Source organism: Equus asinus, chromosome 8 (genome assembly GCF_041296235.1).
Source record: "Equus asinus isolate D_3611 breed Donkey chromosome 8, EquAss-T2T_v2, whole genome shotgun sequence".
NCBI classification, from domain to species: domain Eukaryota; kingdom Metazoa; phylum Chordata; class Mammalia; order Perissodactyla; family Equidae; genus Equus; species Equus asinus.
The window spans coordinates 99,948,053-100,020,141 of NC_091797.1; the positions used below are offsets into that span (position 1 = coordinate 99,948,053).

Below are 72,089 nucleotides of genomic sequence, written 5' to 3' on the forward strand. Positions count from 1 at the left end.
CACAAAGGCACCACAGATCTGACCCTGTGCACTCACAGTTTGGGACCCAAGAAATTTGGTCTCTGTCTCTCTTTCACTCTGTTTTCCCTCCAGCCTCTCCTTCCTGTCAAGCTGAGCCTCAGTCCTCGCTCCCTTTGGGCAGAGGCTCCAGAACGACATAAACAAGGAAGTGCTGAAGGGAGGATGTCATTGTCCCCACAGTGGGTGCTGCTCCAGTGTGGCCCCTCAGATATAAGAGGGAGGGATCGGTTAGCAGCAAATGCCAGTTAGTGGGCAGCACACGGGGTCACTGTGCCTGGTCCACGTCAGGCTCTGCAGTGGTGGCGTGTCACGTGCACCGTGACCTCTGCTTACGCTAACCCACACTTTCTCAAGGGGAAACACGTACAAATAAGTCATAACGTAAATAATAAATGTGCCCATATAACCTGTCTACTCACTGCTGACATTTTTACTCTGTTTTCACATAAGGAAACGTTCCACCATTTGTTCAATTTTTTATTTTATTACGTGCTGAAATTTGTAGTTGTTTTTCTACAGATATGGTCAAATTTTTAATTTTTTATACTGGACACAGAATAATATACATTTTGAACTACAGTTTACATTACACACTTTTAACATGAGATACCATTTTTATTCATTGTGACTCAGATAATTTTTTCATTCATCCTAATTAATTTTCAGTACAATCTCTAGACTTCTGGGTACATACTTATAGCTTTCATAATTAAAATCTAACTCTTCATATTTAAATAATTTCTCTTTTTTTCTATTCTTGACTTGACACAAATCTCAGGATAAACCTTTCAGAAGAGCTGTGTCGGCAGTCATCACGTGCGGTCCAAGACCGAAATGGAACAATTCTAGTCTTCTCTGTTCTGGGATAATGGTTTTCTCTGGTTTAAACATACACCATCCTTAAGCCATTGAGGAAGTAGCCCTTATTGCTTTATTTCTATATTTATTTTTACAAAGGCAGGCATGGAGATGAATTTAATTGTCATCTTCTTAAGCGTTTATTGAAAGCATCATCTGTATTTTTCTACTTAAACCTTTGTAATGAGAAAGGAGCCAAAAAAAGATGGTTTTGAAACAAATCCACTCATTTCACTCTCACGATTGAGCCCCACTTCTGTCTCTCTTGGCTTATGGTAAACCTTTACATCCACTAATTCTGTGTTCGATTTCCAACACCAGCTGTGGAGTCTTCTTTTCCATTTCCAGAATCTTCCAGGGAACTGACAGACCTAAGGCCTGTGCCTTCATTGAGTGATAAATGATGAACAGTGGTCTCTTCTTTGCCTTGATAAACTCTCACGGATTTCTCCTGATCTGGCTAGAGAAACACACGTTTGCAGTCCTGACACAGTCCTGAGGTCAGGGACACAAACCGTCCCGAGGATGTGGACGCACAGGCGCCAAGGTACCCTCTTTCCCTCCGCCCGAGTGGGTCCTGTGACTCTCGGAGCATCCTCGGCCCTGGGCTCCTGTTCCTGCAGGAAGGTCAGTCCTCACAAGGGAGCCTGGGGTCTGAGGGCAGGGAGCCTCCAGGGAGCAAGATGCCCAGAGCTGAGTGTCAGGCCCAGGGGATCAGGATGGAAGTGACTGCTCCTGGCCTCAAGAGGACAGGAAGAGGGCCACCATCCTGGGATTGGGTAAAACAGGAAAATAGAGGCAGATTTTGGGTTTCTGACAAAGATCTGGGATTGGATTACATGGGTTCCTTGTGGTCAGATACTGGCAGGTTCTTAACTCAGCTGGACACATTGGCATCACCCTTCTGTTGACTCTTCCGTCAATTATCTAGAAAGAATTTGTGCCCTGAAAAGAAAGCTTCTGTCTGTGCAGCAGTGCTGAGGGTGAGAACAGACTGTCAGGAATGGCACAGCCATCCTCAGAGCCGCAGCTCCCACAAAGTCTCCAGACATTCAGGGATGGCAGCAGATGAACGGCAGAGTCACCCGGATGTAGACTCAGATGCAGGAAGTGACCAGAGAGTGACGGGCTCACAGGGGGAGGGGGATGGGAGGGGGCTGCATCGTGATTCCTCACAGATCTGGACACTGTGTCAAGATCATCTCATGTCTGGTCCCAGTGGCCAAACCCGTCCTAGGACAGGATCTAAGAGACCCTCAGGAAGCTTTCCTGCCAGACGTGAAGCCAGAGGGTCTGTCTCAGACGCTGTGAGAAAAGATCACCTGGGTCCACGTTTGTAGGGCTTCTGCCTGGATGCTGTTGTCGCCAGGCCACACTGATCATCTCCAGGTGCTGCTTTCTCTGCTGTGGATGATCCTGTTCCTGACACCTGACCCGACACCACAGATGGATGTGTGAGCACAGCTTGGAAGCAGGAGCCTGAAACACATAAAAGATGGAGGAGGGGAGGTTCCGTGTCCCTGCTCATGTTGTCCACAGCCTGACTCACTTGAGGATTCAGAGCACATGTCTGGGATTGCCAGAGAGGTTGATAAGTGAGGGGGAAATGGCAAAGATAACGGAGTCGCCCGATATGGGAGCCACAAAACCTGAGCGTTTACTGAGAAGAAAGCCCTGGCTGTGGAGACTGTGAGGGGAGGAGCTCCCAACTCGTGTTTCATGTCCTCATTGATCAGGTGAGGAGACACTCTGCAAATTTAATAATAATGCTACAAAGTCAGCCCCTCGTTAGCACTGAAGGGGGGTTGACTCTTGCTGCCCAAGGAGTGTGACTCTTGGTCCCCAGCCCTCCCACACTGGAAGAGCACTGTGGCATCTGGGTTGTGCTGGTTAGTGATGCTAAGCTTCACCCTCGACTTGGAAACCAGAGCTGTTGACCGAGGGCCATGTGGAGACCGAGAAGAGAACTGAGGTTCTGAGAGTGTGGCTGTTCCGATGGGTCTGGAGCTTTAACTGGATATCCCAGGGGCTGATGTGTCAAAATCACTACATTCTATCCAGCGCTTTTTTCCGGGGCAGCAGATCTTGGCTTTCCTTCCGAGAATCCCAGTCCCCGCAGGAGGCCGGCTCAGCAGGGAGAGAAGCAGAGTCCTGTGCGCACAGGGCAGGTCCACGCTGCAGGGAGCAGGGCAGCCCTGGGCAGTGTGCCTGCACGTGTGTCAGGGAGCCATTACAGGTGTGGTGTTCAATGTCATTGAGGAACATGGGGAGCCAAGGCATGGTGAGGACAACCTGAACCCTGCCCCTTAAGGCCCCAAAGCTAAGGCACAGCTACCTCACATCTCTCATCCTCCTCCACACCCAGAGGGAAGGGAGGGGCCTGTGCAGGTTCATGTTACGTTTCAGCTTACATATGCCATGACATTCGGTCAGGACCCAGATATTTGGTCGTACATGACTCTAAGAGTTTCTGTGAATGCATGTTTTAAATGAGATTAATAATTAAATCAGTAAACATTGATTGAAATTGATAACTATCCATAATGTGGGTGGGCCTCATCCAATCAGTTGAAGGACTTGATAGAGAAAAGACTGACCTCCCCTAGGAAGAGGGAATTCTGCCAGCCGACTGCCTTCAGAACCCAACTGTAACTTCTACTCTTCCTTCCCTGGGGCTCTAGCCTGCCAGCCTTCTGCACATTTTGGACTTGCCAGTCTCTATAATCATGTGAAACAATTCCTTAAAATAAATTTCCATAGATACATACATACATACACACATAGGTAGATGGATAGACGATAGTCAGATACATACAAAGATACATGGATAAAGAGAGAGAGAGACACATCCTACTGATTCTGTGCTCAGGAGAACCATAACTCGTACACAGCCCTTTATCCAAATCTCTGCCTGCTCTTCACTCGTTCTGGCCCTTTGCAGGGTCCTGTCCTGTGGAACAATCTGTGATACGCGGTGGCACAGGGCAGCCTGTGTTCTGGGCCCTACACAGACCTGAGGAGGTCGTGGTCACAGGGAAGCAGAGGTCCAGGAATATACCTGGATGGTTGTCCACTCTACACAACCCCACGAGACCAGGCTGTCGGCGCCCCATTTGTTGAAGGACGGATTCACACTCTTTCTGCCACAGGCCAGGCAGCTATCGCCAGTAATCCGTGATTTTGTGAGAAGGGCCTTTGGGTTTCCTGTCCAGGACTCATGGATGCAGGTTCCACTTCTGAGCCTTGGAAATGACGTCAGGGACCCTGGGAGCACCTTCTTCTTTAGAGCCGCTGGGTCACAATCCTCATGCACAGGTGACAGATCGGAAGGTGCTCCTTGTGGTGAGGTGACAACAAGAAACCCATTACCCCCGGCGCACATGGTCGCTGACGGCACGGGCTCAGGGCCCAGTGGCACCCAGCCCTGGCCTGCTGCACCCACCCTCTGCCCGTCAGCCCTCAGAGCAGATTCCCCACCTGGCCTCTGCCTCTTCTGGGACTAACGCTGCTCTCCATGCCTCACCTTGATCATCGAAAACAACCTCTCTGTTCCTGGAGTTCAAAGACGATGCTCCACCCCTCCCTTCCCAGATGGATCGGCTCCCCGGGAGGGAGAGAAGGAGCATCCCAGGGCTGTGTGCCATTTATGTCTGCTCTTAGCATTTTCTTTCTTTGCTGAGATCTTCTCCCTCATGGTTCATCGTGATTACATTTTACCTGAAGACCTTGCAGCAAGTCTTTGGATCATTTTGGGAAGAACTCTTATCTTAGTGACAGTCAGTTTTTTCACCCATAAACTAGGAATATCTATTCATTCATTTATTTTTTAAATTTCTCTTGAAATGTTTTGTAATTTTCAGTATACAAGATTTGCAATTTTTCTCAGATATATCCATGTGTTTCATTAAATATTAGTAATATTGTATGTTATTGTTTTTCTTTTAAAAATTGAAGGTTCATTACTGTTATATAGAATACAATTAATTTCTGCATCTTGGCATTTTATCACAAAATCCAAACTGAAACAGTCAGACCAGAAGCATATTGCAGTCGCTCCTTGACCCTGCGCTGGGCATGGGCTCAATCGATCTCTTTTGGACTCCTCAAATGTCTCCACTGAGAGAATTCTCTCTCAACAAGCAATTTTTGTCTATGCAAACATGAGTTGGATAAGAATATATTAGTAATGATATTCTTCATGATATGAAGAAAAGGGTATGACTTTGTCAACTGTTCTGGTTCTAGGAAAATCAGGTCTTGTCTAAGATGTGACAGCAGAAGCCATCTCCTGAGCCACCACAGGGGCAAGCGCACCAGGCCAGGAGAGTGGGGGGGGGGGGTTGTGTCTCACGTCCTCGGGGGTCTGGAGCACATGTGAGCATTAGTGACGCCGGGTCATGTGTTACAGTAATAGTGAGCCTTGTCCTCAGGTCGCAGCCCGGAGGCGAGCAGAACACCAGAGTTAGTTGTGTCATCTTTGGATCCAGAGAAGTGGCTGTGGATCCTGGGCCCTGATGCTCATTTGAGTCTGTGTGGTAGATCAAGAGATACCTGGGGGCTCCCTGGCTTCGGCTGGTCCAGAATATCCTGTATCCACCAACACTGATGTCACTGCTGGCAGTGCAGGTGAGTCTGGCATTTGCTCCAGGTGATGCAGAGGGAAGGTGGCTGAGTCAGCACTGGCCGGGAGAGGGAACCTGCAGACACAGACACCCGTGGGTGATGAGGCAGAGACTAAGGTTAAGCAGCTGGAGGGTCTCAGCCACAGGGGGCTGACACAGGCTCAGGAGCTGACTCTGGACACTGCAGACTGTCCCTACCTGTGCAGGGAGAGAGAGGCATGAGGAGGAGAGGAGTCCCGGCAGTGGTGCACACAGCCTGCTGGGGCCCCAGATCAGGGCTGGGTGGCCCCCAAATCTTTGATCTTCTCCATTGACCTGAAAGAGAAGGGGCTGCTCACACAAATTTGTTCCCCCTAATGATGATCTCACTTTTATCCTGAGAACCAGCTGAGTCTGAGCTTGATTCCTTAGATGGAGGAGCTGATAGCTGAGTTCAGAGTTTGCCTCATCAGATGGACCAGGGAGGAAGCAGCTGTGGGACCTTAACCAGACCTGTGAGCAGAGAGGACACAGCTACTGAGACCCCTCAGCAAACACAAGCACCAATGTCCCAGCCCTGAGGGTTTGAGGGATTACACAGCAGGGGGCACCCAAGGTGCAACCTTGGGGAAGACCCACAGCGCCCCCTGCTGCTCACTGTTCTAACTTCAGTCTCAGGTTGGAAATAATGTCAGGGACACTGACTTGACAGCCTGGTCACTGTGGGTCCACAAACATCCATACGCCACACCCTGTGCTCTGCCCCCAGGTAAGTGATATTGATAAACAACCTGTTTAACTGTGGGCTTCCTGGACTACTAGGAGGAAGAGATGTGGAAATCTGACCACAGGACAATGAGACTGAGTCTGCAGTGAGTGAGGAAGCAGAGGGCTCTGGGAGCAAAGACCTGAGCAGCTCCTTCCATAGGGGCCAAATGAAGGAGCCACTGGAGCCCTGGGTCTGAATGGTGACCGGGGTTCTGCTGGTGGACAAACAAAGCAATAACTGTTCCTAGAAAATGTGCTTGATTCTTGGAAGATCGGCAGTGTTTGCAAATACTCAGTGACATTAAGTAGACTAGGTTGGTGGTTGGGTGGCAAACCATACAGGGGACCTTTGCCGTGGTCCATGGCACTGAAGCTGTGGCTCTGAGGAAAGCTGGAGCCCGATTCGAAAGAACTTTTTCTTTCACAAAGAAGGGATTGAGATGTATTTATGACAGCTTTAGTGAGGTTTAATTTTCAAATAATCAGCTGCCATTTTAAAGTGTGTAATTTGGCAAGCTCTCATGAATATATGAACACACCGGGGAATCCATCACCACAGTCAAGGCAATGACTGTATCTGTCATTATGTTGACATCACCAGTTTGAAACCACTCCATCCCGCCATCCCCTCCCCAATCCCTAGGTGATTGCTGATCTGCTTTTGTCTTTATAAATTAATGTCCATTGTGTAGAATTTTATATAATTCAAATCTTTGTTCTGCTTTTCCAGCTTTACTTGTCTGGCTTCCTTCATTGAGCATATGTATTTTGACACCCATCCCTGTTTTCACAGTTATCCACAGGCCATTCCTGGGCGCACAGTATGGACGGGCCGCAGTCTGCTTCTCCATCCGCCTGTTCATGAGCGTTTGGGTCTTTTACACTTTGGGCTATTTATACATAAAGCCGTTATTTATGTTAGAAGTAAATTTATTTGTTTGCATTTATTTAATATGTGAATTTCATATATTAAGTAGTTAAAATAAAATTTAATATGTAACTTTATGTTATAAATGAATAAACCTGCTGAGTATTTGTGTACAAGTCTTTGAATGAGTATGCACTTTATTTTTTCTTGGGTAAACAGAACAGCTGGGTCTTAAGAAGCTATATATTTAACCCTTTTAGAAACTGCTCAACTGTTTTCCTAACTAGTTTGTCGATTCCACGCTCCCACCAGCCGTGTGAGAGAGGCTGTGCCGCCTCCTCTCAGTATTGTACTTTTGTCCCTTCTCATGTAGGTTTAGTGGCATATCATTTTCATTTTAATTTGCATTTCCATAATATATAATGATGTTGAAAAATTTTTCATGAGCTTATTTGCTATCATGTATCATCTTTGGTGCAGTGTCTGTTGAAATATCTTTCCTAATTTTAAATTGAACTCTCCTGTAATTATTGAATGGAAAGAATTCTGCAACATATTATCCATACAAGTCCTTTATTAGGTAAGTGATTTGCATGCACATTCTCCCAGTCGATGGCTGTCTTGTCCTTCTCTTAGCAGTGACTTTCAAATTGCAGAGTATTTCATTTTTGATGAATTCCAAATTATCAATTTGTTTTTCTGCTTTTTCTTTTTTTGGTTGGAGCTTTTGGTGTTGCAACTAAAAGGTCTTTTCCAGCGTGAGCATTCTTACATATTTCCCTTTATGACATTGTTTTCTTTCTTTCTTTTTTGTTTTGCTTAAATATATAAAACTGGAAAAGCTGAGTCAAACTAAATGTTTAGATTTCAACTGATCAGAAATTGGCAAAAGTTTTCAAAGCATCTCACATTCCAAATGAGTAATATAGGTGAGTTCCTCTGGCCCCACATCCCTGTCAACATTTGGTTTGTTAGACTTTCTTATTTCATCAGTTTCTGTAGGTGCATAGTTTCTTTTTTTTTTTTTTTTTTTTTTTTTTTTTGAGGAATATTAACCCTGAGCTAACATCTGCTGCCAATCCTCCTCTTGTTGCTGAGGAAGACTGGCCCTGAGCTAAGGCCCGTGCCCATCTTCTGCTACTTTCTATGTGGGACCCCTGCCACAGCATTGCTTGCTGAGAGGTGCCATGTCCACACCCGGGATCCAAATCAGCGAACCCCGGGCCGTCAAATTGGAAGGTGCAAATTCAACCACTGCACCACCAGGCCGGCCCCAAGTAGGTGCATAATTTCTGTAGGTGCATATTCCTTCCTCTCCATTAAGCCGAGGCAGCTCTGATTGTGCTAATTGGCTCACTATGGGCCACCTTTTGGTCCAGGTCTCATTATAGTTGGAATTTCCCTTTTGCTGATGACTTATAAGGCCAAGCACTTTTTAAAATTTTTTATTATTTATTTTCGTTTGTGAATTGTTTGTTCAGATCTTTTGCCCATTTTAATGGATTGTTTCTCTTTTTATGTGAAAACAGCGATTATTAATGTACTTCTGATGTAGCCGTTTTGGTCACACATGTGTCATATGACACCTGGGCAGTTAGTGTGGAAGGTGAGGAGGAGTGACCAGGCCATGGTGGACACACCCAGGCCTGTTGAGGACTCACAATGGAGACAGAGCTGTCCCAAGTCTGTGTCTCTTTTGTCACCCAAGCTCCAAGGGAACTAGGGCTCTCTCAGCCCCTTGGGCACCATCTGTCCCCAGGCCCCAGGGGCGGTAGGAAGTCACCCCCTGTGGGTCCCAGCGAGCACTGAGCAGGGCCGTGGATGAGCGAGGGGAGGAAAGGGCAGGCAGGATTCCGGCTGCACCGGCTGCCTCTGAGGCTGGAGTGCGTGCTTTTCAACAGGTCACAGAGTCCTGCCTTTTAGTCTCAGGGGTGTCAAGGTGGCCTTAATGCATCTTCCTCATTTCTCCCTCATTTTTCTGGATTAGCACCTCTTTTCTTCACTGTGATGGGGTCGGTCCCTCCTCCTCCTCTCTCACTCACCAAACCCAGGTCCTGGACACCTGAGATAAAATGTCTCAAGATATAAGAAAGAGTCAAGTGCTTTTACTCCCACCATTCTTACTGTTCCTATGTCTCTCTGCCTCTGTCTCTTTCTCTCCTCCTTAAATTAGCATGTGCTTTCGTGTTTATTGCGAGAGTTCTAAAATCCTTGGTCCAGAAGATCAGTGAGTTACCTCTAAGGTGGTCACTCCAATGAACTCCAGTGAGGCAGGAGTGAGGGGCGAAATCCTGGGGTTTCCGCCTGGAGAGGAGAGTATTCCTGCTCCCCTAGGGAATGACACCGCACGAGACAGCAGGGCGCACCAGGTTTGCTTTCCACATTTGCACTATTACTGCAGGACCAGGTCACTCTGTAGCAGCTTTCCAGCCGCCTGCTGCCTGGGGAGCTCACGGTAGGAAGCTATATGCCTTGCTCTTCCCTGGAGAAACAAGAAGAAAACATCCAACACTTTTGATGGTTCAGGACACCAAACACTCTTTCTGGGAGCCATGTGACAGTGTCGGTAGCAGGTCAGAAGAAACAGGATCATCCCACTTCCCCATTCCTCTGGATCACTGTTGCTTCAACAAATGACACAGCAATGCTGTGAGATGCTCCACAGACTGGCTGGTGGGGATGGTTGAGTAGCGGTCAGCCCCAGAGCTGGAGCCCCAGAAATGATCAGGAATTCTGTCCCCCTTGCTGTGGCTTCCTTGACTCTTCAGGCACGTCACATCCTGAGGGGCCTTCCTAGGGTGCTGTTGACACCATGCGATGTAGAAGGTGCTCTGCTCACTGCTCAGGGTGCAGCTGAGCATGGCCAAAGCTCCCAGGGAGGCAGACGCAGAGAGTAACTGAGTCACACAGGCTGACTGAGTCTGGAAACACAAACAGCCATTATGGTGGAGGGAGGGACGGAGGGAGGGACATTTCCTCCATGTGGTTGGGAGGTAGTTTAGTGGGCTGGAGAATCAGGACCGTCCTGACCTGAGCAGTGCAGGAGGAAGGGGAGGAGAGTGGAATCCAGGCCGTGGTGCAGACGCCCCAGAGCTCTGCTGAGATGGACACGCTGCAGGTCTCTCTCATCCTCCTCAATCCCCAGAGAATAGAGCCCTTCATACAAATTTGTTCCTCTTCTCCTGGCCAACCAAACCCCTCCTCGGTCCCTGTTTGCCTCTCCCACCACACACACAATGTCCTGAGATCATTATTTCTGGGAGGGGTAGACCCGGGCTGAGACTGGGCTGAGAATCCCCAGGAACCCCGAAACATCCAGCTCCTGGGCCCAGGGAGCAGTGAGCAGAGACCAGGGGACAGGTGGCTGGTTTCCCAGCTCTCAAAGATCCCTTGGCAGCAAGCCTACAGCGCCCCTGCTGCCCCAGGCCCAGGTCCATCATATCTGTGACCAGAGGACAGGTGACCCTGCCAGAGGCTCCTGCCTCCCCCACTGCTTTGATCACTGCCATTCCCTGCCCAAGGGCAGAGCGAGGCCCTCCTCAGGGGCAGCCTCCCACCTCATTTCAGTCTGTCGTTGTCTGCTTGGGCCTCCTCAGCAGGAATCAGAGACAGAATTCACCCCCTTTGTAAGGAGCCCTCAGGGGAAGGGGCCTCATATACAAACCCTCCATGAAGGGAAACAGCCTTTAGCTGAGAACAGGGACAGGTCAGCCATGACGTCATTCCCAGGCTGCTCAGGAATCCAGGTCCCTCTCCTCCTTCCTGACCCCTCACTAGATGTCCACAGAGGACACACGGGGGTGAGAGTTTCGAGGATGATGGTGCACACTTGGTAGCTCCCTGGGGAATGAGGAGAAGCCCAGGGAGGAGAAGGGGTGGGGACTCCTGGGGCTGGAAGAGTCAGGAAACTCGAGGGTCCTTAGGAACTAAGGGACCAGAGAGGTCGGGAAAGGAGAAGGGCTGTGAGGAGCACTCCTGAGGAAAGATCTGGGAAAAAGTCCATGTCTTTTCTTCAGGAAGTCATCACAAATGACATTCTTTGAAGCATTTTCCTCAAACCTCTGAATCATTGTGAACAGAGCCTGGGCCCAGGGGAACGTGACATGTGTAGCTATTAGGATCAATCTTTCCTATTAGAGAGTTTTGAAAAGAATGTGGTTCATACTCAAGAACCAATGCTCTGGGCGGGGGTGGGGAGGTTAAAAACGAGAAAGATTTATATGCTTTTATCTGGAAAAATGTCCACTCTACATGATTTTGCCAGAAAGATCACCTCCAGCCAAAAATAAAACAAAAAAAACAAAAACAGAAAAACATTGATTCTATTTACCAAAATAAAATAAAACAAAATAAGCAGATAATGAGATCAAAAAATAAGATTTATATAGCCAAAAAACTTTGAGAATTCTATGCACCAGACTCTTAGCTCACTTGAGTCTGGGGAGTTGCTAGGGGCAGAGAGCACATCCTGGCCGTCAGTTTGGTGCGCTCTCTGTGTGTTACAGTGGGGTTGCGTTATTTTGAGATATTAATACACCAAAATGTTTCAATGGATTAATGAAAATCTAAAGTCATTATTTAATCAAGAGTAGTTAATGACTTTTCCTGGGGGAAAAAAGCTCTATTTTAATTTTGCATTTACAATGATACCACCTCTTGAAATATTATTTTCTCTGTAAGTTTTGTTATTTCAAAACAATTTTGATTAAATCACACAACAGGCATTTTATGAAATTTTCTTTATTATTGAGCAGAAATTAATTTTTATAAAATATTTGCACCTTGAATATTTTTGGCACTGCTTCCTTTCTGATGATGCAGAAATGTTCATTGTGAATTTTATTTTGCTTTTCCTTCCACTTCAATAAACAAGGATTTGCAGGTCTGCCTAGTCTCTCACACACAGGATGAGGCTGCCTGTGTCCCCTCTCCCCACGGATGCTCTCTCCCTGGTGGGGCCCCCTCAGCTCTCAGGCTCAGGGCAGAGAGAGGAGCACGGGCACAGCTGACTCTCTCCCAGTTTAGGCCCCATCCTGATCCAGTACTACTCGGCCTGTGTAGTGAGGAGCATGTCTTCAATAGCAAATGTTTACTGAACACCTATCTGGTGTTGAGTCTGGGGGTTGGCAGTGGAATTCTAGGCTGTGCTAGACAGCCTCATCCCTGCTCATAGAGCTGAACCTGAAGAAGAAACACGACGGTGGGAGGCATACAGGGGGTCTCCCTTCCTCACTTTCACCACTGGAGGCAGGAGACCAGAGCAGACACTGCTGCACTCATGGGTCTGTGGGGGATTGAAGGTTTGTGGGATCACAGGGGAGCAGGGAGTCAGAGACAACACGAGAGCTGAGAGGACATGGGCAGGACTTGAAGATTCCCTGGGTTTAGGTGAAGATGTAGAGAAGTCCAAAAAGTGGCTACAAACAGAGAAAGACAGAGATAAATAACATGACCCTGGAAATATGGGCTACTAGGAAAAATCAGATTAGTTAGCAGGGCAAGTGCCTTAGGAATCCCAGATGCGGTTTGGTTTATCAGGTAAAGGGTCTTGCTCACTAGTTGAGCGTGATCTACTGGGAGTGCTGGAAAGGAAGACAGGGAGAGGCCATATGTCAGGAAGGTGAGAAGTGAAGAGTGGGTGAGAGAGTCAACAGAGAGAGGACAGATTCCCCTTTAGGAAAGATCGGATGGGAAGTGTAAGATGGAGGAATCTAAAGTCTAGCTGCCCTTCTCCATATGTTTCTTGTAAATGGAATCATGTTAATTTGCAGACTTTTACACAGAAGAGTAATCCAAAGCTCATAGATTTATTACCCTTGAAGACATTCACCAGTTTATTTCCAAGGTAGAAAATTTGCTTCCTTGGCCCAGTCTTGGTAGAATAAATGTACCATATTTAAAAAATACTCTTTAAAATCTATTACTGTCTCACTAGTCTCCTCAATGAAATATAAGTTGAATAAATTTTTGACACATGTTCTTACTCCATATGTTTAACTTTTGGAAAATTTTCCCTGACAATTTAGGAGGTTACTTACTGAGATCTCTGAGAGGATCCTTCTATCTAATCTATTGACCCTGTGGTGACTGAGGACTGGAATCTTTAAGGTCAGGAATCGCTTCTCTCGAGTCCTGAAGTGATTCCCAGGAACAACTAAAACTTTGATTTTCTGATGCTATATTTTTCTAAAACTCCACCCCCGACACACATGTTTGTGACAATGGGCTGAAGATGCTTGGTTGGGGTCATTAGCTGACTGGTGGAAAGGAAATGAGAACATAAGAGAGATGGTAGAATTTAGGAAAATCAATGATTCTAGGTCTGAGGACATTACATGATATGATTGGATAGACAAAGGACATTCCAGAAGGACCTTGACATGTAGAGTCCAGGTGGAGGAAAAACCAGGACAGTTCAACTGCGGCTCTTAATAGTTTTCTCGATGTCCTCGATGGGCAGAGTAACAGCAGAGGTAGCGTTAGGCTGAGTGCTCTCATTCCTTCGGAACTTTACTCTGTGACGTGGATACTCCCAGAAATGACACAGTGGTGGCCAAGGGAGCGGTTGCTGTGGTTTGGGAGCAAAAGGAACTTCCATGTGGAGCATGTGGACAGAGGTATTGGTTCATGTCATGGTCCCTGAGTCTGGTCCACATTGGAGAGAGTGAAGGTGGGGAGAGGTGTCCGGGTGAGCTTTGGAAGATGCCACCATGGAGGTTTCTTGAGCCTTCTTTACCTTCTTACTAAACGTGGGAAGAAGAGGTCATCAAGAGAAAGCTTTTTTTTTCTTCTTTCTTCCTCTCATGAGACTACCTAAATTTCAGATCAACACGTTGTGGATGGGAATGCATCTGTCTTGTCCCGGAATTGATCTCTTGTAGGAATATCGGAAAGGCCAGGGAGCTAAGCTGTGGCTTTATGATACGGGAACAGCCTGGCCTGTGTCCCCTTCCCAGATGCAAGTGTCCACAGTACATGCCCCAACCTGAACTGACGATGAGGGTGCCGGGAAGAGTGAGGAAATGTTAGAGACCTATTTGGTAAAACTTCTATCATTTTCTTCTCCTATTTGGACTCCAAGTTTCCCAGACATGCAGTTGGCCTATGATTGACCACACATGCTCCTGGACAGCCCTTGTGTTACCTAAACCAATCAGACAATCCCCTCCCTGCTCACCATGGTGGAGCTGGGTGATGGTGGAAGTGAGCTTGTCCAGCCCTCCTGAAAGCTGATTTCCTGATCAGTGGAACAGAGAGGGCAAGTCTCTCTCCTTATGGACTGATTGTTGTGTGGATATGATGCCTGGGACTGCAGAGGCAAGTTTGGTCCATGTGGGAAAACAGCCTGGAGACTCTCTATATACTCATGGAGGACGTAGAGACAATCACAGAGAATCCAGCAGCGTTCATCAGCCCTGCTTACAGTTGGTCCTTGTGAAATTTTGCCATTTGTCTTCCTGATACCATAATCCAAACTTTGTAGCCCACCCTGAATTTCTGGTTCTAAAACAGACCAAAGTATCCCTCTGTCCCTCCTTCCTCAGAGAGAATTTTCCAGACCAAAGACTGTTAAGCAGCCAGGTTGAAAGCCCCTGCAAGATGAGGCTCTCTCCTACATGACGGGGGTCCCTGCGCCTGGCTCAGGGCCACTTTAAACTCACTTTAGCTCATATGTGTTTAACAATTGAAGGGACTGATTGAACTTCTGGAGAATCATATCTTCTGAATGAACGTATTAACCTAGTGATAGCATGACATACATATCTTAGAAAAATCCTCTCACCATTTTCATTTGGTTCTAATGTAAAGCATTGCCTAAGTCCTTCCTCCCTCCTCATCCCTGCAGTGAGGGGCTGTCTTTCTCTAGGTGCATCCATCACATTTCGATTTCTAGTAGAGTTTTCTATATTTCTCCTACTAGACTGTGTTCATCCTGGGACCTAATGAGCCCATCCTAACACCTGCTTCCCAGCACATCCTTCCCCGTCCCCCAGGGGATGACTGGGATCAGGATGTGTGGACACATCTGCCTTGACCCTGCCCAGTGGGGGAGCAGACCCCCTGCTCTGAGGCCTGGGGTTGCATCTGCAAACGAGACTCAGCGTCATCAGCCTGTCCATTCCTCTTGGCTCATTTTTCTCATCAACAAAATGACAGATGTAGCCAATTAGGGGTTATCTATTCATGATACATAAAAGAACTTTCTGGAAGCATGTAAACACAAACCTATTACAGAATCCCACTTATTCAGTTTAAAATTAAGTAATCTGGTGGAAATTGTGGTTTTCATCTTTCCCAAAGTGGAAGATTTCTAATATGGGGGCAGCATCGCGAACGAGGGGACTGAGTTCATCCTTCACATTCTATTCCTCCAACAACATGAGAAAGTTTAACAGGCACAGGTGTAGTTTACATCAAATGTGAGATGAAAGTAAACTGGAGACGTGCATTCCTAGGACTTCTTGTGAACAGTCCCATTTGTCAGGAGCTGATCATGTCTCCTGAAAATATAAGGTTTAAATAATCCTGTCATAAATATATGGGGTCATCATGTTGTCTCAAGTAATCGACTCACTTACGTCCCGCACTGTTCCCAAGAGCCCAGCCTCGGTTCCTCTCTTTCCCATTTCCATTCTTCAGTCCCTCCTACCTTCAAGACATGGGGACCCTGACCTTTCTTCTCCATCCCACCTGCTCCTCCCCTCCTCCAGGGCTCCTAGTCTGACATCGTATCATCCACACCCCCACCTGGCCCCTGCCTTCACTCTCCCCTCCTCCTAGTTCACCTTCCATGCAGCACCTGGATTAAATACACTTAAATCACATTCTGCTGTTTCCCTGTTCACCCCCCTAATTCTCCCATCTCCACCAACCGCCATGCCTCTCCTCACTCTCCCAGGACATCTTTCTTTCAAAGCATGTTTTGTTTGTTTGTCCCCTGAGAGTGTCAGCTTCCTGAGCATGGGGACTTTCCCATATTTTCCACCTACTATCCTGAGCTCCTAACCAAAATCTGACACATAACAGGTGTTCAATAAATTGTGTGGATGCACATCATCTGGACAGTCATCCTGAGTCAAACATAGCTGGACTCTGTGTCCTTGGTTCTTTTCTGACCCCTTGATATGGACTGAACTGTGTCCTTCAAAATCCTATGTTGAGACTCTAACCCCCAGTGTGACTGTCTTTGGATATAAGGCATTAAAGGAGGTAATTAAGGTAAAAGAGTTCATGGGGGGGGGGGGTTCTCCTAAGCAAGTAGGGCTGGTGTCTTTCTAAAAAGAGGAAGAGAAACCAGGGGTAAGTACACAGAGAAAAAGCCATGTGAGGAGACAGTAAGAATGTACACATCTGTGCGCCAAGGAGGGTGGCTTCAGGAAAAAACAAACCTGCCGGCACCTTGATCTTGGACTCCCAGCCTGCAGAACTGTGAGAAAATACCTTTCTTTGGGTTAAGCCAACTCATCTGTGTTTTTTCGCTGTGGCTGCCCTGCCAGACTAACACACTGCATGGATGCTGTGGCCAGTGCAGCCTGCCCTCACATCCAGGAATGTCTGCTCGATTTGAGAAAATCGATAATGTGTTGAAACCATACATAGGCAGCGGGGGAAGAATTTGAGAGGACGAGGACACAGTCTCTAAACAAAGCACCCTGGACTGAGTCATAGAAAGTTTGGGGCCAAACAAACAAAGGAAGCAGCTGATGTGGCCGAGGAGTGGGGGCTGCTCAGGGAAGCCCGATGGCTGGGGGCGACGCAGGTTTCTGTCTCACTTCCCCACAAGCCTGGAGCACTGTGTGAGCACTCAGGCTGTCATCATAGCACTCACAGTAATAATCAGCATCGTCCTCAGACTTGAGTCCAGTGATGGTCAGGGTGGCCAAGTTGCCAGACTTGGAGCCAGAGAACCATTCTGGGACCCCAGATGGCCGTTAGCTGTTATCATAGATGACGAGTTTGGGGTCCATTCCCGGGAGCTGTTGGTACCGGTGCACATCATAATCACCAATGTCGGAGCTGCTCCCAGTGCAGGAGATGGTGACCCTCTGGCCCAGGTTCCCAGACACTGAGGCCGGCTGAGTCAGCACAGACTGGGCCCAGGATCCTAGAAGAGGGAAAGACACAGAGATGGTGATGCTGGGGTCTAGAAACAAGATGAGAAACAGGGTGACATGTATCTTCCCAGGGTCCCTTGTCCCCATAACTAGTCACCTGTGCAGAGAACAATGAGGGTGAGGAGAGGGGTCCAGGCCACGGTGGAGGTCCTCACCGATTCCCACCGTCTGTGGCCCCACAGCTGAAGCAGAGCTTCTCCCAGATCTCTCCCTTCCCCTCTTCATACTCTAACAGAGGGAGGGCCCACACATGCACATCAGACCCTCCCAGCTTTCTGATCTCTCACTGGGCCTTGGTTCAGGTCTCACTGCCTAACGATGGCCAGGGAGTGGGGAGTTCACAGCTGTGATCCCTGAACAGAGGGCACCAGGCAGTGCCAGGGGGCTGGTCCCAGCTGTGATCAGCCACAAAAACCTCAGGAATGAGCACTGAGCACCCCCTGGTGTCCAGGCCATGATTCATCAGGTGTGACACAGTGACTAAAGCCAATTACAAACAGCTCTGGTCCCCACTGCTCTGTCCACTCTCCCCTTGCCTTAGGGTCAGGCCAGGTGGCCCCTCATGTGGCCTCCCCACCACCCAAAGGCAGTCTTTATGCTCTGCTCAGCCTCCTCAGGGGTGAGCATGTTCATGTCGCCGTTGGCTGTTCAGCGGTCAGGACTGAGGTGGCGTCTCTTATCAAACTCCTCTTAGATCAGGATCAAAAACAGAACAGTGACCGGCCCCATGGAGGCAGGTCCCCTTCTGTGCAGGACCCAGATTCTTTCCTCATATGTGATCCCTCCCTTGTTAGAGATTAAGCAGTGCATCTCCAACACTCAAAAACTTTGCTCCAAAGCTTCTATTCCTGCTGAAATATAAGCACTTTGATTTTTGCTATGCTCTGTGACCAATCCTTACCATTTACTGGTCTCCTCACTAATGTATGAGTTGAATAAAATATTTTACACCGGCTCATTCTATATTTGTATGAGAGTCAGGTGTTTACCTTTTTGATTCAGGGTCACTCTGATCCCAATGCCCGAACATAGAAGTGGTAGGTGACTGGGATAGAGCAGCTGTGACCTGGACCCCATGAGGTGGAGAATCTCAGCAATGACCCCTCACTGACCTCGTGGAGCCTGTCCTTGGGGATGGGGGTAGAAGGGGCCAGGAATGGAGCATGCATCCAGAGATTCATGAGCTGACCCTCTGGGACTGGTCCTCACCTGAGGGACAGGGTGGATGGTGGAGAGGAGCGCATGTGATGATTGGCACCAGCCACTACTGTGGTTTCTTGAACCTTAATCATCCTCTCACTCCCTCTAGAGAGAGGGTGTCCTCATGAGGGATTTTTGCTTCTTTCTACTTCTCCTGAGAATATTGAATTTCAGATTGATGCCTCACTGATGGAAGTGGGTGTGATTTTACCTGAGCTCGATCCTTTGCAGACCATTAGAAAGGTCTGGGAGCCAGAAGCAGAGTTCTGTGAGACAGGAACCTGTGGCCTGTGTCCCCGGTTCAGCTCCCAGTGTCCACAGTGCTAGGATCAACATGAACTAATGATGAGGATGGAGGGCAGAGTGATGCGCTTGGTGGGGACCACTTAGGCAAACATTTTGCCTTTTCTTGCCCTCTCTAGACCCCTAATTTCCTAACCATGTGCTGAGCATGTGAAAAACCCCACTGCAGCTCCAGAAATAGGCCTTTAATTTCCCAAACCGATCAGAAAATCCCCTCCTGGGATGCCATGACGGAATCAGGGGAAATGGTCTAAGTGCTCTGGTCTGGACCTCATGACAACCAGGATTCCTGTTCAATGGATCAGGGAGGGAAGTCTCTCTCATTCAAGAGGATTTGTTGTGTGGATGCGACACCTAGGACTGCAGGGACATTTTTGATCCATGTGATCAATCAGCCTGTGGACACAAGAGATAATGGAGAGAGAACATCTCAAGTGAATCTCAGAGAAGAAGGAGTGAAGCTTATTGAGATTCCACACTTGACAACTAAAGAGAAAACTTTCCTGTGTCACCACTGAACAAGGCAGGAAGGCTGTTGTCAACATTTCCATCACAGGGATGAGCTCAGGACCTCAACCCCACATCACTGTCCATGAACCTTCAGCCAGGAGGTAAAGCTCACTCAGGTCCCATCCTCTTTCCAAGAACCAGACTCCAAACGTCTTCCCCACATCCCATTCTTTACCTCTTGCCTCCAAAAATCACACAGTAGCTGATGATCTTTCTTCACCTCTCCTGATCTACTCTTCATCCAGGATGCCAGTCTAATCTTTGTAGCAAATCCACAACCCCCGAAAGGTCTCTGCCTTCACTCTCACCACCTACCCACTCATCTTCTTTGCAGCATCAGGACTTCATAAACTTAATCGGATTTCATATGTTCCATGTCAAATCCTCTAATGCTTCCTATTCCCCATCTAGCCCAGCCAATTGTTGGTGTTTCCTAAATGGCGTGGATGGATGTACCCATGAACATTCGGCTACCCTGCATCAAACACAGCTAGACTATGTGTCTCTGGTTTTTCCCTGACCCACCGTGGACTCTGGCCTCATGGCAGCCTGACCTTGACATTGAGGAATATCTGATGAATGTGAGACGATCAGATAATGTGTTGCTGCCAAGGATGGGCTTTGGGAGCATAAACTGAGAAGATGGGGCTACAAGCTGTACACCATGTTCCTTAGACTGGGTATGAGAACCTAGTTTTAGGCCAAACAAACAAACTAAGGTATCAAAAAGCCACACTTCAATGAGAAAACTCAATGCCCAAGTCTGCAAGAGCCAGTAGAGCATTCTCTGTGCCTGCCTTGCCCAGAACACTGCCCTCTCAGGAACTGTCCAACAGCACCTCTGAGGCTCTCAGATCCAGGGGCCAGTGCCTCTGACTCCACTCAACTCTCCTGGAGGATGTCCTGACTTTGCTCACAGATCATTGTGATGTCACTACCCAGAAGAGCAAAACAAGTAGGTCGTTTCATGGGATTTGAGTCTGACACATTAATTGCCTGTAGATAACCAATGACCTCCAGATGGATAAATACGGGATGCATCGCACAGTCCTCACGGCGCCAGATATTTCAGGTTTACCCAACCTTTTACTTTGATTCTGCCATATGTCTGGAGCATCTGAAACCAAGTTCAAGGCCTAAGACTCTACAGTGTACTCTGTTGGTTCATACTGGTGAGAAATCTGTCTGGGATACCCTGACAGGCTGATTTATGTTGTTGTTGTCACCGTTATTGTTGCTGTTGTTGTTGTGAGGGACTCCTGTTAGACCCCCCAACCCCACTGCACAAGTGCTGGTCATGCCTTCTCTAGTGGCCACTGGAACACGGCGCTGTTGGAGAAAGGTGCCCTCCCTCCTGCTGATCACTCTGGTCTCATTTGCCCTTAATGGCTGTTCTGGAGATTTATTCTTTCTTCTTTTGAATCTGTGATAGATTTATGGTAGTTTTTCCCATTTTAGTCAAGTTTTGTCAATGTTTTTAGTCTGAAGATTGATAAGTAAACCATTACTATGTGCATCTCTCTTTTTTGAGGTCCGTCCTCCCTCCTTGACTTAGTGGCATCCAAGATCTGTTACACAACTCACACTGGGCCCTGACCAGGTTTACTTGGTAGCTGCTCCATATGCTGATGTGATTAATGAACAGGGCTATCTGTAAATTGTTTTGTAATATCAGGGCTGTCTGTGATAAGGAGGGTTGGGTCAGAGGCTCTAGATCCCAATGACCTGAGATGCTTTCAAACATCTCCCCCTCCAAAATAAAATAAACACACAAAAAACCTGTAGCTGTAAAACCGGTAAGATTTGTGGGATTAAACTGGGGAAAGTGAGGAGGTGATGGGTGTGAGAACTCAGGGCATGATCAGCAAAGCCTGGGCCAGGCTCATGGGACATGTAGGGGACTGAGCAGAGGAGGACCTGGGTCTCCTGGCTCTCGCTGCCTGACTTCTCTTCTCCATGCATGCATGAGGCAGGGAGGTGCTTGTATAGGTTCTGGTGATAAAATGATTTGCTTGCATTGGAAAACCAGTATAAAATGGCTTTTTTTTTTTGCATCCATACAGGTGGACTGACTAAAAAGCATCAGTCCCTCTGGTTTTAGTAGCACAAGTGACAGCAGAAGCCAAAACCTGGGCTGGTGTTGCCTCCAGGCAGGGACAGAGGAGAGTTAGGTCAGACTGGGGAGTGGATCTCACTCCCCACGGACTAGGATTGGCATCGAGGTTGCATGCAGCTGTTTGACAGTGACAATCAGCCTCATCCTCTGGCTGGAGCCTGCAGTAGTCAAGGAGGTTATCTTTACAGACCTGGATCTGGAGATTGGTCTGGAACCCCTGCTGTCCTAGGACACACACTTAGGAGCTCTTTCTGGGAATCCTTGATGCTGATTTCCATTGTAACCCATGTTTCTGTTGATTCCCTTAAAGGAGACGGTTTGGGTCCTTCTAAAGAGCTTCCTGGGTTGGATTCACTTCATGCACATATCGGGGAGTTTCTGCTCCCTCATATTCCACTGTCCTTCTCTTACACTTTGTCTAATTGGAAAGGTCCACTGAGATACAAGAGGAGAGAAGAACTCAAGTGTGTACCTGTAGGCTCCAGATCACACACCGGAGGGAGTCCCATGTGCCCTGAGGGGGATCGGCAGTAGGAAAGTCACAACTGTGGGACATACTTCACCCAGCTTCCATGCTGCAGGCTCACCATTTTAGTCTCCCCTTCTTGCTGACATCACAAGTGTAGGTCCAGGCACCCAGCAAGTGTGTCAGGCCAGCTCTGTGCCTGGAATTCCTCCTGGGATGTTTCTGACAACATCTTACATCTTAATGTTTTGTGCTTGAACACAGTGAGCCTCAGCCAGATCTGAGCACAAGAGCCTGGGAGGGAGGGAAGGTCTCCGCTCTGACCCCTCACAGAGCAGAGTCCCTGCTGTGGAGGACTGTGTATCTGCTGGATGGACCCTGGGTTCCCACCAAGAAGAAATCTAGCAAAGGCTAATTTCCCATCTTTCAAGACAAACAGCCCAGCTACAAAGGCTCTCATTTTATCACACATGGGTCACCAGGCAAAGATTCAGTGTCATCATGAGATTTGAATTTTGTTTGGTTTAGTTTTCATTTTGGTGTTTGTTTACCTGAGATTGCAGGTATATTGACTGGAAAATTGGGAAGACAGCCGATGTGAACCAGAAACTACTTCCAGGCACAGCTACTGTGTCTACAAGTGACTGTAAAATTGCAGAAGCGTCTATTCCAAGTGCCTGAGTGGGCTGAGGTATTTGTCCCAATTTCCCATCTGCCTGTGTCACTGTGAGAAGCCCTATTGTGCACAATCACACAGGAATAATCAGCCTCATCCTCTGGCTGCTGCCCAGAGATGAGCAGAATCCTTGCATTGGCCGAGGCGTCTTTGGATCCAGAGAAGCAGCTGGGGACCTGGAACCCTGGTGCTTCTCTGAATCCGTGTGGTAGTAGAGGAGATGCTGGGAAGGGGACCGTGCATTCTGCTGGTACCCACGCTGCTTTGAGTAAAAATCCTCCCTGAGCAGCTGTGTAGGGACCACAGGGCAGTCCCACATCGCCCCCTGCTGGTCATATGTGGAAAAATGAAAAATGCCGAAAAGGCAAGAGATAATGTCTGTGAAAAATAGGTAAAATATGTGCTTTTCTAGGAAGGATCAAAATTGGCTCTACTGGAAATAAAACAAGTAAGCTTACCTATTTTAATACAGAAATACCAAATGTTATGGACCCACTCCACAGAATGACTGAACAGACAGATATTCTCACATGGAAGCTCTAAAAACATCAGAGACCAGAGGGTTCCAATCTACTTGTTCTATTTTTAAATAACACTTAAAAGGATGGAAAACTTACCAGTTCTTTTAAAGATCAGTTATATCAGTTATAATGCATGTTACAGTTAAATTACAGAAAAATAAAAATGGCAGACAAACAACATTAGATACTATGCAAATGTTCTAAATAGAATATTAACGAAGAGATCTCAATACTAGATTAATGAATTGATGAATTATTACCAAGTGTCATTGATTCCAATGATGCAAGTTGTATGCAATAGTAAGAAATATTTTAATATAACACACAATATAAATATATAGAGAGATGATCATACGGTCTCAAATGATACTGGAAGGAATTTTGACCAAATTCAGCATCAATTCCTAATAAAAGCCACATAAAACTAAAAGCCACAAACAGAAACATTTATAATACGGTCAGACACACTCTCTCACACACGTATAATGAAATCCTAGTGGCAGCATCTTAGACAATGGAGTGGTAAAGGGCAGCATTTCCAAAAAGATCAGCAATAGGCAAAGGTGATTCCCTTTGCCCATGTACCTCCATTAATATTCCACAGTATTCTGCAAGCATGAGAAAATCCAATTAAAGTAATGATATCAATGGTTTGGACATAGAATTCATGGGAACAAAGAAGTAGACATTCTTAATGATCCAAATGAACGTTGTGGCCTTAGATACTCTGGTCCCGGTGCAGAAGTGACAGCAGAGATCTCCCCAGTGAGTGACTAGTCACTCACACTCACTAGTACTGGTAACAGGTAGTGACAGAGGCATGTGAGTGGAACGGGGGAGCAGAGTGGAGGTCTTGGTCCACCTGCCCAGCAGTGAAGAGCATCTTGTAAGATATTAGGCAGTCACCTGAGGTCTGGGGTAATCATCTGCATCCCACTCACACTGCATCCCAAGTAACATCAGTCATCACATTCATGGGGCTTCTGTCTCAGAGCCAGAATAAGCCACACGCAGACTTCCAGGGCAGAAAGTGTGGACTTTCTGCCCAAGTGACCAACACACTGAGACAGGCGTTGTGAGTCTGGTGTCACAGCACCTGCTCCATGTGGAACCAAGGAGAAGGCAGGTCCTGTGCCTAAAATCTTGTAAAGGTCCCCTACCAGAAGCTGGAAGAACAAGACTTCCAGGTTTGTTGGAGGCACCACTGAGCTCTGTCTCCTGAGGGTCCACGGTGCGGACTCCGCCCACAAGCTGTGTCTTGTCTTCTGCACGGTCTTCCCAGGAGCCCACTTCCTCCTGGGAAGTGCATTGGGTCTCCTAATGGTCTGTCAGCCCCACCTTGTTCAAGACTCCCTGAGGAAAAAGGAGGCGATGACCTACATTGGAAGCCATCAGTTAGGAAGCCAAAACCAGGAGCTCACAGGGTCACGGGAAGCCTCACGGGTGAAGGCAAGTCCCACATCAGTGAGGACACAGGTCGCCCAACTGCCCTGGAGCCCGCTGAGTGGTTGAACATCTGTCTGACCCAACACCTGCCTCTCCTAAGTCTGAGAACACTCCATTGCTGCCCCTGCTGGTGACTGCCCATCCTGCAGCCGCTGTGACATCCCTAAGCACACCATGCAGAGTGTTCGATTTTACAGCAGTCTTCCCCAATGTTACTCCCAAGAGAGTGGAATGAGAAAGGCCTTCTAGGATTACATGGGGACAGTGATGCTCTCACACTTGGACTTCTATTTTCATGAAAAACTATAATTATTTTCAAACTGTCAGTCTCTGTCCATTCCACCCTAGAGCTCCAACCTTGCCTGCTGTAGCAAACACTGACCTCGGTGTGTGAGAGGACAGTGAAAGGGCGCAACAGGAACACACCTATGCTGACACGGCCCTGTGTGCATGTGGGGTGTGCACATGGCACTGTGTGCATGTGGGTTGTGCACATGTCTCTGTGTGCATGTGGGGTATGCAGATGGCACATTGTGCATGTGGGGTGTGCCCTGGGATATTGGGACAAAGGAGCCTGGACGAAGCTGTGATATGTAAACTGGGATCTGTGGGATGAGTCAAGCGATCACCCTGGGAGAGACTGGAAGAGCCTTCAAATCAGGGGTCAGGTCATGTACCGAGGTCAGGAAAAGAGGGGAGGCTGGTTGCTGGTGTCGCTGCTGGATGGCCACTTGAGGTCGGAGAGATGGACCCTATAAGCAGGTGAACCCAGCACCTCCAAATGGAATAGAAAAGAAAAATCTCGAAAAATTAATATTCTCTTAAACCTTGAAATCCTTTATTACACATTTTTAATGTGTATGAATGTGCATATTCATATAGCCACAAATGCATTCACAATGATGTTGCCTATACATTTGTTAATCATGCAGATGAAGAAATTTTCACTTATTGTATTATTTTTAATACTCCTGAATAGGCCACACAATTGTCAGCTGGAACCCAGCCCCTGTCCTTTCCTGGGCAGTGAATGCTGCTCTGGGAGGTCCCCATGTGCTGGGTGAGTCTGGGGAGCTCAGGGTTTGTGTCTCCTTCCCCACTGGCCTGGGGCCCCGCATGCGCACTGAGGCTGCTGTCCCACATGGAGCAGTAATAATCAGCCTCGTTCCAGGCTGGAGCCCAGAGATGCTCAGGGGGCCACACTGCCTCACCTGGAGCCAGAGAATCTCTCGGAGACCCCAGAGGCCCAGATGTTATTCCTGCTGGTCAGGAGTGTGGGGACATGGCCTTGGGGTTGCTGCAGCCACGCTGCCCCCTCATGGCCGACATTTTTGCTCTTTCCAGTGCAGGTGAGTGTGGCCGTCTGTCCTGGGGACTTGGCCACTTAGGGCGGCTGAGTCAGCCCTGCCTGGGCCACAGACACTGTAGGGCACAGAGAGGAGTGTGAGGGCAGGATCCCAGCTCACTGTGAAGGAGGGTGGGGGCGTGGGGCGGAGCTGGGGGTGGATCTCCATCCCGAGGGTAAGTCACTCTCACCTGTGTGGGGAGTGAGGAGGTGAGGAGGAGAGAAGCCCAGGGCACGGGAGACACCCAGACTCTGAGCCCTAGAGCTGTGCTGTGGAGACGGAGCTGCCCTAAGTCTCTCTGTATCTCCTGAAACTTCCATCGGGGGTGGAGTGGATACACTCAAATCAGCCCTTGCTCTCTGTCTGCCCCTGGCCTCCCTGCCCTGGTCCTCACAGGGAGATGGACGTAGAGGAGGGATGAGCTGCCCCAGGGGGTGGAGGCCCTGGCTCTTGATGACCCTGGGTCCTGGAGGTCAGCAGAGCCCAGTTAGCGCACTGAAGGCTGAACCCCTGGAGCCCTGGGTGGCTTCCCAGCTGGGAGGGGCCATCTCAGGATTGTCCCACACTGTCCCACATGCCCTCAGACCCCACCCCACCTGGCCTCTCTGACACACCTGGGCCCTCCGGTTAGAGGAGGACTGTTGTCCCGATGCTCTTCATGAAGCTGCTCCTGGTGTCAGAGAGGGACCTGTGCAGCTGGGATTCTAGACACCGGGGGTGTGGGTTGAGGGATGTCCCCGTCACTACAAAGAGGCCACAGCAGCTTGCCTTTCAGCTGCATCAGCAGAGTATTCACAGAATTTTATTAGATCATCGATTATAAGTCCAAAAATGGAGAATATTTTCTCTTTCAGTTTTTCCTGAGAATTAGAGCCCAACAATTTAATACACTTATTTTCCTAACACTGTCGTCACCAGGAGCTTGGGATCCGTGTGAGATCCGTGTTGGCTCCAGCGCAGTCTCTAGGTCCTTCTTGTTTCTGACATGACTGGAGTCAGCCTCCCTCTGTCCCCATCACTGTCTCTCTGGAGAGACCAGGTGCCCTGGAAAAGGAGCTCCTGCCTGCGTGGACATGAACAGGCAGAGGGTGCATCCATGGGAATGGCTCAGTCTACAGGGGATCAGAGGAACGGACATGCTCAGATCGACAGACCCCTGTAGGGGGCTCAGACCCTCAGATGCTGGTGACAGAGGTGACGTCAATCTCAGAGGAGTGAAGGTGTGATCAGGGGCCCCAGGGGGGTGGTTTATGTCTCACTTCCTCGTGGGCACACAGCACTGAGTACACTGAGGTCTCTGTCATATGTGTGACAGTAACAATCACCTCGTCCTCAGGCTGGAGCCCACAGATGGTCAAAGAGACCACGTTGCCTGACTTGGAGACAGAGAATCATCTGGAATCTCTCAGGGCCTGGTACTTCCAAGAGGCAGAGTTTTGGGGCAGCACCACTGACAGCTGGAACCAACACACATTATGGGATCTAGTGTTGCTGTTCCCGGAGCAGGAGATGGTGACCTCCTGGTCCAGGGTCCCTGACACCGAGGATGGCTGGGTCAGCAAAGACCGTGCCCAGGAACCTGAAATGAGGGACACAGAGTCACAGAGGTGGAGAGTCAGGGCCCTTCCCACACCCCAGGCTGGACACCAAGGGGAAGGAAAGGTCCCTGTATCCTCCTAGGGACCCGACCTGACCCCAGAGTCCAGTCACCTGTGAGTGAGTGAGGAGGGTGAGGAGAGGGGTCTGGACCATGATGGAGACGCCCCAGAGCTCTCTCTCCCTCCCCCAGCCGACACAGGGCTGCCCAATTATCTATCCCTCATCCCTTCCCTCACTCTGATGGGAGCAAGAGCCCTTCATCCAAATTGTTTCCCCTTCTCCTCCCCTCACCTCTCCCAGCCCGTCTGTGAACCAAGAGTCAATCCCCTTTGCCTTGGAGTTTATCATTGGATGACATGAGCTGGTAACTTACGATATGGGCTCTTCTGGGACCTTGGGAGGAAGGATCTGCTGGGGCCCAGGGTCACTGAGCAGAGGGCACCAGCTAAGCAGACAGGTGCTTGGGTCACAGCTCTATCTCATCACATGTGGTTCAGACACACGCCCACCGTGCCCCCTGCTGGCCCTGGTGCGCTTTGCACCATGTCAGAATACACTGTCAGCATCCCGCCTGTGGGAGGGCAGGGCCTCCCTAAGCATTGCGTTCTCCACAGTCCCCTCCTCACAAAGGGGTGGGACCCTCACCCAGGCCTTCACTGGGCTGCAACCTCCTCCCCACACTGACCCCTCAGTTTCATAGAGAGGCCTCCTCACATGGGGGGCTCACTGATGCCCCTTCAGTTGTTACACAGTGGAGCGCAGGGCCCTGAGAACTGGCCCCAGAGGGACAATTCCTGCTGCTTTCTCACAGCAGAAGGACAAAGGCCCTGAGACCAGCCACGTCTCACTGTTTGGGAAGGTGGAGGCGCTCCCCCTCTCTCTGACCCCACTTTCCACTGAGGCAGGTGCAGGCCCCTGGACCCTCCCCCTTCATGCCTCTCATGTCCCCCCTGGTGGTGATGGGGGTCCATCAACAGGAACAAGGCAGGGAGGTATTGAGAAGAGGCTGTTCTTCATCTTCAGACAGAGGTCGGCTGCTCTGGGACCCACCTCTCAGCACAGCTGTCCAGGATGACGCTGGGGTTGCAGCCCTGGGACCTAAGGGGATGGGGCTCCACGAAGAGGGCAGCGTCCCCATGGTGAAACCGAGACCCTTGTAGGAGGGAGAGACTGAGGAGTGAAGGGGGCTTAAGGATTGAGACCCCAGGAGACAAGGAAAGCAGACTTTGAGTGACTGAGCCATGGCTGAGTGACAGGAGAAAGGAGGTTTCACACCATCCTCTGGCCCACAGGGACCCTCACATCAGAAGATGACAATGACCACACATTAGAGCAGATGGAGCTGAGGTGATGGGCTATTTTGAGCAGGGGTCATGCTAGAGGTCCGGGGACCTGCACAGCTGCCTCTATTTATCCCCACCAGGCACCTTCTTAAGGAAACATTCAGAAAGGTGTATTTTGCCTACTCTTTTCCTTTTATTTCTTTCTCTCTCCCTTCCACACACACACACACACACACACACACACACACACAAATATAGGTAGAAATGTGCCGTGAATCAGCCATGATGGGCATTTGTACTGAAGAATTTCATACCATGAAAGAGACCAACTTTGCTTTAAACTTGGCTACTCTCTCACTTTTGTCCTAAAATTTTTACCTGTTCTGTGTATTTTGTGTATCATCACTTCTCTTCCTATGTATAGTTTTCGTGAAAAAATAATAAACGTGTGTGATTGAGCATCAATTTATTAACTAGAACACAGCTTTAATCGTACTCTTTTTTGTATCTAAAATACTCCATTTACAAAATAATTATGCAATTTTTTACCCAACCTGTTCACTGTAACAGAACTGTACTACTGAAAATATTGTGATATTTCTTTACTAATTTCTCAGTGAATAATTTAGCCTTTCACAGTGACAATAAAGACAAATTTCTCAGTGAATTCATAGAGATAGGAAGTTCACTAAATACATAGTCTCCGTTGCATAGAGAGAAAAAGTAGGTAATATATAGAGATGACTAGAGAAGAATTTACATAATTTGATAACTCAGATAAATATGGCTTTTCAAATGGAATTTCCAATGATTCTATTTTCCAAATGTGTGGAGGTATAATTAACAAGTAAATATTGTATTATATTGAAGGTGTGAAATGTGGTGATTTAATACATATATACACACACGTTTTTAAATGATTACCACAATAAATTAATTAACACATCCATCACCTTTTTGTATTTGGTGAGAATACTTAAGATCTACTCTCTTAACAAGTTTAAAGTTGTTCAACAATGTATTATAAACTATAGTCACCATGCTACATATTAGAGCCTCAGAAATTATTCATCTTTTTTTTTTGAGGAACATTATCCCTGAGCTAACATCTGCCACCAATCCTCCTCTTTTTGCAGAGGAAGACTGGCCCTGAGCTAACATCCGTGCCCATCTTCCTCTACTTTATAAGGAGAAGGCCTGCCATAGCATGGCTTGACAAGTGATGCGTAGGTCCGTGCCTGGGATCCAAAACAGCAAACCCTGGGACACTGAAGCGGAGTCCACGAATTTAACTGCTGTGCCACTGGGCCAGCCCCAGCAATTATTCATATTAATACGGAAAATGTATACCATTTGCTACTTTTCATTTAAATAGGAACAAATTTTATGTTCTTTGTCCTAGAAATGTCAGGTGACATCTCAGAAATGGTAGAAATGGGTGGGTTGGTATTTCAAATAAAAAAAATGTACTGTATTTATTTCCATCATGTCAGCTTTTAGGCCTCTCACTCTGAAATTTTCACTCTCCACTATAGTTGGGGTGCAGGTCTTTTTCCTACATATAGCTCGTTTCCAGAAACAGAGAACAATTATTGTGACACTCTCTTCAATTTTTCAAACAAACTATTTACTCTTCAATGATGCACTACAAGATATAAAAACACACTTATATAGAGAACACCAGGTGGGCGCCACAGTGTGGGGCATATGTTCACTCTGAAAATCCTATGATGACCCATCTCAGTGGTTCTGCGCTGATTGACACCTTGTCCTCCATTTTGTCACTCTGTCAATGGGGAGGTCAGATTTGATGACAGGTGAAAAGTTCTTAGCTTTATACCAAGAGTCCTCCAAGATGGGAAACCAGCACTGCTGCTCTAGAAGTATGTTCACAAGGATTCTGTGAATGTGGTTACAGCAAATGAGCTATCTAACTCTTCTCAGAATATTTGACACTACTTTTCATGTCCCCTTCTCCAATACATTATGCAGAGTTATAAATGCGTCTTATAATTTTCTTTTATTCCTCAGTTTATATTTTTGAAACTTCATTCAAATTGGTTGTGTTAAATTGTGTATCCATTTAGAAAAATGTACAATTTCCTAACTCCAATCTTGAACACTCTCCTCCAGAGAATATAAACAGTGAGAACACACCCAGCCCAAAATCCCTGAATTCAACACACAGAGGAGCTGGAGCCAAGAATCAGGTGCTGTATTTCCTGGGGAAGAGTGACAGGCAGGGTTCCCACTGTAGGGGAGGATGACAATTCCTCTACCCTCTAGGTCCTTCTGGTTAGTCTAAGAATTAAGTTGACATGAGACAGGATAACAGGAGAAAAATCAAAGTACAATAACATGTACACATGAAATAAAACCAGGAAAACCGAGTAACTCACCAAAATGGCCAAAGCCAGCATCTTAAATACCATCTTCAATGAAATAAGATGTATATAAAGAAAACACAAACCAATAAACAAAACAACACAAAAATATCCCTAATAAATATTTACACAAAAATCCAACCCCCCCCAAAAAAAAATCATACCAGCAAACCAAATTCAACAGTACCTTAAAAAATTTATACATTATGAACAAGTAAGATATTTGCTAGAATGCAAGGATGGTTTAACATATGAAAATCAATCAGTGTAATATAGTACATTAACAGTATGAAGGACAAAAAACACATGATCCTCTCAATTGATGTATAAGAAGCATTCAACAAGTTTCAACACTCTTTCATGAGAAAAACAAGACCGAAAAATTCAACCAACTCAAAATAGAAGAGCTCTACCTCAAGATAATAAAGGTCATATATGGCAGAATCACAGCTAACATTGTACCAGATGATGAAAAGCTGAAAGTTTTTCCTCTAAGATCAGAAAGAACACAAGGATGCCCACTCTCACCACTTCTACTGACTACACCACTGGAAGTCCTGGCTAGAGCAATTAGGCAAGAAGAAGAAATAAAAGACATCCAAATCAGAAAGGAACAGTTAAAACTGTCTCTGCAGATGATAGGATATTATATATAGATAACTCTAAAGACTCCACCAAAACCTGTTAGAATAAATAAACAAATTTAGAACATTTTCAGAATACAAAAACAAAATACAAAAGTCAGTTGTGCTTCCACACACTAACAACACACTACCTGCAAAAGAAATTTGGAAAACAATCCCATTTACAATGACATCAAAATGAATAAAACGCTTAGAAATAAATTTAACCAAGGAACTGAAACATCTGCACAACTAAAGAACATCGATGAAATAAATTGAAAAAGACACAAATCAACAGAAAGATATCCAATGTCCATTGGAAAAATTAGTATTGTTAAAACATCTATACTACCCAAGGTGTTATATAGACTCAGTGCAATTACTTTCAAAATCCAAATGCTATCTGTTACAGAAAGAAAAATATTTGACCCTAAACTTTACATGGAACCACGAAATACCTCAAACAGAAAAAAACAATGTTGAGAAAGAACAAAGCTGGAGGTCTCATAATTCCTGATTTCAAAACATATTGCAAAGCTACAACAGTCAATAAAGTATTACACTGGAAGAAAGACAGACATCTGTACAAATGAAACAGAATAGAGAGCCCAGAAATAAAGTCACGCATATATGGTCAACTGATCTTCAACAAGGTTGCCAAGAATACACAACGGAGAAATGATAGCTCTCCAAAAAAAGGTTTGCAGAAAACTGAATATGCATAGTCAAAAGAATAAAATTGAGGAGTCTGATCTAACATGATACACAGAAATGATTTCCAAGTGGATTAGAATTAAACATAATAATGGAGACTGTAAAAGTGTTAGAAGAAAACAGAATAAAAGGATAATGACATTGGTGTTGGCAATGATTTCTTGGGCATGACATCAAATCACAGGACACAAAAACAAAAATTAGAAAAGGGAGGTCACAGTTATCTGAAAATATACACAGCAAAGGAAACAGCAAGTGAAAAGACAACTTACAGAATGGGAAAAAAATATTTGTAAGCTATATATCTGATATGAGGTTATTATAAAAAAATACATAAAAGAACACCTATGACTTAATAGAAAAAGTCAAATAACCTGATTGAAAAATGGGCAAATGTTTGATGTAAAGTGATGCAGCCACTGTGGAAAATAGTACAGGGTTTCCTCAAAAAATTAAAAGTACAACTACTATACGATGCAGCTCTCCCACTTCTGGGTACTTATCTAAAAAATTGAAATCAGGATCACAAAGAAAAAATTTCCCTCCTGTGTTCATTGCAGCATCACGCACAATATTCATGAGGTAGAAACAACGTAAATGTCCTCTGACAAATGAAACAGTAAGGAAAAATTAATATATACATGCAATGGAATATAATTCAGTGAGGAACCAAAAAAACAAAAAGGAAATCCTGCCATATGCTACAACATGAATGAACCTCAAGGGGCATTATGCTAAGTGAAATAAGCCAGACACAGAAGGACAAATACTGTAATACGGCACTGTTCCAGTTATATGAGATTTCTAAAATAGACAAACTCATCCAGATGCTGCAGGAGCAGCAATGGTACTCATGTCTTAGCCCTTGCCCTTTCTCCAGCAGTGGCAAATGGCACCTGAGACCTGAGGCTTCAGGAGCCACAGCAGAACCCATGACCCAGCCCCCAGTGGTGGCACTCCTGACACACACTCTACCAGCAGCAGGGAATGCCTACAAGACCCTGGTCACCCAGCAGTGACAGTGACACCTGTGAACCTACTGCTCCTGGCAGCAATGCTGCCATAAAACCTGGGAGCAGCAGCACAAGTGGAGCACAGGGCAGCCTCACCCAAGCCCATGGAGGGCCAGTGGGAAAATATGACACTCAGGAGACTCCAAATGCAGAGGAAGTGTTTGCAGGCTGGTGACCGTGATGGTGACACCTGAGAATGCAGGAACATCATAAACATCAAGGCACCAACAACCTTGGAATCACAAGCAGCACAGGGACAGTACTGACAATGCCTTTGCAGTGGCAGTGGATGGTGAAATGTGCAGGCTCTCAAAAACATGCAGAAGCAGCCTAGAATCAAAGCACCCAAAGTCTTACCCAAATAAGAAAGGTGTTTACTGCCACAAATGCACTGGCACAGGATCAACTCATCAAGCACCATGAAGAACTACAGTAACAAGGCAGAACAAAAAGGAAATGAGAAGTCTCTAGAAATCAAACTGGAAGTCATGGAAGACTGCCATCTGACTGACAGGGAACTCAAATAGCTGTCATGAAGAAACTCAATGAGCTACAAGAAAACTCAGACAATTCAATGAGCTCAGAAATAAAATTAACGAAGAGAAGGAGTACGTCATCAAAGAGACTGAAACTTTAAAGAAACAAACAAACAGAATTTCAAGAGAAGAACATGATAAATGAGATGAAAAATAAAGTAGAAAGCACTGGAAATAGAGCAGCCCATATCAAAGAGAGAAGTAGCAAACTCAAAGATAGAGACGTAGAAATGATTCAGGTAGAAGAGGAGAGAGAACTAACATTTTTTAAAAAATAAAGAAATTCTATGAGAAATATATGACTCAATTAGGAAAAGCAACATAAGGATAACAGGTATCCCAGAAGGAGAAGAGAGTGAGAAAGGAGCAGAGAGCTTAGTCAAAGAAACAATAGCTGAGAATTTCCCAATCTTGAGGAAAGAACCGGATATACCAGTACATGAAAGAAATAGAACTCCTAAGTATCTCAATGCAAAAAGACCTCTCCAAGGCATGTAACATTAAAACTGTCAAAAGTCAATGATGAGAAAGAATATTGAGGGTGGCCGGAGAGATGAAAATAATTTACAAAGGGAACCCCCATGAAGCTATCAACAAATTTTTCAGCAGAAACTCTACAGGCTAGGAGAGAGTGAAATGATATATTCAAAATATTGAAAGACAAACACTATCAGCCAAAAATACCCTATCCAGCAAAGTTCTCCTTCAGATATAAAGGAGAAACAAAGGCTTTCACAAACAAATCTGAGAGAGTTTATCACCAGTAGACCTCCCTTACAAGAAAAGTTCAAAGGAGCACCGTACCTGAAACTAAAAGCAAAAGGTTGACAAGATTTCAGCTTGGTGATAAAGACACAGACAGAATCAGAAAATTGCAACTCTATATCCTACTAAGTAAACAGTTATACCATAAAGGCTAAATGGGAAAAAAACACATCAAAAATAACTATAACCACTTTAATATAACAAACTCACCACACATAAAGGATAATTTGTGACAATAAAAACATAGAACAGGATGAAGAAAAGGATAGTATCTTCATAGGCTAATGGAGATAAAGTGCTATCAGGAGAAAAAGGACCTCTCATTTAGGAGATCTTTTATACAAACCTTATGTTAACCACAAAACTGGAAAATCAGAGCAGAGTCATAAATCATAAATAAAAAGGAAAATGAGAAAAACATCACAAAAACCCAGCAGACTGAAACTGCAGACAGAATTACAGGGAAAAAGAAACAAGGAAACATAGAACAACCGGATAACAATAGATAAAATAGCAGTATTAAACCCTCGCATATCAATAATCACTCTAAATGGGAATAGATTGAATTCATCAATCAAAAGACACAGAGTGGCTGAATAGATTAAAAGACAAGACCCAATAATATGCTGCCTCCAAGAGAGCTAAGTCAGGTCTAAAGACACACAAAGGCACAGAATGAATGGATGGAAGATAATACTCCAAGCAAATAGCAACTGAAAGAAAGTAGGTGTTGCCACACTTATATTAGACGAAATAGACTTCAAGCCAAAAAAGATAGCAAGAGACAAAGATGAGCATTCTATAATGATAAAAGGGACATTCCACCCAGAAGACATGACATATTCATATGTATGCATCAAACATAGGAGCACCAAATGATATAAAGGAACTATTAACAGAAGTAAAGAGAGAAATTGACAGCAACAGAATAATAGTAGGGGACTTTAACACCCTACTTACAATAATGGATAGATCATCCAGACAGAAAGTCAACAAGGAAACATTGCCATTAAAGCAAACACTAGACCAGATGGACTTTCTCTCTCTATATATATAATATTCTACTGTAAAGTACCAGCATAGATATTCTAAACATTCTTCTCAAGTGCACATGGGACATTCTCAAAGATAGACCATATGTTGGACAACAAAATAAGCATCAATAAATTTAAGAAGATTGAAATCATATCAAGCATCTTTTCTGACCACAGTGGTGTGAAATTGGAAATCAACTAGGAGAAGAAAACTAGGAAACTCACAAATACATGGAGACTAAACTACATGCTACTGAACAACTATTGGATCAATGAAGAACTCAAAGGAGAAATCAAAAAAGCACCCGGAGACAAATGAAACTGAAAACACAACATAGCAAAACTTACAGGATGCAGTAAAAGCAGTATGGAGAGTGAAGTTTATAGCAATACAAGTATACCTCAAAAAACAGGAAAAATCTCAAATAAATAATCTAACTCTACCTAAAAGAAGTAGGAGAAAAAAGACAAATAAGCCCAAAGTCAGCAGAAGGAAGGAAATAATAAAAATCAGATCAGACATAAATGAAATATAGACTAAAAAAAGAAAAGAAAGGATCCACGAAAATAAGAGCTGCTTCTTCAAAAAGAAAAACAAAATTGACAAACCCTTAGCAAGACTCACGAATAAAAAAAGAGAGAATGTTCAAATAAAATGAGAAATGAAAGAAGAGAAATTACAACAGATACTACAGAAATAGAAAAGATTATTTGAAAATACCAAGAAAAGCCATATGCCAATATATTGAATAACCCAGAAGAATAAGATAAATTCTTAGAATCATGTAACCTCCTGAAGCTGAATCAGGAAGAAATAAAGAGCCTGAATAGATCAGTCACTAGTAAGAAAGCTAAAACAGTAATACACACCTCCCAGGAAACAAAAGTCCAGGACCAAATGGCTTCTCTGGTGAATTCTACCAAACTTTCAAAGACTTGATATTTATCCTTATGAAATTCTTCCAAGAAGTTGAAGAGGATGGGACACTCCCTAACTCATTTTATGAGGCCAACATTACCCTAAAACTAAAGCCAGATAAGGACAATGCAAAAAAGGAAAGTTACAGACTAATATTGCTGATGAACACAGACGCAAAAATCCCTAACAAAATATTAGCAAATCAAATACAACAATACATTAAAAGAATCGTACACCATGATGAATTGGGATTTATTCCAGGGATGCAGGGATGGTTCAACATCATCCACAAAACAATCAATGTGAGACACCACATTAACAAAATGAAGAATAAAAAACTCATGAACATCTCAATAGATGCGGAGAAAGCACTTGTCAATATCCAATATCCAATTATGATAATGACTCTCAATAAAGTAGGAATAGAATGAAAGTACCTGAATGTAAAAAAGGCCATATACCACAAACCCTCAGCAAACATCACACTCAATGGTGAAAAAGTGAAAGCTATTCCTCTAAAGACAGGAACGAGACAAGGATGGACACTCTCACCATTATATTCCACATAGTATTAGGAGTCCTAGCCAGAGAATTTAGGCAATAAAAAGAAATAAAAAGGATCTGAATTGGAAAGGAAGAAGTTAAACTGTCACTATTTTTGGATGGCATGATTTTCTATGTAGAAAACCCTAAAGAATTAACCAAAAACTACTAGAAATAATTAATGAATACAGTGAAGTTTCAGGGTACAAAATCAACATATGAAAATCAGTTGTATTTCTATACACTAACAAGGAACTAGCAGAGAGAGAAATCAAAAATAAAAATCCATTTACAGTCTCAAAAAAGTGAATAAAATACCTACGAATAAATTTAACCAAGGAGGTCAAAGACCCATACACTGAAAAATATGGCACTATTGAAAGAAATTGAAGAAGACATAAAGAAATGGAAAGCTATTCCATGTACATGGACTGGAAGAATAAACAGAGTTAAAATGTCTTTATTACATAAAGCAATCTGCAGAATCAATGCACTGTGAATGAGAATCTCAACAACATTTTTCATGGAAATACAATGATGAATCCTAAAATTTATATGGAACAACACAAAACTCTGAATAGCCAAAGGAATCCTGAGAGAAAAGACAAAGCTGGAGGTATCACACTTCCTGAATTCAAAATAGACTACAAAGCTACAGTAATCAAAACAGCATGGTAGTGGCAGAAAAACAGACACTCAGATCCATGGAACAGAATTGACAGCCCAGAAATAAACCACACATCCAAGGGGAGCTAATTTTCGACAAAGGAGCCAAGAATGTATGAGAGAGAAAGGAAAGTCTTCAAAAAATTGTGTTGTGAAAATTGGACAGTCACATGGAAAAGAACGAAAGTAGACCATTATCTTACACCACACACAAAAATTAACTCAAAATGGATTAAAGACTTGAATGTAAGATCTGAAATCATAAAAGTCCTGGAAGAAAACACAAGCAATATACTCTTAAATGTCAGCTTTAGTATCTTTTTGAATATCATGCACCCTTAGGCAAGAGTAACAAAAGGAAAAATAAACACATGGGACTACATCAAACTAAAAAGCTTCTGCATAGCAAAGGAAACCATCAACAAAATGCAAAGACAAACTAAGTTAGGAGAAGATGTTTGCATTAATATTTGGATTAGTATCCAAAATACATAAAGAATTCATACAACTCAACATCAACAGTAAAACCCAATTAAATAATGGGCAGAGGATCTGAACAGACATTTTTCCAAAGAAGATATACAGATGAACAACAGGCACTTGAAAAGATGTTCAGCACTAACGATTAGGGAAATGCAAATCAAAGCTACAGTGAGATACCCCCTCACACCCAATCAGAATGGCTATTCAAACAGACCAGAAATAGCAAGTGTGTTTTAGGACGTGGAGAAAGGAGAACCTCATATACTGCTGGTGGGATGTTAACTGTTGTAGCCACTTTGGAAAACAGGATGGAGATGCCTCAAAAACTAATACTTGAACTACCATATGAAAGAAAGATGGAATCCTTTCTCCCCCAATCCTAACTCCCTATGGCTTTTCACCCCAGATAGCCAATTTCTTTGCAAACTTATCAAGACTTAAAAGAAATTACACTGTTTAAATCTCCACGATAAACTTCTTGGGAAGCATAATGGATCTAGAAAGGAGATCCCCTCTGCCCCAAATGATCGCAGGAAAGCGGGAAGGAGCATTTTGAGGACAAGCTGGCACAAAGATCACGGCTCTCCACTCCTAATCATGTTTTCATTATGGTAAAATACATATAACCCAAAATTGACCGTTCCGACCGTCTTTACGTGTGCACGCAGCGGCATTAAGTCCATCCGCAATGCTGTGCAGCCATGGCCACTACCCTTTTCCAGAACATTCCCCATCTCATACAAACCCTGTTCCCATTGAACATGAACGCCCAGCACCCCCCTCAGGCCCTGGGACCCGCGGGTCCGCTCTCTGACCGTTGATCCGCCTGCTCCAGCTTCTCACGTCAGTGACATCCGCCCTTCAGTTCCACCCTCTCAACCACCACATCTACGGTTTGTAGTTTTCTCTCAAAACTGCCCCAAATGACACCGACAGGAAATGCAACTGCAAAACAGTGATTCTCCGTGATCGCTATCACATCAATCGATGATAAAGCCGTTGACAAACTACTTTCTGCAGTTTTTGAAATTTCAATATTACCCAAAAGACCTAAATGACGAGGCTGTTTAGAGTTGAAATCCTGCACAAATCGCCCTATTTTACCCTCGTGCTTCCCAAAGCCTCAAGTTAAATGAGCCAAACCCACTGACTCCGCGCTCAGGAGCCACTCGGACGCCCTGAGCCCCGCCCTGTGCCCCCTCGGCCGGGCCTGGAGCCCTCGGTCCCTGAGGACAAACCTGCACATCCTCCTCAGGGGGCACGCGGGGCGGCGACACCTTGGTCAGTCAGCGCGTTCAGGACGAGGAGCGCGAGCGGAGTCTGGTCCCTGCTCAGCGCCCGCGACTGTCGCCTGCCACACACGACCGGGGTCGGCGCCCTCACCAGGGTCCAGGCTGTGAGGGGCCGCTGCCGCCAACGTCCCCGCTGCCAAGTCCGCTGACGCCCAACGGTCGCCGCCGCCGCCGGCTCTGAGGGCCCTGGGGGAGGGGCTGGCCGCTGCGGCCCCGCCTCCAAGCGCCGACCACGCCCCCGACACGCCCACCGCGGACTTCCGGCTGGCGGGGGAATCCGCTTCTCACCTCAGGGCCGGCTCCTTTAGCGCCCTCTCTGGTCGCGGTGAGTAATGCAGGAAGGCTGTGCGGGGCTGCGTGATGGACATCCAAAATGCCGCCAACCACGCCTACCGTGTGCTCTTGATCTGCGTCTATCCTTCTACCAAAACCATTCAGCTCTGAACGCTGTAACTTTGACTGTTACAAGCTTGTGGCCTTATTTCTCCCACTTTATTCTCTTATTTCAGTGTTTTAGCTATGCGTGCTCCTTAGCTTTTCCATACACATTTTGGCATAATTTTTTCTGTATCTACAAAATGTCTTGTTGAGATTTTGATGGGAATTATATTAAATACATATATCAATTTAAAAGAAAATTGACTTCTTTACAATACTAAATTTTCCGACTCACAAATGTACTGCATCTCTCCATTTATTTAGATCGACTTTTTTTGATTAATTTCATCTGCATTTGAAAGTTCTCAGAATCCAAGATCTGTACAAGATTTCTACAAATTTTTTGTGTATTTCTTAGAATTACACTGAAGTTTTTCATCTTTGAAGAATAGTAACTGATTATATACTTTAAATTTCTGCCAATGCTGTCATTGCTAGTATACTGAAATACAAATGATTTTTATATACTAATTTTGTGGCCTCCCAATTTGGTGAAGCCATTTATTACTTATAGAAATTTTCATTTGTAGATTCCGTGGAAATTTCTATGGAAACAGTCATGTCCTTTGCAAAAGAGGCATGGTTGCATTTCTTCTTTTTCTATATGTATGTCTTTTCTTTTCTTGTCTCATTGCACTCACTGGAACTTCCAGTATGATATTAAATAAGAGTAGTGAGGATGGGCCTCCTTGCCTTGTTCTCAGTGATAGGAGGAAACTGTTAAATATTTCCTTGTTAGGGATACTGATAGCTGTAGGTTTTTGTGGATGAATTTTATCAGGGTGAGGCTGTTCTTTATGCCTAACATAATGAGATTTTTTTAATCATGTGTTAAATTTTGTCAAATTGTTTTATACATTGATTGATATGATCATGTGATTTTTCTTCTTTAATCTTTCAATATGGTTAATTACGTTGATTGATTTTTCATATTGAACTAGGCTTGCATCCCTGCAGTAATCCACAGTTGGACATGCTATATAATTCATTTTATATATTGTGAAATATAATTTGATAGTATATTAAGGAATTTTATGTCTATAATTGTGAGGGATATTGGTCTATATATTTTTGTGCATTTTAAATTAATATGTCTTCTATGTTGTTGGATTTAGTGTCTATGAATGTTGCTTGGATCTTATCAGTTCATCACGTTGAGTTCTCTTATATTCTTGCTGACTTTCTGTTGAGTTTTTTATCAGATGTTAAGAAGGCTTTATTGAAGTCATAAGGTGTATTTGTGGATCTACTTCTCCTTTCACTGATATCAGTTTTGCTTCACATATTTTGCATCTCCTTGCTGAGACTTTCAATTATTCCATTTATTTCAAGTTTATTCATATGTGTGTTAATTTATTTTGATAATAGTTGCTTTTAATCATTGTCAGATAGGTAATTCTAACATTTTTGTCATGTCTGTGTTGGCCTCTATTGTTTGTCTTTCTTCACTGTGTGATGTTTTCCTGATTCTTAGTGTGAAGAATTATTTTCGATTGAAAGCTGAACATTTTGGGTATTGTATTATGAGACTTTGGGTAGTATTTAAACTTTTTGTCTTAGCTGGCTTTCTGTTACATCACTCCAGCAGGGGAGAAGAGGTGAGCAACACCTCATTCCTTCTAGGTGTGGGGAAATGTTCAGATTCCCCATTGCAGGTGGAGATCTTTTCCCTGCTGGGAGGGGGTAGGAGTGCAGACTTCCCACCAAGCCTCCACAGATACTCCCTGGATGGGAGAGGTAGGAGTGTCTCCTTATTGACGCAAATATGCCTACACTGACTCCAGGAGGGCAGGGCAGCTCATTACCACATGGCAGTGATAAAGGTCCCCACTCTGCTCTTGGCCTGCTCTGTGTCTACCTCTGTGGGTATGTGGAGGAGCACCCACCCCTTCACGGCTGGGTGGAGAGTGGAAATCCAGCACCCACAAGCTCTCTACTGATGCCACAGGGAGAGGGCTGCGTTACCACCTGACATTCCTCCCATTGAAAGCTGGGGTCTAGGTACCTCCCTCTACCCAGAGCTGAATCTAGTGCTCCTTGTCACTGACCAATAGCTTGGAAATGACATTGTGTCATGCTTAAAGTTTTGTTTGAAATGACCATGAGACTCTGTCTGGTCACTCAGGTCACTCCCTGTGGAACCCTCATCTGAGTGCCCTGAGACTGCCCTGCTGCGAGGAAGCCCAGGTCACTTGGGGAGGTCTCACATAGGTCCTCTAGCCAAATCCAGCATCAACTACACACATGGGAGTGAAGTCACCTCCCCTGGATTCCAACCCCTAGTTTTCCAGTCAGGCCCAGCCAGGGGTCTTCTCTGCTGAGGCCCCAACATCATAGAGTAGAAAGAAGCCGTCCCCACTACGTCTTGTCTGAATTCCTATCTTGTGTCCATGAGCAAAATTAAGTGGTGTTTTTATGCCAATATTTTGGGGAAATTTAAAAATTTTTTCCTTGTTGATTTGTTTTGTACAGTAATAGCGATAAGAATAATGCTCTCATAGAAAACTCAAAATGCACAAAAGTGTGTGTATTAAAATCTGAGTTTCCTCCTTCCTTCCTGACAGCCTTCCAGTTTCTGCCACTGGAAGAAACATGGTTAAATTTCCAATTTACTTCTGGATTTATTAATTGAACAATCATTAGCACCGACTCTGTAACAGGCATTTTTCTAAGGGCTTCACAACACTGCATTTTATAATGATTTCTTAGAGATGAAACCAAATGCGCAGACAACAAAATATATTTGCAAACTGGATTCATGATTTTTTTGTAAAATGTGCATCAAAAGACACTATCAACAGATTAAAAGGAAATCCACAAAATGTGAGAAAATATTTGCAAGTCATATACTTAATAAGGGATTATTATCCAGAAAATGTATGTAACCCCTAAAACTCAACAACAAAAAACACGGACAACCCAATTCAAAATTAGGCAAAGGATTTGAATAGAAATTTCTCCAGTATAGATATTCAAATCGCCACTCTCTTGCATGGATGGTTTAAAGAGCATTAGTGCTCAGCAGGGGCGGCTCCTAATCATGCTCTGTCCACTGTTAGTTGGCCGGTCATAGACAACCACAAAGTAAAACAAACACATGGCATAGAAAAGGAAGATTGTGAGGAAAATGTATGATTGATAGTGGTTGTTTTAAAATGTGTGTATTTCAGTATTTTCTAGTCTTCAATAATTGATTATTTTTATAACAAAAGATTAGTGAATATATAAAATTAAATGTTATGTCTGATATTGAATCCAGTTCCGTAATAATAGTTTGTGAATAATCAAGGGCAAATTCCTAATCAGCACATGATGAATGAAGTGGAAACGTATGTGGATCCTTGGAGACAGTCTTGGAAGACAATTCCGTTGGGCTTCAAAAAAGACAGAAAGGGACAGGACTCTGTCATGGATTCATAGCATGTGTTTTAGTGTTTACACGTTTGTAGATTGGTTATTTTATGTTGCTTTACTATGTCATCGCCTAGAGTACCAGGGGCTCTATTCTCATTTCTTTCTTGTACCTCTCCTTGCCCTTTCTTCTTCCAACAATTAGATAGTACAACAGCAGCTCAATCTGTGCCTGTGAACCAACCACATCCATAAACACTGGTCCTTGGTCTATGTCAAGTTCCCCGAGTAATTGATGAGAAGCGCCACCATTGAACTTACAGTTATTCTGTGTCTTTCTAGCTCCCCAAAAAGATCTTGTGGAGAATGTTCATCAATACAGGGCAGATGGGAGGTCCCATGCATTACCAAGCTAAGAGAGACTTTCTTTGCCTAAAGTAGAATTGTGATTTTCTTGGTTCCTTTCTTTTTCAATCAATTTCTGATATACACACCTAATCATATGCATTACACACTCCCTAATTTTGACTGCCTAAGAGTGTTTAGTCAAGGGGTTGAGGAGGAGGATCTTACAATTGACACCTGACTCAAGAATGGATGCAAAATTGGTGGGATCAGATTAAAAATGTACATTACTGAGCCTTTTCTACAGTAGGGATTTTTCCTCTTCAGATTAAGAATTTTGTAACTGTCAACCAAAATGGCCCTGACAGGTACATTCTCCAAGACGAACTCCTGCCTTTTCCACAGGTGTTGTCTCCTCTAGCTTTTGTGGGCCTTGACATGACCACACTTTCCTATCTTATTTTTCAGTCACCAAGGGAGCAAAAGATCTGTGCAAACAGTGCACAGAGTAATCTGTTTCTAGGACTGTTTACTTTTTGTAATTGCAGGTGGCATCGAGAAAAAGACAAAATGGTATACATTGTAGATTCACTCTGATGAAAATGGTATATATTGTAAATTCACTGTCTGATGAAAAAATGTAAGAATAGTGGTGCTTACTTGCTGGCTTTTGTCTGGAGTGCCGCCCTGGCCCCAGCCACCTGTTGGGAATGATGCTCGCAGTTTTAGTCAGATAAGTTGATTTTCCAAGTAACAAAATTCCACCATGTTTCTACAATCCCTGGAGTATTCTTGTAGTGACAGAGGGATGGAGTGTCTGGGTGATCCTCTGTGACAGTCCTGGGGTGAGGGTCACAGGCTATGGCTATGGAGGAGTTCCCAAGAGGAGATGGGACTTTCCTCTGCCACTGCAGGGTCTAGAGGAGGATGAGGAGATTGTAGAGAGTTCGTTGTAGAGATTTGTTGAGGAAGGAGCGAGCAGGGAAGGTGCACCCTCAGGGCTGGGGCAGCCACAGCTGATTCTCAGTCAGGCCTTTACACAGGCTGCACAGGGGCAGCTCAGGTCAATAGTCAGCGGGATATTGGGGTCACACTCTTAATTCATTAATCCACCAAAGCAGCAGCTCAGACAGCCACTTTCCCAGTTAGTTTACGTTAACTGCTCATCCAGGGTTGGTCAGTTGACTGAAAGCTAGTTCTTGTCAGAACCGTCATGTGACAGTTGCTGTGGAAAGTCTGGGCTTCTGAGGCAGTCAGAGAGCCAAACAGACACTGTTCACTCAGGGTGGTCCCCTAACCATCAGGAAGGCTCACCAGGAGGCAGGTGACAGTGTGAGCATGTTGGGGAAGGATGAACACAAGTTTGAACATCCCTTTTCCTTCTGAGGGGCTTTAATCCAGGTAAATTGCTTCACATTTGGATAAGGGATTGAAATGTGGAGGCAAGAGGCCGGATCATGGATTTAGCCCCCACCAACTTTTCTTTTGGTTTGGACACATCATCCAGGGCATCAACTTTTTCCCCACAGAAACCTTTCATCAGGTTGTTTTCAGGAAGAGAATGATGGAGGATCTTGATTCAGGCATCTGGGGTGTGATCTACTGGTCTCAGGTTTTCCGATTTCTGTACCCAGGGAACCAACTACATTCCTGCCTCAGATCTCTCATTCATCAGTGTTGTGACTCTGGACAGGTCACTTAACCTCTCTAAATTTAATTGCCTTCAACTGCAAGAGGTGTGCTGTGTCCCCTGTTCTGCACCCCGCATAGGGTTACAATGGGGATCACAGGAGATGAAAACAGACATTCTCCATGAACTGTGGGCATCCTTCCCATGTAAAGGTTGGAGAATAAGCTTCCATCCTCCCCTGTTCTGTAGCCATCCCCTCTCTGTAGTCAACCACCAGCAACATGTAGCTTATTCTTCAGACATTTAATAACTGAAGTCTTATTGAGCATTTGTGAATAATCAGTACTTGGTCTTAAAGCTTTACTTGTTTGTAATAATGATAGCCCTATAATATAATAGTAATAAATGGGCCCTTCAAGTTTTCATATGACAGCACAGAGAACTGAGACACAGAGCAGTTATATAACTTTCCCAGGGTCATGTGACATCTAAGTGGGATTTGAACCCAGGTCATCAGGCACCTGCACCCATGCTCTCTGTCACTGTGCTCTGCTGCTTGTGTTGTCTCATCTAAATCAAAGCATTTTCCCACACAATCCAAGTGTTTTCAGTGAACATTAAACTGCATGCTTTTCTGGAAGAACAACTTTAATGCAAGTAGTTCTGTTGGGCAGCCTGTGAATAATGGTATCAAAAGTTTGAACTGAGAATACCTTATTCTTGACTTTCCTGTGGTCTTCTACCAGCAGTATGTCAAAAGCTGTCTCTAGTGTGATTGCGTATCCCAGGATCTAACCTTATGGATACAAAGAGAAAATTGTACTTTGTTTAAGGAGAGATACAGCCCAATTCCAGCAGTGGGTCAGAACAATGGGCATCTTGTCACATGCCAGGGTGCACCACACACAGGACTCCATTGAAGGTGCTGTGGAAATTCAATGTGTAAGTTAATTTAAGGATAATCATCATAATTTTTCCATGTCCCTTTTTCAAGACAATACTTTAAAAATCCTAAGCCATGTCTTTCTTCATTTACATAGGAAAAGTTTAACTTACCAAGTCAATCAGTAGTGTTTCAACTACAGGAGTAAAGATGCATTTATTGTCCAAATTTGGCTCACATTTAACAATAAACCATGTGTCGAACTAATATTTATATATCAGCTGCTCACTTAGCATTAGCCAAAATAGATCTCTCATGGAAATACTGCTGCCATATTATTCTTTAATTAGTAGACTTTACTATTTAAAACAGTTCTATATTAATAACAACAACAAAAATTGAGCAGATAATAAAGTTTTCATATCCTTCCGCCCACCTGCCAGTTCCTACTGTCATTAAAATCTTGCGTTAATGTGGAGCATGGAACAGTTAATGAACCAATATTTTTCACATTGCTGTTAACTCAATTCCTTAGTTTACATTAGGGTTTATTCTTTTGCTGTACATTTCTACATTCTACGTTCAAATACATCCTGTCTTATGTCACCATTACACTGTCATGGAGGATGATTTAACTATCCTAACAACACCCTGTGCTTCACCTATCTTCCATAATTGATTAGGACAAAGTATTAGCCAATAGTTACAATGGAATGTTTTACCTAGAATTGAATCCAGTCACCTAAGAAAATATTGCATGTAATCAAATGAAAAATCATATAGAAAAGAGGATAATTGCAGTGGTAAATATATGTACCTTTGGAGAGTGAAATTGTTTTGGGAGGTGACAAGAAGATAACACCTGCTCAGCAGGATTTCACAATAGGTGAGAGGAGTAATGGAAATGTGTAACCGAATCATCGCATGTAGTGTAGGATCATTTGTGACTATTTCACATTGCATTAGGCTGCTTTTTTCTACAAAGCTAAATACTTTTTTTCTCATTTATTTTCTGCTGTTTTCATTTCTCTCTCCTTCTTCCACTAAGCAAGACTGGCCAATCTCAGTTCAGTCTATGCTTTTTAAAGAATCACATCCGTACACTCCAGCCACTTCTCTAAATAAAGCAAAGCTCCAAGAGTATTTCATGAGCAACACCACCACTGAAGGACTGTTACTCTGAGTCCTCCTAGCACCCCAAGACAACAAGTCGGAGGAGCTTCCTACTGGCAGGGCAGACAAACAGGCTCCATCAAGTGCCAAAGTAAGGGTGTCTCTCATAGAAATATTGTCTTCTTGAATTTTTAAAAATTAGTTTCAAATTTGAAAATACGACAATATACATTAATTATGCTAGAATACATACCTTGGGAGAATAGAAGGGTAGAAGGTTATAAACTGAATATTTGCATTCCCCCAAAAATCCATATGTCAAAGCCCTAAACTCGCATGTAAATGTATTAAGAGGTGAGTCTTTTGGAGGGGACCTTGGATGAGGTCATGAAGGTGGAGCCCTCATGGTGAGTTAGTATCCTCATAAGAAGAGCAAGAGAATAGAACTTCCCTTCTCCTTGCCATGTGAGAAAACAGATACAAGGGGGTGGTGTACAGGCCATGAAGAGGCCCCCCCCACACACCGAGTGCACGGGCACCTTGTTCTTTCCCATCCTCCTCTCCAGAACTATGAAGAATAAATGTCTGTTATTTAAGCCACCCCATCCATGGTGTTTTGTTACAGCAGTCTGAACTGACTAAAAGAAACTCTTACAAACAGATGAGGGTTCAAGGGGGCATTTAAAAATGGCTGCATCACTGAACCATCCCTTATTGCCTCGTGGTTAACATTCCCTGCCCACCTCTTCAGCAGCCTGGGTTCACTTCCCGGTCACGGAACCACACCACCTGTCTGCCGGTTGCCGTGCTTTGAGGGCGGTTCACATAGAAGAACTAGAATGACTTGCAACTGTGATATACAACTATGAACTGGGGCTTTGGGGAGGAAGGAAAAGAAATGGCAGAATCAAGTTATAAACTGTGTGGAAGGGGGACTTATCCTTAGTAGCAATTTCTCTTTGGATTAAGAATTTTGTAATTGTAGACCAAAATGGACTTGAGAATTACAGCCCATAGGAAAAGCTAGTATTTTTCCACGTGTCCTATATGCTTCTGGTGTCCGTGGCTTGAATACTGCTTTCTCTCTGGTATTCTAAACTCACTAAGAAGACACAAGATCTGATAAAACCTACACAGTATGATCTGACCCTCAGTGTTTTCTTTTCTGTAATTGTAGGTGACCTCAATAACACGTGAAAATGGTCTGCATTCTGGAACACTCACATGCTGAGGAAAAAATCCAGATGAACAGAAAGGTGGGGCTTTCTTGCTGGCCTTAGTCAGGAGAGCCTCCATGATTCCAGCTTCCTGCTGGGAATGAGGATGGGGAGTGTGATGTAGGAACTGTTTTCCCAGGTAAAGAGCTATGGCAACATTCTGCAGTCCCTGGAACAGCTGTGTTCCCTTCAGGGGTGTAGATTTGTGTGCATGGGGCCTTAGGGGTGCCTGTGTATGAGTCTGTGGGATGTTGTTGTGAATGTGTCGGAAGTGCATATGACAGAGAATCTCAGTTCTCCATAGATACGTCCTAGTTACACAGCACAATTGTAAGTGCCACCGTCCTCAAAGAAAACCCCATAGCCACTGTATGCTTTACATACATTGACTTGCTCATCACTCACCACAGCCATATCTGTGGGTGTGTTTGCTGTTACCACTCCTCAGAAAATGAGGTGCAGTGATGAGTGACCCAAGCTCTTGAGCTCCTGTGTGAAAGGGTCTAAGTGTGAATGCAGGGCTGTGGCCCCAGTGTTGAAGCTCTGAACTACTTTATAGCTTTCATCACTCCACAATTGGATCATTAGTCCCAGTGCAAGGGTGTCCCAGCATCCATCCATGTTCCTGAATCACCTGGGCATACAGAGGTCTCAATCACTGTCCTTCATTATAAGGTAGCCTCTGTGGTCACATCACACAGATCATATATTGGTACACATTACCACAAATGTTGGCATAGTAATTAGCAGAAAAAGCATGGAGAAAGCCCACATGCTTCTGGTCAGCACAGATTCTGAGAGATCCAGACACCATGTAGAACAACCTCACCAACTTTTGTTGGTGTGGGGTCATTCCTCAGCATCTAGGCCAGAATAGATAAGAATGTAGGTGATATTTCAATGGTATTTGATATGATTATAAAAATCTGGCTAAGAAGTGTTCAAATTCTGTGAGCTATCACCCCTGGGAAGATTGACACATGAGAATAACAGTACTACTTGGTTATTACCCTGGTGCCCGTCACTCATTGTAACTCTCTTGTATAGCTCGGTCAGAGAGCATCACTGCTCACCCCAGCCCTCCTCTCTGTAATGAACTTGCCCACTCCTGGCTGGCTAGTGTGAACCTGGCCGGCTGCTGACCAATGTACACACACATATAGTTAGAGAAGCAAGACTGGAAGTGAAAATATCACGTGCGTAATAATGTTTAGTTGAAATGGTAGGACATCCGTATTTTCAAAATTTCTAAAATTGATTATCTTTACGGCAAATATTTAGTGACTAAATAAAAGAAAAATTTTCCTGGAATTAGATCAGTCTCCCAGTGTAAGGTTGCTTTTCATCAATTGGAAAATCTCATACAACTGAGGGGAAATGCAGCATACATGGCTCCATGGAGGCTGAGATGGTTTGGAGGAAGTCAAGAAGCCAGTGGCAGTTAGCTGGATTTAAACATGGGTAAGAAGAGTGATGGGAATTCGTTTAATCATAGCGTGTATTTAATTCCATTTCTAAGTGGAACACTGCACACTGGTTTAAGCTGTCTTTAGCTCCAAAGCTGAGGATTCTGTGTCTCATTCTTCTCCTTTTCCTCTTCTCTTCTATGCTTCTTCTGCCAAAGAGGATGACCTAGCAGCAGCTTATTCTATGCTTGTTAATCAACCACATCCATACACTCTAGTTCTGTATCCATATCAAGCAGGGGTCCCTGAGTAATTCCTGAGCAACACCACCAATGACTGACAGTTAATCTGTGTCCTCCTCACTCCCCATGAGGGCCTTTTGGAGGAGCTTTCTCATGAGAGGGTGGAGACCCCATCTAATGCCAAGGTAAGGCTGCCCATCTTTGTCTGAAATAGATATGGTGGCTTGTTAGTTTATTTATCTTTCAATTGAACTCTTGTATGAATATCTGACAATGTACATGATAGAAGATACACACAGTTTCGTTGTTGGGGGTGAGTTGTCAACTGTGACTCTTTTATCAACTGATGCCTGATTCAAGAGGACATTCACAAATAAGAGCATCAGCTGACAAACTGTGTGGTAGGGACTTGTCCTCAGCACAAATTTTCTTCCTGGGATTAAGAAATTTGCAATTGAAAACCAATAAATGGTAAATCATCCTGGAAAAGCACATGCTTTTTTCACTGGTGTGTTCCACACCTGCTTTGGGATCTTTGACTAATGATGACTTCCCATCAGTTTTCTAAAGTCACCAAGAGGACAATTCCCATTGAGTGGAATCCTGGCATTGACCAGGTCAAAGAGAGAGTCCTGTTGGGGGTTTTTACATAAATTGATATTTATATATTGCAAATGCTTAAAAATATTTTATATGAGGTAAAATAAATATATATAGAAGCACCAAAATATGAGAGAACTTAATAAATGATTATAAGGCAGTCCCCTTAGTGACCACCACCAAGATCATTCCTTCTTCATCTAACGCTCAGTTAGTCTCAGCTGTACAAATCACTGCAAATTTACTACTGCATATGTCCTTGTGTTAATGTCCTTCTAGGCATTTCATCATGTGAATTTTATCAATTCTTCTGGAAGGAATCGTGAGAATAATATTATTTATTGTATAACATAAAGTATGACTTTGGAAGGTTATTGCTTGGTAAAGTATAACTTTATGTTTTTATTCATGCATCATTATCACTTTTATTACATTTAATATGTAATAATTAATTTAAAAGAAAATGCTTTCTATTATTTTTAACTGCACACCCCCCCTCGTTTCTTGTACAAGGGATCCAACGTTTTGATCTTGCACTGAACCTACAGAGTTTCTATTCAGCTGTGCAGATGTTTAAAAACTCCCCAGCCCTCCCAGATGACAGTGCCAGTGAGGGGACATTCAGGAAGAGGGGCCAGGAGAGGAAGCTTGTGTCAGCCTCACAGAGGCCTCAGAGTGACCTCAGCAACTGAGAGGGGCCAAGCCCTGCTGTGACCTGACCTTGTGAGGGGTTCCTGTGAGGCTAATTCTGCCAAGTGCTACATGGGCCTGTGAACAGCGGGCACGCCATGGCGGGGCCCATCCAGCAGTGGGAGGACCCCCTGCCTGCACCAACTTCCCTCATGGTAGTTGTGGAACTTAGGATGGAGGGCAGGGGAGAGGTGACAACTGCAGAATGTGGCATTTAAACTTGAAATGCCTGTGGAATCCAGCATTTGTAGATTAATCTGACCAGATTTTTAAAAATCTGTTTCAAGCATGGATAAAAGATCGAAATAAAAAATTAAATGGTGCTCATTCAAGTTGAAGAAAGTAATAATTCTGCACACTTAGTTTTGTGGCACATGCGGTCCACACCTAATACACCAGTGTTTCTAGTTGCGCTCCTTGCCACCATGGGGTCCTGTGGGAGGCAGGGTATGCCAGGCCAGTGGGGTGCCAGGGGACATTTTTTAAATAATATTTTAATTAACAAAAGTTGTAGAGTCTAGAAGGATGTAAAATGAACATTTAACTTTCCTCTACCCTACAGATATCTATATCTTCTGTAAACATTTACTTGGGCACTATTCCATAAATTCTCAATGTACCTTCAGGAATTTATCTATATGTCGTTAAGAAATAACCCACCTCAGTATTTTATGATAGAGTTGTTCCCATGGCTCTGTTCACTTAGCAAGGCATCTTGCACAGTTTCCCAAGTCCCTGCATTTGGGAGATTCTCGCTGGGGTGTTTACTTTTCAGTTGAGCCAAAACTGGAAAACAAATCCAAATGCCCATCAACTGATGAGAAAAATAACAAGATGCGGTCCATTCATACAGTGAAAAACTACTCCTCAAAGGAAAGGAGCTAAATATTGATAAATGCTGCAACATGGGTGAATCTCAAAAACATGGTTTGCAAAATGCCAGACACAAAAAACTACGCAATGATGATTCAGTTTATATTAAATATCCTTAAAAGTCAAGGAATGAGTTAGTGGTTGCCTGGAGCTGGATGTGGGACACGAATTGACTGCAAACTGGTGCTGTCAAACTAGTTGGGCTGATGGAAATGTTCTAATATTGGATTATGGTGATATGTGATTTGTTAATCTATGAAAACTCAGCTAAAGTAAGTGAGATTTATATCATTAAAATATACCTCAGGAAATAACTAGCAATGTGTGCAGGGTTGGGAAGTATGTGAAATAAATTTGGCAAAACATTGATTGAGTTGAAGTTGGGTGATGGGTATGTAGATTCATTACTCAATTTCTCCTATTTAGTGTATATTTGAAATTTCCCATAATAATAATAAAAAGGCTCCACTGAGTGTGGTGTAGGATGAAGCAAATGCTGGGGTGTTGTGAGCTCTGAGTTTGTGCCTTGGGAGGAAGCACCTGCTGTAACTCTAACTCAGGCCTCAGAGCGTGGGTGTGGGGTCCATTAAACCTGAATTTGCTGCAGGCCTTGCTCACCTGGAACAGACCGACAGCGCCCCCTGGTGACACCCTCGAGAGAATATTAACAAAGATGGGAATTATTCAGAACAAAAGGTCCTGTTTCTTTCAGTACGTAAATATTTTTTAAATATTTTCATTATTCCACTTTATTTGGCACATAACACCATATTCATTGCTTGTCTGTCTTTGCTAATCCTTGTCGGTACTTTTTTCTCCAGTTGTACTAAATATCCTCCCCAATACCTGAAATTCAATCTAAGTGTCACCTGTTCCTGAGCCCATCTAGGGAGGTCTTTATTCATTTATTGCAATTTTAGTTCTGGAACTTCCCTTTGGTTTGTATTTATAACTTATGTTTAATTTCCAAGATTCTAGCCTTTTTCCTTTGTTTCTGCAGTGCCCATCATTGTCCCTCAAGGTGGTTTTTTTTTTTTTTTGAGGAAGATTAGCACTGAGCTAACTACTGCCAATCCTCCTCTTTTTGCCTAGGAAGAATGACCCTGAGCTAACATCCGTGCCCGTCTTCCTTTACTTTATACATGGGACACCTACCACAGCACGGCTTTTGCCAAGTGGTGCCATGTCCGCACCCGGCATCCGAACCGGAACCCCGGGGCCGCCGAGAAGCAGAAGTGAGGGCTTAACCACTCAGCCATCGGGCCGGACCCTGAGGAAGCGTTCTCAAGGCTACAGTGAGTCACCCCCTGGCCCCATCACACCATCGAGAACTGCCTTGGTAACTGAGTGTGACAGGTGTGAGAAGAGCAGTCACAGGGGTCTGCGTCCACCCAAAGGCAGTCACATGCTCTAGACTGTAATCCAAGGCTTCTTGGCTCCCATGGGGCTGGAACCCTGGGTTCTGCTTGTCTGGAGAGGAAACTGCATTTCTACTCTGCTTGTGTGGGGTGCTGAGGCATGGGAGGTTGGGTCCTGGGGAGGGGAGGTGGCCAGCAGTAGAGGCAGACACCTCACCTGGGGCAGGAGTCAGGCCACCTCAGCACAGGCCAGCGCCTGGGGAATGACCATGAGTCTGACTGAGAGCCCGGGGATGAAGTCCCTCTTCATCCACTGCATGGAGTAGTCGGGCAGCCAGGCCAGGACGGGCAGCCTCCTCTCCACAGCCGCAGGGGGGCAGCAGCAGGCCTATGGGGCCATGCAGGCACCTGAGGGTCTGGCCTGACCCAGCACCTTCACAGAAGGAGGCAGCCTGGGGTGGGCGTGTGGGGACACAGACCAGCAGTCAAGGTCAGGACTCCAGAGACCCCAGCAATAGGCGGGGGTCCAGGGCATCAGGAGAGGCACAATCTCTCTCCCCTCCAGGGGTCTGAGCCTCCCCAACTTGCTGGTCTGAGAGGAAGCCAACAAGCTGTGCAGAGGGGCCTCAGCAAAGGTGGAGCACCCCCACGCACTGCTCACCGCGCTCCCTGAATCCCCCTGCCCAAAGGCGAGGTTCCTGCTCTGCCTCCATCAACGTCCACCAGGAAAAATATGAGCAAAGTTCTCAGTGAGAAGCCTAAGCACAAATCTGACTCAAGATTTCTCCCTGGAGAATTAGTTTTTTGTTTTTCTTTCCTCCCCCGGGAATTTAACCAGGAGCAGTGTAGAGAGAAGCAAGGGCAGGGGGCACCCTCTTCTGGTTGGCAGGGTGGGGATGGGGGACTGGAGGCGCTGAGGGTGCTGAGATTTTCCAAGGGCCCACCAGGGCAGCCTCCACCCACAAAGGACACTGCAGCGCTGCACGAAGGGCGGTCACTCATCCTGAGGCCGCCGACCCCCACCTGCGGCATCTGCGTCCCTAGAGGGGCCCCAGGGTTCTATTTGGTCCTGGAGGACTTTAGAGGCTCCTTGATTAATTCAGGTGCACAGCATCCTCTAAGATCCCAGCTCCCCGTATTTAGAGCTGGCCCAGGACCACCCCTCACCCCACACCCCTGCGACACTGCTCTGGGCGGAATCCTGCTCCCAGCCCGCTGAAGGCGCTTGACCCGAAGGCTGGGTGTCAGCAAGGCTGAGGGCAGCGGGGACCTGCTGGAGACATGGCGGGTGGGGAATGGAGGTCCGAGCGGGAGGCGCCCGCCCCCTGAGATGCCACACCGCAACCCCCCGTCCCGCGCTGCCTGCCCCCAGCCCTGGGCCCCGCACGCCGACCCCTGGGCACTCACCTGGCGCCGTCTCAGCTGACGGCCTCCGAACACGACCACAGCGAGTCCTCAGGCGTCTGAGAATCAGAGGAGCGAGGCGCCGGGTCTAGACTGCGGCGCTAGGGGCTGGGCCGGGGCGGCCTGCCGGGCTCCGCCGCCTGTCCTGTCCTGGGCTCCGCCGCCTGCCCTTGGCTCCGCCTGTCCTGGGCTCCGCCGTCCGTCCCATCCTGGGCTTCGCCTTCGTTCCACCCCTGAGCTCCACCGCCTGCCCTTGGCTCCGGCTGTCCTGGGCTCTCCTGCGCGCCCACAAACGTGCCGCTGAACCTCGGTGAGCGCGTCCTGCGGACCCGTTGCCGCCTTGGGCGCCGCCCTCCCTGGCCGCCTGCTGTCGCCCCCGGAAGCCGCCACTCGCCCCTCCCCACCAGCGGTCAGCTCAGTACTGACCCAGGAGGCCTTCAGCCCCCACTGCCCTTCCTCCCAGTCTCGCCTCTGCTGCCCCCAGATGCTTTCTGGCCGGCTCCTGGGAGAGGAGTGCAGGGGAAGGACGTTCTCAAACCCTTTCTCCCTCACCATGGTTGGAAGGCTGGCCAAGGCCGCCGCAGGAGGGACATGTGATGGCTCCTGCCTCCTCAGTCAGCAGCATCTTGACTGGGTCTGGCTAGACCCTTCCACAGCACCTGCAGACTGTGATTGCTGGGTGACTATAACTCATGATTTATGAGGCCAGCCGGAAAGATTAAGTATAAGCACTCAGACAATGCAATAAGACGTTTTGAATTTGTCCTGTCACATTACATTGATTTACTTTCATTTATGTTCTTTTCATTGATTTACTTTCATTAGGTATTTGTGAGAGGCAATTATGTTCTGGTTAAAATGGCCTTTGGCATCAACTACGGATTAATCAAGACCTAGTTTTGTCATTACTGGTGGGATAACCCTGAGCACCTTGTTTCGTCTCTCTAGCCTAAATTTCCAGCTCAGTAAGTTGGAGGAGAAGGTAATTATTCTGACCACAAAGCTGGTATTGAAGTTAGATGGTTAGACAGTCTGTCCGCTATTTAGGGCTGCTTTTTGCACACAACAGGCCCTCAGTAAGGATTAGATGACATTTTCACAGGAATTTATAAAAAATCAATAAATAAATTATAGTGGAAATCTGATTCAAGCTTCTACTTCTTCCTAACCACTGAGAAACTGGGAATCCCAAATGAAACCTCATTGATGTGCTCCCAGAATTTCCACTTCCCTCAAAAGTAAAACTCATGGTCCTTATGAAGCTGCCAGCCCTTCCTGCTCTAACGACCCCTCCACTCCTCACACAGATCAGGGCTGGGCACCCGGGGCACTGAAGACACAGTGTGTGGAGGAGACAGTGCCATTCCGTATCTCGCAGACGGCAGGATCTGCTGACCTCTGTCTGTTCTTGCCCCCAACAGGACTCCTCTGGGAGACAGCAGGTGTGTGAGGCCTCATCAGTATCTGCACACATGCCCAAACTCCGCCCACCTCTCCTTTCAAAGAGGCTCCTTCAGTGCTGTCTCCACCGTCTCCAAGGCCCTGTGTGCAGCTGACGACAGGGAGCCCTGGTGTCTCCCTCAGCTTCCCCTCAGTCCACCCCTGAGTCCAGGCTGACGTGAGAGCTCAGTGGTGGTTCAGGGGACCTGGAGCTGGCGGCAGCACTGACCATTCTCGTTGCTGTTCTGTGTCCAGATCTGCATTCACTGCTCTGGGTTCCTCATCCCGTGTCCTCTTCCTTGCATGTTGGTGGGGGGGGGGGTGGGCATGATGGCACCTGTCCAGGCAATGACAGTGACACACAGAGCAATTCAGCAGCATGACCATGATGCATAGCCTCTATCTGAAAGAGCCTGGTTTTCAATCCAGTTTTGTTTGTTTGTTTTTCCAAATCTCAGACAAGATCTTTTTCAACTCCCCTCCAGTGATGGGTGAGTTTTGGGAATTGGGGTAAGATGAGTGAGACTCAGAACTTGCCCCCTGGGAGGGACCAGGGAGGAAGCAGCTGCTGGGTCCTTTCTCAGCCCTGTGAGCAGGAGACTCCGCCCAGCCCAGACAGGACACAACTGCGGGGTCCCCATCAGCACAGGAGGCACCAATGCCCCAGCCCTGGGAAGTTTGGGGGATTACACAGCGGGGGCACCCACAGTGCAGACCCTGGGGAGGACCACAGCGCCCCCTTCTGCTCCCGAGTCAGACTTCAGCTCTGGTGGAGATAATGTCAGGGGCACTGGCCTGAGACCTGGTCACTGTCACCACAAACATCCATGGGCCATGCACCCTACTGCGAGCCAAGATACTGGTATAAATTGACTGTTCAATTTCTCAGAAAGCAAAGCAAATACTTCCCCAAATCAGTAAATTATAAAAATCTACCATGTAGTTTATATATCAAGGTTTTGATAAGTTTTACATTACACTAATAAAAAGGTAAATGTCTGTCATAGTTAATTGAGTGATTCCCCAAATCACAGGAGGTGAAAAGTGTGAGAAGTGGATATCAGGGGAGCATCAACTATCTCGCTGACATCCTTAAACCTGAACTTTCCCATATGCTTCTTTTCCTTCTTCATCTTCATTGTGTAATGACGATAAGCATCTGGCGTATGGAGCAGAAGAACAATGTGCTATGGACCTAGCTTATGCTTATTCATGAAGAAATGTTAAATATTAATTTGTTCTCCATCATCATTAGTGGATGAGAGTAGGCCTGTCAATGCTGTTTGAATAAAAAGAGTCTCAAAGGTCGTGGTGGGGTCTCCGAGTCTCACTGTTGGTTGATGTATTTTGGAGCTGAGCCTCCCCCCATCATCACAGGCAGAGAGGGAGAGAGGAAGGAAAATCTTGGAGGAGTCACCCTAGAGGGATGGACACAGCCTGGGAGAGGCTGGAGGAGGCACATGGAGATGAACCTTTGGATAGGAGGATGGGGCCATGGACCTCCCCCCATGGTGGTGTTACCGTCTCCACCCTCTCCCTTGCTCTCCTGCCTCGAAGGGCTGAGCCGTTCTGAGCACAGGAGGAGGTGTTGGTTGCACTTCCCCATGGGTTTACAGCACTGTGTCAGTGTAACTACCAGTATACAGAGCACAGGAATAGTCGGCCTCGTCCTCAGGCTGGGCACCCGTGATGGTGAGAGTGACTTTGTTCCCAGAGATGGACCCAGAGAAGCGATCAGGGATCCCAGAAGGGCGGTTCTTTGTGTTGTAGATAACTGTGCGGGGAGCCTGGCCCAGGATTTGCTGATACCAGAAAGGATAGTTACTGGAAGAGACAGACCCAGAGCTAAGGCCACAGGTGAGTGTGACTTTCCCTCCTGGAGACACTGAGAGTGATGGCTCCTGGACCACCACAGTCTGAGAATCTGCCCCTAAAACCACTGGGAGAGAGACAAGTGTTGTTATGGGAGACAAGGGTCAGCCTGAGACCAAGCTTTTATGTGTCCCCCAAGGATGCAGTGTCCCTTCACCTTACCTGAGCTGTAAGCAAGGAGCCCGAGAAGAAGCACTGTCCAGGCCATGGTGGGGACACTCACAGGACGTCACCTCCTGTGCTCCTGGGCTGGAGTGTGGAATGTGGTGTTGGGGCTTTTGATGCCTCCCAGGCCCATTTGGAGAAGGTGCTTCATGCAAATCTGCTTCCTCTCTCTTCCTGCCCCAGTGTCATCCTTATGTCCCAGGGGGAGATCTTGAAAGACACAGATGCTGGGACCTCACACAGACCAATGACTGCGCTGTGACTGAGACATTGAGTGATGGGGGTTGATGGCTTTCATCAAATCAGTTCCTCTGCATCCCTGGTGCCTTCATGGATGGAGACTCCAGAATTTCTTCTCTGAGAGCCTGAGGGCTGAACAACGAGATGGGTGTGCTCTCCACCGCCTGGTCCCAGCATCTCGTTCATCTCAAATCCATTCCCATCCCTGGGAAGATTCTTCCTTCCTCAGCAAAATTCCTTCTTGTCTTCTTTGGAGGAGGCTGGGAGTCCCTCCTCCCTCCAGCAGAGTCCACTGGGGAATCACAGAGCCCATGTCTGGGGTGTGAAGGGACAGGGGTCTCCCCCGACTCAGTCCTGAACCCTGTCCCAGTAGCAGCAGTGGAGCTGACCAGGGCTGGGGTGCTGACTCACAGGGCTGCACTGCCAGACTTGGGATGGCTCCAAGAACCATAATTATATGGAGTAGCTTCAAGGAAACTGCAGATTTTGAGGGAGAAAGGTCAAATTATCGACGTGAAATTATGGAATTCCTCCCAGCATGATATCCAACAAAATAGGACTCCACATGTTCATAAGCAGGGAAAACAATAACCCTGCTCCTGAACAAGTGGGCGTGACCATCATGGAGCGTTTTAATCCCCTGCTCCCTTAGTCTCCTGTGGAGCAGAAGGAATGGGCAGGGGCAGGGGGTCTGAGAGGTAAAGGGAAGGCCCAGGAAGATAAACTTCCTCAAGCAGCTGGTAAAGAGAAGCCCCCAAATGGGTGTTGATCACAGTGTGAAATGAAAAGAGGGTTTGTTCCATTTCTAAATCTCTAGACTGTCGTCTGATTAATAGAATGTGCGTGGCTGTTCTTTCCTTTCTCGTCACGTGTGTTTGGAGGATCAGCTTATGTCAGCCCAAATGACTCATGCTGAGTTATTTTATGCCTAATAATCAACTAGATGTCTGAGACAGAAGAGAAATATATATATATATGATATATTTAATATGTTTCAAATTTTGATAGGAGAAAATCTTTAAGATAAAAATAAATAATTAGATAATTAAAATATCTGAAAATATAAATGACATCATTTTCCATAAACAACTAAGAAATATTACTGAAAAAAATGAGAAAAAATAGACTAGAAAGACATATTTTCTAAAAATATGACACTTTAAGGGCTAAAGCATTCATTATCCATTTCATCATGAATAAATTGAGAAGTCATAATTGCCAGCATTGTTTCCTGAACTCTGGAGGGAGCCTGAGTGATCTCGGTAAATTATCTCAGGTATTTGGAAGGCATCATGCTTCAAAACAATTGTGCCCTGCAGAGAAGGTCTGAGTGACAATTCAGAGCCAGCTTTGAACTGAGGATTGGTAAGTTGCACGTGGCAAAGGAATCCATGGCCCAGGAGCCCCTCACAGTGCAGGAAGGAGCAGAGAGGAGCTTCCCCTGCTGGCTCTTGGGTGATGCTGCTTGACCCAGGTAAGAGCTCTCCCTTGGCTGTGCTGTCTCTGTCTGAAGGACCAGGCTGATGCTGGCTGTTCATCATGGGCTAGAGGATCAGCAAGTTCCGTGGCCGTCTCTGCAGTAATTCCATCTTTTTCTCCTTTTCTGTGTCAGGGAAGCACCACTGAGAGCTCCAAAATTCCCTCCCTGAATGGGGCAACTGACATATGGTTCAGAACCTCTTCATATCTGATCTCCCTCCAAAATCCGTATTCACCAGCTCCCGCAGACTTGATTCTGTCTTGATATAGCATGGATTCTACTAGTATGTTGGGCAATTTTTGCATTAATGTCCATAAATGATATTATCCTATAATTTTCAAATCTGATACTGTTTCTGTTGGGTTGGGTTTCCTATCTTTTTCGAGAATCAGTAAATTGGATTGGACTATGTGCCCTTTAAGTCTTTGGGATACTTCCTTGCATGTGTGATAGAACTCTGCCGTGATGCCTTCTGGATACTTCCTTGCGTGTGTGATAGAACTCTGCCGTGATGCCTTCTGGATACTTCCTTGCGTGTGTGATAGAACTCTGCCGTGATGCCTTCTGGATACTTCCTTGCGTGTGTGATAGAACTCTGCCGTGATGCCTTCCGGATACTTCCTTGCGTGTGTGATAGAACTCTGCCGTGATGCCTTCCGGATACTTCCTTGCGTGTGTGATAGAACTCTGCCGTGATGCCTTCCGGATACTTCCTTGCGTGTGTGATAGAACTCTGCCGTGATGCCTTCTGGATACTTCCTTGCATGTGTGATAGAACTCTGCCATGATGCCTTCTGGTTTGGAGTCCATATTAGAGAAGATGTTTCCTCACTCATTTCGCGCACACACACACACACACACACCCCTAGACACTGTGCACGATGGCAGGTGTAGTACAGTCACACACAGGACCCTGGAATTAGGGAGAGAAGGAGGTAGAAAGAATGGAATTACCCACTGCTTGTGCCACATGTCAGGAGAAAAAGCCCCACCCCCACCATCATCCTTCACTTTCCCCCTAATGAAACTCCTTGTTCAGTGAGTGAGGAGGGTGATGAGGGGAGAAATCTGAGTCATGGTGGTGAAGCCCCAGAGTCTTCGTTGCTCAGGTCTACTTGTTGGAACTGTGACTCTCCCGTCTCCAGGCATCTCTTGTCCTGTGCCCAGAGAGCTTCACAGGCCACGTTTCTTCATGCAAATTTGTTCCTGCTGTGTAATTGTGCATCTACAGCTTCTTGAACATAAGCTCAGGACAATGTCTCCACGAGATGTAAAGAATGAAATATGAGACATGAATGGGTGTGTCAGAGCCAAGATTGAATGTGGCTCCGGGAGGCCCCAGGTGCAGGAAGTAAAACTTCAATGTGGACACTTGTTGCCAAAGTGTGAAAGATGCATTAGAGTATTTTCCTTGATGGCCCGGGGCAGAACCCTGTCCTCTCAGGAGCAGTCCAACAGTGTCCCCTGCTGGGCTCAGAACCCATGTCCTATGACACCACCCAGCTGTCCTGGAAGGGGTTGCTGACTTTTGCAGATGGGTTTTTATGATGCCACTGCCCAGGGCAGTAGATTGAGTAAGTCTTCTCTGTGACGTTTGGGGCTGAGACATTGATTTGTCCATGTCACTAATGTCTCCTTTGGTTCTCCTCAATGAGGAGGAGAACTCCTGGAAATCAGGAGTCCCACAAAGTTCTGAAATCAGGTGAAAGTGAGAAGTACAGCTTCTTTAAGGTTTCAGAGCTCAGAGAATTATCCACTAACCCCTGGCTGGTACCAGGAGACAAACACAGGACTAGGGTGAGATCACGTGGCTCTGCCAGGTCATAAACGCTGTACTTCGGTCCTTCTCATCCACAAACAGCCCCTGTGGAGGCTATTTTCTTTCTGGAAACAAAGTAATTCTGTTTGCATTGAGAGCTAAGTATCTCCAACTTCCCATGGAACGGGAGCTTTTTGTGGCATTAGGGTTGTATTTAGCTCTGTAACAGTGATAATCAGCCTCGTCCTCAGGCTGGAGCCCAGAGGTAGCCAAAGAGGTTCTAGTAATAAATGTGGATCTCGAGAATCAGTCTGGAACCCCTGGAAGGTCCCCACTGCTGTCCTAGGTCACACAAGTAGGGGCTCTGCATGAGAGTCCTTGGTACCATTGCCATGGTGACCCCCAATGTCTCTGCTGCTCCCTGTGGAGGAGAAGGTGACCTTGGATCTGGGACCATCAGGAGCTTCACAGGAGGTGTCACACAAGCACACACTGGGGAGTCCCTGCGCCTGATGTTCACAGCCCCGCCCCACGCCCTGGGTTGTTGGAAAGCTCCAGTGAGGTATGAGAGGAGAGGTGGATACAAGTCATAGCTGTGGGCTCAGGGAAACCCAGTCATGGAAGGCTCCTTGGGTCCTGAGTGGTGTCAGCTGTAAGGTCTTATCCATGGACCTACTTCACCCAACTCCTCTGGAGCAGGCTCGGCATTTTCCAGCATTCTTTGAGCATCCCCCACCCTCCCATGCCCCATAAAGAGGTTCCCTGGACACAAGTCCCAAACTGCCCCTTTGACTAATGCTCCTCTCCCTGACTTTACAACTGAAGGCTCTGGTGCCCAGTGAGGGTTCCAGGCTAGCTCTGTGCCTGAAATTCCCCCCAAGCTCTTTCCTCACTCAGCACCTCACATTGCAGTGTGTCATCTCTGGGACACAGTGAGCCTCGCTGTCCCTGGGCACAGGAACCTGGGGGATGGGAAGGCCTCTGACCCCTCACAGAGCAAAGTCCATTCTGTGCTGGTCTGTCCACCTGTCTGCAGGGTCCCTGGGCTCTGATGACGGTAAAAGCTAGGGAAGTCTCATTTTCCTTATTTCAAGAGAAAAAAAAAAATCTCTGGTTTTATTCCATATGAATAACCAGGCAACATTTCAGTGTCATCATGAATTTTTTCTTTTTCTTTTTGTGTTTAGTTTTCCTGACACTTCAGAAACATGGAATGAAAAATTGGGAGTAGACGCTCTATGAAGCAGAAGCACTTCCGAATGTCATTTGTATATGTGCGAGTTACTTTAAAACTTAAAACCGTCATGGAACAAGACTCTGAGCAGGCCCAGGTTTTTGTCCCAAATTCCCCATCTCTGTGTGTCACTGTGAGAGACACTACTGTGCCAGATCTGATGGTAAGAGTCAGCCTCGTCCTCAGGCTGGAGCCCAGAGATAAGCAAAAAGCCTGCATTGGCCGAGGCATCTTTGGATCCAGAGAAGCAGCTGGGATCTGCTGATCCCAATCACATGCTTGAGTCTGAGTAGCAGCACAGACTGGGATAGCTGGCCACACTGACGCCCCTGCTCAGGGTGCAGGTGAGTCTGGCTGTTGTTCCTGGAGATACAGAGAGGGAGGGCGGCTGGGTCAGCACAGGCTGGGAGAGGGAACCTGAAGACACAGACAAATATGGGTGCTGGGCAGGGACCAGGGTAAAGCTTCTCAGCATTCTAAGAAGGAAGGGAGTGAAAATTGGGGATGTCTACCACTCGGAGTCCTGTCCGTACCTGTGCAGTGAGAGAGGAGCACAAGGAGGAGAGGAATCCAGGCCATGGTGCACACAGACCCCTGGTCCCCACAGTGGGGCTAGCATGCCCCAGGCCTCCTTTTCTTCTCTACCCTCTGCCACAGGAGGGGCTGTCCATGCAAATGGGTTTCCATCCAGTGCAAGCCCAGCCCCTCCCTGAGCCCTGGTGCTGGAGCTCAGCTCACACCACACACTGAGGAGGGTGGAGGTCGGCTTCACCCCTTAGGAGAGCCCTGGGAGGAAGCACCTGCTGAGGCAACACGAAGGTCCCTGCTCAGGGGACTCTGCCAGGCCAGAGAGGGCACAGCTGCTGAGTCCCCATCAGTGAGCACAGGGCCCAGCTACCAGGTCCAGGTTCCTTTGAGTAAATGGTCCTCACTGAGCAGCTATGTAGGAACCACAAGGAGTCCCACAGCTCCCCCTTCTGGTCTCAGGGCACACCGCTCACCATGACCAAAAGCCCTGAGAACCCAGCTGGTTTCTGCAGCTCACCAGGTCCCTGTCTCTGTTCACACACCCATGGTTAGATTCCTAGATACGGGCATTCTGACACATGTAGCATGATTACTGCAGTTTCTCAGTCCCAGAAGGAGTCCTGTTTGGACGTGCTTGTATGTACATATATAACTATTTAGCGTTCATTCTAGAAAATGCCAAGTGACTCAGATGTGCATCAGGTCAGGTGTCACAGATGAGGGGACAGTTACGCCAGTTTGAAGAGCGTGTAGGGACTGTTTAGGGAAATAACATAGATGGGAGTTTTCCGGGGATAAAATCAGTGATCTATTCCAGCGAGGACAATTGAGCAATCATGCCGAAAGTCATGTAACACATTTAAAGTTTTGATAGAGATTAGATTTGATTCAGCGACTGGGAAAAAAGCATGGCCTTGTTAGGCTTCACCTTTACCAGTGAATGTGGAACGAACTTCTTTATTCCATGAAGTGAGTTGTATTTTCTTAACTTTGTGTTTTTGTGCATATCTGTGTCATATATTTCTTTTCAGGATTCTGCCTTAGGTCTCATACAATTTTCTTAAAGAAAACTTTCCTACCTATATTTCGTTACTCATCTTAGTTTGGTAGCAAGCTAAATGGGAGATTTTAAAGTTTTTGCCGTTGTAGTGAATGGGCAGTTAAATCCTATAACCATCACTTCTGCACTGTACCTCATAGCCAGCACTGCTGGATCTGTGCCCATGGTCCCCACATGTCTAGACTCACAGGGCCTCTTAGTAATGACCTGTGACCAGGACCTCTGCTCCCCTCAGACACTTTCTCCTCAAGGCCTTCAGAGGGACCCTTCCCACCCAGCTCAGGCGGATCAACCCCCTGCCTAACACCCTTCAGTAACTCCTCACTTCTGTTTGCATAAAACTCAACTCCTCAGCTCCCCTAAGGTGACTTCATGGTCTGGTCCCTGCCCCCTCCATGGGCCACCTCCCAGGCCCTCTCCTTATTCTCAGACCTCTAGCCTCCCTCACTTGCCTGTAGTTTCAAAAGCGGGCATCCCTGTCCCTTTCATGGCTTCCAAGCCAACTCGTCTTCTGTCTATTGGGAATAGATGGGCTTAAACTTGAAATCATGGTGAAAACACACATTTTGGCAACTCTGAGTGTCTCTTAGCAGGACATACCCACAGTATCAGAAGGAGTAGAGAATTTAAAAACTATATTGTGGACAATTTTGAAGTTACACAAACTACAGAGAATGATTCAAAGAACCACCTGCACCCATCACCCAACCTCAAGTGTCATCAATAGGACTCAACTTCTTTAATCTCCAACCCTTCTCTATCCCTCATCCTAATACCCAAATATGAAAGCAAATTCCAAACACCGTACTGCATCATCGGTCCATGCTACAGCATGCACATGCATTTTTACTGTCCCAAAACCCTTGTACATTAAAGCAATGCGTCACGACTACTCTCACATAAATGTATTTGCGTTGTCATCTCCTGAATGGTTAGCTTATTTGCTTGTTGTACTGACTGAGAAAGTGAAGGAAGAGCAAGGCATCCTGTGTTTTGGAGCCGTGAGGTTCATGGATGACACATTTGAGTAGAAGAAAGTCCAGACCAGCACGTCCATCCTCAGACAATCTACTATGGGTCTCCATTCATGCACTTCAAGAATCATGTCTTTTTTGGACACTAAGATTTCAAACCCATCATTCTTCCTTCATGAGTTTTCCCACCTGGTTCCACTGGCGGATTTGGGACTAAGGTGTTGCATATTAAATTTCATTCAGCATATGGTGGATTTTGAACTGTGTATTTAGTATTGTGTGACAATCAATTGTCTCACAGGCTCTTAGTTCGGTGAAATGTGAGCAGATGTTCAAACAACTAACATGCACTCGGCAGTTTATTTGCTCCTGGGGGTCATCTTCTGTCCTCAGAATCGCTCCACCATCCACTGGATGCTCCTGTCTGCTGTCTTGTACCCACAATACAATGCAAACTCCAAGGATACGTGACTCTGTCTGTTTTTATTCATCTTTGTATCCCATGCTTGAAAAACGCTCACTCAGAGAACAGATGAAGATGGATCTGTTACATTTTCATGTGCATTGTGTAAAGCTTTAAAATATTAATTGCACATCTATTCTGGCTAAATGTGTGCTCTACACTCTGGTTGAGAGGAGAGTCCGTGTGATTGGGTCACAGGCTCTCTGGCCTCATTTGAGTCTGTGCACCTGTTTTGTGTAACAGATGGGAAAGCGGAAGCACAGAGAGTGACACATCCAGCCTTCTGTCCAGTTGAATGTCGGGAACAGGTCTCAACGTCAAAGGCCTCCTAAGAGCTGAGAATATGTTCTTCTAACCCAGAGGATCCCAAACTGGGGTGATTTGGCCCCCCTCCCCAGGGCATTTTGGGGAATGTCTGGAGGTGTTTTTGTGTGTCATGACTTGGAGAGTAGGGTGTGTTATCTGATGTGCGGACCCCAAAGAATGTTTTTAAACATCCTGCAATATACAGAACAGCCCCCCAGCACAGGGAATGACCCAGCCACATTGTCAGTAGTGCCGCGGTTCAGAAACCCTGTTTGAAGCAAATCACCTCCATGAAATGATTGCAAAGGAAGTAGGAAATCATCCATCAAGACATGGGGGGGAAATTTTGGGAAAAAAAATAGATTCATAAACATGCAATCTCAACATGGATATTCCAGCAGGAGACAAGAAAGAACAACCATCTCTGCTGGGGAAAGATTGAGGGCAGACCCAGCATGGGGAGGCTCTGGGGCACTTCCATCTCACTGCCCCACGGGTCTGGAGCACTGTGCGCTTATAGCTGCTGTCATCAGACTGACCGGAGTAGTCGGCATCGTCCTCAGGCTGCAGCTCAGAGACGGTCAGGCAGGTGGCATTAGGGGAGCTGGCTATGGAGTCAGAAAACTGATCAGGAACCCTGGAGGGTCCTTTGTCACTCTTGTAGATTTCGCTGATGGGGGCACTGCTGGTAGCAGTGCACATATCTGCTCCCAATGTAGCCACTGCTGTGGGTGCAGGAGATGGTGGCCTCCTGCCCCGGAGACTCCAGCACAGAGCTGGTCTGAGTCAGCACAACCTCAGCCCAAGACCTTGCAAAGAGGGAGCAACACAGAGATCAGTAAGGACAGGACAGACTCTGTTGCCAGGAAAGAGAAAGAGGTCATCATGCCAGGAGACGTCCAGGTGTCCTCCCAGAATTCCCCGGAGGCAGCCACCTGTGCAGTGAGCTATATGGGTGAGAGGAGCGGAGCCCAGGCCATGGTGGAGATGCCCCCAGACTCTGCTTCCTGAGCTCCACCACCAGGCCTGAGCCCACCAACCCTTCTTGTATGTTACCTGTATTCTCAGGGTGGGAGGTCTCCACTCGAATCTTCCCCTTTCTGGAGGCTGTGGGTGCCCCTCCTTCAACGTTAGCCTGGCCTGCATCTACTAAAAGGAGAATGTAGGAGAGGAAAGGGTTTCTCTGCAAGGATTACACAGGAACACTTCCAAGACGAAGGGGAGAGAAGAGCTCAAAGCTGAGGAGCTGGGGAGCACCAGCGCCCTCTGGTGGATGCAGGAGACTTGTGACCTGAGCTGGAGCAGGCGATCAGGGTTCCTGCCCTCTCTAACCCGGACCCCTCGCAGATCCAGCCACTTCTGATTGGCTTCTTTCACATAGAAACATGCATGCCAGTTTCCTCCATGTCTTTTGGGGGCCAAATGATATGTATTTTTATCCCTGCATCACGTTCCACTGTATAGATGCACCGGTGTTTCTTTATCCATTCACCTGTTCAAGGGCGTATTGGTCGCTTCCAAGTGTTGGCCATCATGAATAAAGCAGCTGGAAACACTTGTGAGCATATTGACGCCTCAGTTTGATCCTTCTGAGGCTTGCTGTAGACTGTAAGTGCTCTTCCACAACAGCATAGTCTCAGAATCATTTAGCCCCTCTGCTGTATTTTTCTGTGAACTCGACTAAGTGTCCCAAAGTGATGAACAAGGAACACAGCTGGCTGCTTGAAATGTGTACAATTCGCAGCCTGTGTGAGCTGTGGACACTGCTCATCCACCAGCTCCTGGTCACCCTGTGGACAGACCTTGTGTAGTTTCACACTATGCACATGGATTTTAGGGTTCAGCTAAGATGAGAGGAACCCCATGCTGATTTCTAGATCTTTTCTGTGAAGGGCGCTCCTCTCCAGAACTCATCCCCGCAGCTCCCAAGAGCCTCAGATCCCTGAGCTCAGGTCTCCGTCTGCTCCACTCGGTGAGAGGCTGTGCGCTGCCTCAGCTCCCCTCTCTGCTCCAAGGGGCCAGGCTGTGCATCACACAAAAAAGGTGGGCTGATGATACAACTTGTGCCATTTTTTTCCTCACAAAAATAATAATCTTGTTCTGCCTGCTGTCTAATGTTTGAAAGAACTTTTATACATGTATCGGTTTTTCCAGTTGTTTGCAATGGGCAGTTAAATCATTTTTCAGTTATTCCAACATGGTTGCAACTATTTGTGTTTTTAAAATTACATAAATGGTAGTTTCCAGAGATCTTACTCTGAATCTCACTTTTTTTATTAAGACATCTGTGTTTCCTGAAGATGCGTGGATCTGTTTGAGAACTGAGCTCACGATGTGACTGCTGCGTGGCGCTTGAACAGCCCATCGTGAGCCCACTGCGCGCACAGGCCTCCTCCTGGGCAGGTAATTGAGTTCCATTGATTTCTGTGTGGTTGGTTGTTCTGTTTCATTTCTGCAACCACCGCATACTCTTTAAATTATCTGTGTGTTCAAATAGATCTCGATACCTAATCATTTATATCCCACTTCCTTTTCATTTGTTCACAAAATGCTCTAGGCTATTCTTGGACTTAACTTTTCCCACATAAACATTAGAAAAAATGTTATGTTTCCCAAATATTCTGACTGATACTACACATAATTATTATATTTACATATTAAATAAGCATACATTTCATATTTTTGATATTAATCATTCTCAGCAACGTCTATTTTTACGTTTATTCAGGTCGTGTTTGATCCCCCTGTTGGAATTTTTATCTTTTCCCAGAGCATCCGTGTGCATTCTGTGTCAGATGGTCGCCTGCGGTCTCTGCGGGCCATGTGGTTAATGAAGACGGCGCTGTGTGTGCAGGGAGAAGGGGCTGCACTCAAGCTCCACCCGAGCCTGGTTCCCAGCGGAGCGGCCTCTGCTGAGGCGTCAGAAGACACACGCTGGGCCTGGGGCTTTACTGAAGAGGTGACTGAGTGTGAGACATGCACAGAAATGAGACTCTATAGACGGTCCTGGAAAAGAGTGTCAGCCCTGAGGCTTCAGTGCCTGTCACAGGCAGATTCCACAGGACGTCCTGATCTTATGGTCCTCACGTGGGAAGGTGGCCTCACGCTGCTGGTTGCCTCTGAGAGGAATGTTGTTCCTGAAGAAAGGTTTTCTGCTGAGTTGAGCTGAACAGGCTGAGTGTGTGATTTTGGCAATAGCTGAATCTAAAGTTTCTTAGTGTCAGTGATCTGTGGAAGGGCCTCAGAGCCTCTGCTGCTCATCACTTTTGAAAAACAACACAGCACATGAAAAGAGGCTCAACACCAGGGGGCATAAGGGAAATGCCCGTCAAAATGCACTGAGGTATCACACCCTCCAGACTAGAAGGGCTATGATAACAATGAGAGACAATAACAATTGTTGGGGAAGATGTGTGGGAACCAGAACATGCAGATGGTGTTGGTGGAAATGTAAACCAGTGCGACCATATTGGAAAGGATCTGACGGCTCCTCAGCACTGTAATGTAAAGCAACACACGTCTCAGTAATCCCCCTCCTGGGCGCCTCCCCGGCAAATGAAGACACATATTCACCAAAACCAAAGCAAACAAGACTTGTACCTGAATGTTCCTAGCAGCATCATTCATACTAGCGAAAGATGACAAACAACTCAAATGCCCATCAACGGGTGAATGCATAAACAAATGGTGGTTTGCTCACACAATGGAGTATTATTTGGAGATTAAAAATGGACTACTTTGCCATGCCATAGCATAGATGGACATCAAAACTCTTATGCAAAAGAAATAAGTGAAATAAGGTGGTCACAAAGGGCCACATATTTTCTTGGCTCCAGCTACATGAAATGTCCAGAATAGGGGAATGTATGAAGACAGAGAGTGGATGGGCGGTTCCCTAAGGCTGAGCAGAGAGTCAGGAAGAGTGATCTCAAATGGGTGGGGACGTTCTCTGAGGGAGGATGGAAATGATCTATAATTAGATTACAGTGACAGTTACACAGCCCTGTAAATATGCTGAGCACTACTGTAGACATTACACTGGGGAGCTTTATGACGTGCAGACTACATCTCAATAAAATTATAAACAATGTGAGAGGGAGCTTCTGCCACTGACTCTTTAAAGTTGGTCTGTGTTCAGAGTCAGACCCTCAGATGTTGACACTCTAGGATGGGCCACAGTCAACCCTCTCTGTTTGTAAGAGGCAGTGTGGAGGTGATCACAGGGAACAGGGCATGTTTTGGTCTCGGTTCCCCATTGGTCCGGAGCACTGTGTTATTGCTGATGCTATTGTCCCATGCTGAACAGTAATAATCAGCCTCATCCTCAGGCTGGAGCCCAGAGATGGTCAGATAGGCCGTGTTGCCGGACTTGGAGCTAGAGAACCGAGCTGGGATCCCTGAGGGCCAAGAACTTCTGAGCATCACAGTTTTGGGGGCACCGTGAGAAATTTGGTACCAGCCCACATCAAATATTCCAACGTTGTTGCTATTTCCAGCGCAGGAGAGGGTGACCTTCTGTCCCACAGACCCAGACACTGAGGCTTCCTGTGTCACCCAGACTGCGCCCAGGACCCTGGACAGAGGAGGCAGAGACACGGAGAGTTGAGACTGGGGTTATTGCCTGCAGCATGTTCACAAAATTATGGTTAAAGAGCAGCCAAATTGTCCCCCATAATCACTTCTCCTGCTTTCCAAAGCCAGTCACCTGAGCAGTGAGTGAGGAGGGCAAGGAGGAGAGGGGTCCAGGCCACGGTGGAGACACCCAGGCTCTGCTTCGGAGCCTCACGAGTGAGGGAACTGCACAGAGTCCTCTTATCTCTCCCCTCAGGAGAGCAGAGAGGACCCCTTCATGCAAACCACCTCCCTCCCCTGGAGTGCCTGGGCCCACATTTGGTGGAAGCTGAGTATGGGTGGGGCTTGGCAAGCCTCTCCCGGGGACCTGGGAGCTCCCAGCTGCTGGGCCCCAGTGAGCACAGAGCAGAGGCACAAGGCAGGGCTCCAGGCTCTGGGTTCCCAGCTGAGATTGCCCGAGGGACCCTCAGCGACAGGCCCACAGCGCCCCCTGCTGTCTCAGAGCCCAGATTCACCTGTGACTGGGATGGATACCCCAGGGCTGAGGAAGGAGAGAGAGAGACTCTTGACTCAGCCCTGCCTAGCACCCCACCAATCCCCACACAGGGGCCGGGGCTTCTCGTCCCCAGGGGACTCCTTGCTGTGCTGCAGGTGTCACCGCACCTTTTCCTTACTTCAAAAATGTGGCCTCTTCTCAATAGGTACATGAAAAGATGCTCATCATCGCTGATCATCAGGGAAATGCAAATCAAAACTACACTAAGATATCACCTTACA

At 46.0% G+C, this 72,089-nt stretch overlaps 1 long non-coding RNA gene across 3 annotated transcripts; it reads right to left on the reverse strand.

The window, feature by feature from the left end:
* Nucleotides 1-277: 277 nt before the first annotated feature.
* LOC106848268 (uncharacterized) lies at nucleotides 278-58,116 on the reverse strand. Of its 3 annotated transcripts, XR_011505510.1 has the most exons (6): nucleotides 55,223-58,116; nucleotides 52,245-52,370; nucleotides 39,616-46,358; nucleotides 16,946-17,221; nucleotides 5,700-5,816; nucleotides 278-5,576 (listed from the first exon to the last, which is right to left on the reverse strand). It is a non-coding gene; the product is annotated as an uncharacterized lncRNA (long non-coding RNA). The 3 variants fall into 3 exon arrangements; XR_011505511.1 differs by lacking the exon at nucleotides 5,700-5,816; XR_011505509.1 differs by lacking the exons at nucleotides 278-5,576; nucleotides 5,700-5,816 and having other exon boundaries at nucleotides 13,560-17,221.
* Between the last annotated feature and the right edge of the window lie 13,973 nt (nucleotides 58,117-72,089).